This window comes from Engraulis encrasicolus, chromosome 7 (assembly GCF_034702125.1).
Source record: "Engraulis encrasicolus isolate BLACKSEA-1 chromosome 7, IST_EnEncr_1.0, whole genome shotgun sequence".
Lineage (NCBI taxonomy): Eukaryota > Metazoa > Chordata > Actinopteri > Clupeiformes > Engraulidae > Engraulis > Engraulis encrasicolus.
Window position 1 is genome coordinate 18,798,914 of NC_085863.1, and position 62,003 is coordinate 18,860,916.

At 42.7% G+C, this 62,003-nt stretch overlaps 3 protein-coding genes and 1 long non-coding RNA gene across 8 annotated transcripts; 2 read left to right on the forward strand and 2 right to left on the reverse strand.

The window, feature by feature from the left end:
• Positions 1–8,093: 8,093 nt before the first annotated feature.
• LOC134452581 (uncharacterized) lies at positions 8,094–11,539 on the forward strand. Its single transcript, XR_010035481.1, has 3 exons — positions 8,094–8,482; positions 9,367–9,460; positions 11,232–11,539. It is a non-coding gene; the product is annotated as an uncharacterized LOC134452581 (long non-coding RNA).
• Positions 11,540–21,289: 9,750 nt separating this feature from the next.
• On the reverse strand, positions 21,290–26,195 carry LOC134452565 (uncharacterized). 4 transcript variants are annotated; one of them, XM_063203022.1, is made up of 10 exons: positions 26,152–26,195; positions 25,903–26,035; positions 25,567–25,728; positions 25,084–25,176; positions 24,592–24,663; positions 23,863–23,931; positions 23,594–23,668; positions 23,311–23,385; positions 22,170–22,255; positions 21,290–21,490 (listed from the first exon to the last, which is right to left on the reverse strand). In XM_063203022.1, the coding sequence occupies exons 3-10, from the start codon at positions 25,715–25,717 to the stop codon at positions 21,374–21,376; spliced, it is 738 nt and encodes a 245-aa protein (XP_063059092.1). In that variant the 5' UTR covers positions 25,718–25,728; positions 25,903–26,035; positions 26,152–26,195; the 3' UTR covers positions 21,290–21,373. The 4 variants fall into 4 exon arrangements, with proteins under 4 accessions (XP_063059092.1, XP_063059094.1, XP_063059095.1 ...); XM_063203024.1 differs by having other exon boundaries at positions 25,903–26,012; positions 26,152–26,172; XM_063203025.1 differs by lacking the exon at positions 26,152–26,195 and having other exon boundaries at positions 23,863–23,928; positions 25,903–26,132.
• Positions 26,196–28,497: 2,302 nt separating this feature from the next.
• Positions 28,498–34,856, forward strand: nccrp1 (P1, F-box associated domain containing). The gene is made up of 6 exons (XM_063203027.1): positions 28,498–28,714; positions 29,196–29,285; positions 29,643–29,739; positions 30,396–30,491; positions 32,342–32,480; positions 32,881–34,856. The coding sequence occupies exons 1-6, from the start codon at positions 28,573–28,575 to the stop codon at positions 33,016–33,018; spliced, it is 702 nt and encodes a 233-aa protein (XP_063059097.1). The 5' UTR covers positions 28,498–28,572; the 3' UTR covers positions 33,019–34,856.
• Positions 34,857–36,405: 1,549 nt separating this feature from the next.
• Positions 36,406–57,365, reverse strand: nf2b (NF2, moesin-ezrin-radixin like (MERLIN) tumor suppressor b). 2 transcript variants are annotated; one of them, XM_063202999.1, is made up of 19 exons: positions 57,284–57,365; positions 52,357–52,461; positions 52,135–52,260; positions 50,938–51,060; positions 50,465–50,548; positions 50,284–50,352; positions 49,246–49,328; positions 48,759–48,834; positions 48,019–48,156; positions 47,295–47,342; positions 47,051–47,125; positions 46,338–46,451; positions 45,906–46,028; positions 44,994–45,211; positions 43,534–43,636; positions 42,760–42,893; positions 41,791–41,962; positions 38,068–40,717; positions 36,406–38,034 (listed from the first exon to the last, which is right to left on the reverse strand). In XM_063202999.1, the coding sequence occupies exons 2-18, from the start codon at positions 52,444–52,446 to the stop codon at positions 40,670–40,672; spliced, it is 1,824 nt and encodes a 607-aa protein (XP_063059069.1). In that variant the 5' UTR covers positions 52,447–52,461; positions 57,284–57,365; the 3' UTR covers positions 36,406–38,034; positions 38,068–40,669. The 2 variants fall into 2 exon arrangements, with proteins under 2 accessions (XP_063059069.1, XP_063059070.1); XM_063203000.1 differs by lacking the exon at positions 47,295–47,342.
• Positions 57,366–62,003: the final 4,638 nt, after the last annotated feature.

Below are 62,003 nucleotides of genomic sequence, written 5' to 3' on the forward strand. Positions count from 1 at the left end.
CCACGGCAGGGCCTATAAGGGTACTTTTCAATGTCAGTCAAGTCCACTGTTCGTTATTGCCATGTCCAGACAACTTATCTTCATGCTCCTTTGTTGCCACTTCACACTGTTTAAACGCAACACAAAAGACACTCAACATGTGCAATTTAATGATTATTCCCCCATATGAGTATGGGCAGCTGATCTTGATGAAAATGTGAAGTGCCCGGATATCCGACTTTGTGAAAGCTCATATGCATAATAAAGCTCATACTGTACATACTCTACTGTGTACACCAGGGTTGTCAAACTCAAATAGACTGAGGGCCAAAATCAAAATCTGAAACGAAGTTGCGGGCCGAACACAATTATTTTGTTTAAATGTACTAAAATTGTGAGCGCATGCACTTCATACTCATAGTTAAATTCCACATACACTGTTTCATATTTGTTGGTTCGAATGTGTCTGCACATCATGTGATACAGCAAATTTCATGTTCAAGTCATGTTATGTTATACATTGATGGTGTATGTGGGCCAAATTTAATAGACATTTGAAATGATCTCGCGGGCCGAATGAAATGGCTTTGCGGGCCAAATTTGGCCCCCGGGCCTGAGTTTGACATCCCTGGTGTACACCGTATTATAGTATTTTATTAGTTCACTCTCTGAAATTTGGTTTAAGCATGTATGCATACATCTTCATTCTTGCTGGAGAACGGACTTCTCGTGTTCGTGCCACTCTTGCAGGAGATAGCTGAGATAACGTGGCGTACTGGGCAGGGTCGCTGGCCGTGGTCCTGAAGTACTGCCACGCCTGAGAAATGTCTATGCAGTAACCATTTGAGCTCGGGAGTACGGGGCGCCACTGAGAGCTCGGGCAGTATCTGCGTCCGCGGACACCCCCCGGTGGATGATGGTTGGAGAGCAATGGAGTGAGGTGATCTGAGAGGAAGCTAGAGCAAGACGCTTGATGAATCGATAGAAAAGGCGAACGGGGAGGTGGTGGGTGCGAGCGAGAAAGAACATTTCTGACTGGAGACAGGTGAGTGGAGAATAAATGCTGGATAGTTAATTGAGGGGTGTTCTAAATTTTCCGTGCGCTGAAATTCCACCGAATGACGGCAGAGCGGAGAATGTGATGCAGCTGGTTAAATAGGCGTGCCTATCTTTTCAAGTCAATATGAGGGATTTATTTTCATGCCAATACGGCAAATTGAATACAAATTTTGTGACCTGGCAATATGAGGGTGACCTACAGTATGAGCTCACAGACGTGGTGGTCTGATCAACAGCCAGGAAGACAGATTAGTTGTCAAATGTTGGATGTTGATTGAAATGTCCATTGTCCATTCATTAACTGTCTTGCTGTTTGTCTTCCAAGGCCCTTTAATGGTAATGGGGACTCCAGGCATTTGGTTGTTCTAATGGCAGGCAGCTACTCTTATGGTTTGCATAGCGTACAGAGGAGGACAGTGCAGACAGAGCAGTTTTTTGTTGAACAGGTGTGCTGGAGGAGCCTGCCCTTCTTGAGGAGAGATTGTCTGTAAACCGTGTGAAAGCCTGCGGCCTACTAGAGTTGTAGAGTACTCTTCCTCCTCTGTTCCTTGGCGCGTGAGTAAGCAAGCCCTCGCCCAAAATACCCGTGGCCTTTGCAGAGGCATGAAACCTTAGCCAGCCAGCACTAATGACAATCTCAGCGAAGGAGGGTGTTTAGTAGAGTAGCTGCATGGAGTGTAACTTGGGCAGCAGGCAGAGACATTCCCCCCAAACAGGATTCCCTGATGCTCACACCTCCACACTGCTGGTGCGGAGGGCAGGAATGAATGGTGTTTGAATTCTGCGCCTTCACTGTCGTTTGTACACCTTCGCACCAGGTCGGGTTACATGTCGGGGCAAACGCCCAAAAGGACCGAGCCACAGTCACGTGCATGCTTGAGTTGCAATTTAATGATTGTTGTTATTGGCTCTGCGGCGGACTTTTTCTTGTTGCAGGCAGAGGGGTGATTCACTGGAGGTGAATCTTTGTGTGTGTGTCTGTGTCTTAGTGTGTTTGTCTCTGTGTGTCTTCATGTTATGTGTTGCCTGGCTCACTTGTGAGGTTTGCGGGGCTCTATTTTAGCCGCCTCCTGTCCCCAGCCTGCGCTTGCAGGGCTGCTCCGATTTCGTCAAGTCAGCGGTGCACCATCCCGGTACTAGATTTACGGTGGAGCCGGTGCCTTCTCCCCCTCACGTGGACCTTGGAACGTCCACACTCTCCGCTGTCTTTCCATGTTCCAACAGTGCACAGGTGTTCTGTGTTCTGACAATAAAAGCTAGTACGTTTCAGCCCACTGGAACGTTATGTTCCACACTTATAGCAGAGCATAACATATTCTGCACCTGTGCATGGAATGTCCACATTCTCCACTGTCTTTCCATGTTCTAACATTGTGTTCCAACAGTGCACAGGTATTCTGTGTTCTAACAATAAAAGCTAGTACGTTTCAGCCCACTGGAACTTTATGTTCCACACTTATAGCAGAGCATAACATATTCTGCACCTGTGCACCAGTGTTCTTACACTTACTGTATAACACTGCACATAGAACACTCACAATCATCGTAGCATTTTGCAATCAATTACCCCCTAATGTTTGACATGCACATTCCCATGCGAACAAATTGAAACATTTGCAACTTTGGGCGGGCCTGGGACCCCCCACCCAACACAGTGTAATGAGAACCCATGACGATGAGGTTCACAGTCTCTGCAAATTTATGGCCTAAAAATAGGCCTATTTATTAACCCGTTATAAATTTGTTGTTACCAGAGTGGCAATGACCAAGTCGTAGTGCATTACTAAAGGCCCTGTGTTATGTCATAGTGGAGCAGTACTATGGTAATTAAGCTTGCAATGACTATTACAGTGTGCATCAGATGGTACAGCGTGCATTATGGGGCTACAAGCTTCACAAATATCTAAATCAAGATGCAGCATCTATATAGATTTTCCTTAACCTGAAATGTCTGATTTTCAATGCGTAAAAAGCCATGAGGTGTTGACTATGTTTTTGCACAATTGCCTTTTTACTAGTTCTATTATTTAGTTTTTTATTTTCCCCTCCCTGATATTACCTGTGTTATATGTGTCTTGAATTGTCCTTGTGGGCACTATGTGTATTTATGTGAGCTGCTTGACCCCCCCGGCATCAATAAAGTTACTCTAATCTACTCTACTTCCAAATGAGACTGCATGATTGATTAACTGTTCATCACACTCATGCTTATATCCCTCTATACGCACATCCGACACCACAGGTGTTAGCTCATTCTGTAATTAAGGATCAAGTTTAAAGAGGCTCAGGAGCCTTCAATATTAGATCAGCTCACCACAGCAATATGATCAGCAATTACAGCACCTGATGTATGGTGGGCCGCTGTTTATGTCTATTAGCGTGTTCAAGATTTTATCAAGTAGGCCTATGTACGCAGGGCCGTCCCGAGCCTTTATGGGGCACCTAAGCAAAATTTCACCAGGGGCCCCCAATACCACCACCTACTCTGCATCACATATTCCATATACATGGACTTTTTTTGTTTATAAACAGGGTGTTGTGAGGAGGGGCAAGACACTGGCAGCCAACCACGTGAGCAAATGTTTTGACCGGCAGTGGTTTCCAACAATCAGAGGTTGAGTTGTCTGCAGCTAGTTTTGCGCAGTCAGGAGAAAACAAAAAATTTGAACTCATGTATAGGCCGGTGATTTCTGACCTGGAGGTCGGGACCTGGCCGGGGCCGGCTCTGTGCGTACAGTCAGAGGAAAAAGTTTGTACACCTTTTGAAATTTCTTACATCTTTCTGTCAAAATTGGCATAAAGCATGATCTGATCTTCCCTGTAAATCACAAGAAGGAACAAACAGAGTGAGCTTTAACTAATTCCACCCGAACATTCACATGTCATCATATTTGTATCAGATGTAAACATTCTCACGAGAGGGAGGCAATAAGGAATTTAAAAGAGTGTACAAACTTTCCTATGACTATATAAAGCTCTACACTGGATAAGATGTGATCGTGCAGCACAGACAGTTGGCATCTTGTGCAAAATTCAGCATGTGCGTTCATGAAGGCGCAAGTGTGGATTTCCTGATACCTGATAACACAATCTACGCTATCTTTCTGCAGGGAGGCAGTAATCTTTCACCACTCAAGGCAGCCAGACCTGCATCATCTGTATTGGTCATCTTAGACCAACTGGGAAACAACTGAGATGATCTATGTCTGAATATTCACATTTAATTATACAGGTATTCTGGCAGTTTCGCTGTAAGCAACTGGACTGGACTCTTGGGGCTTGGGGCTTGTTTCACTACTCATTCCAAATCACAACATTTCACAATACCGGAAAAAAAATGTTCTCAAAGTCCTTGACTGGCTCCTGCTATTCGTATTAGTGTCCTCTCCCTTTCTCCCGTCTCCAGTGACATGTGAGTGAGGGGTGCAGGGTTACATGTTGGCTCCAGTCTTACCATGCTAGCACTCCTCTCATGTCTCAGTGGGCCACTACCCCTTCACCCTGTACCCTACACCCCTCTAGCCTGCACCCCTCTAGTCTACACCCCTCTAGCCTGCACCCCTCTAGTCTACACTGTTGCATTCTGTGGCATACCGTTTTACTGTAGCGTACCCCTTTACTGTGGCATACCCCTTTACTGAATGCAGACCCTGACTCTCCAAATTCTTGCGACTTACACTGCTCAGACACCGGTAGATAGACAGACAGACAGATAGATAGATTGATAGATAGATAGATAGATAGATAGATAGATAGAGAGAGAGAGAGAGAGAGAGAGAGAGAGAGAGAGAGAGAGAGAGAGAGAGAGAGAGAGAGAGAGAGAGAGAGAGAGAGAGAAATAGCTACATGTGGAATACCCCTTTTGCTCCAAAGCTACACAGTCTCACATACCAGTCAGAGTGTAGCCTACGTATAAAATCATGTGGGCTTCCTTAGGTGTTTACCATCACACGAGTCTTCACATGGACCAAAAAAGAATTTTGCGCAGTGAAAAGGGACATATAAATAAGTTTTACTATCGAGAGCGACCCAAGCGGGTGAAGGAGTCTTGTTTTGGAGTCAGCTTGAAGGAAGTTGATTTGAGTTCCAGTTCCAGTGTTGCCAGTCTGATCAAATCCCGGCCAAAAGGTTCTCAAAAAACGCCAAAATGCGCTAAATTCCACCCAATTTCAACAAATGGCATTGATTTCTATGGACCTAAAACTGCAGAAAAAATTGCCAAATGGCCAATTTTTCCCGTTTTTACCCAAGGACGGCCATCCCAAGCAGCCCAATTGGGCGGGGTAACCACCCAATCTGGCAGCACTGTCCAGTTCCTTTCGGCTAGGTCACAACGACCTTGGGCAAGACACTGAATCCCATATTGCTCCCGAAGTGCTGGTTAGCACCTTGCACAACAGCCTTCCACCGTTGTAAGTGTGTGTGTGTGTGTGTGTGTGTGTGTGTGTGTGTGTGTGTGTGTGTGTGTGTGTGTGTGTGTGTGTGTGTGTGTGTGTGTGTGTGTGTGTGTGTGTCTGTGTGTGTGTCTGTGTGTGTCTGTGTGTGCGTGTCTCTGTGTGTGTGTGTGTGTGTGTCTTTTGTGAAGGGCTAAAAACAAGGTAGTGTATGAGAGAGTGTGTGGAGTGTTATATGCAAGTTGTTGAATTAAAAGACTTTGGGCTCTGGTGCTGGCTGTGTGGTATTGGAACGCCTGTGGCATGCTGTTGGGAATCGAATCACCCTGGCACAGTGGAATGATTACACACTTACACACACAGTATTAAAGATCAAGTACAATATTCAGGATTTAGTCTCTGTCTCTCTCTCTGTCTCTGTCTCTCTGTCTCACACACATGCACACACACAAACACACGTACACGCACGCACGCACACACACACACACACACACCTTCACTCACACGCACAAGCAAGTGGTGTATACATAAGGAACGTAGAGTATGTACTATAGCGTGAGCGAGGACAGAGGGGGGCTGGGCGTGTGCTGGAGTGAGGAGGGGACAAGGAGGGGGCGGTGGCAACCATTACCGGCTGCTGGTGTCAGCTGCAATCAGGGACAGGGTGTGTGTGTGTGTGTGTGTGTGTGTGTGTGTGTGTGTGTGTGTGTGTGTGTGTGTGTGTGTGTGTGTGTGTGTGTGTGTGTGTGTGTGTGTGTGTGTGTGTGTGTGTGTGTGTGTGTGTGTGTGTGTGTGCGTGACTATAGTGTCATGTCAAAGCTGCTGCAACTGCTTGACTACTCTCTCTCTCTCTCTCTCTCTCTCTCTCTCTCTCTCTCTCTCTCTCTCTCTCTCTCTCTCCCTCTTTCTCTCTCTCTCCCTCTCTCTGTCTCTTTGCTCTCTCTCTCTAGCACTCTCCTCTGTCTTTCTGTCTAATTTTTATAATTGTCTCAACTGTCTCACAAACACTGCCTGTTGTACGTACACACACACGCACACACACACGCACACACACACGCACACACACACGCACACACACACGCACACACACACACACGCACTCGCACGCACACACACGCACGCACACAGGTGCACATCAATAGCTTTTTGGTTTAAACCTCTAAAGATTGTATCGCTTCTCAAAAAACAGCTTAAACCAGCATGATCAGAGAACTGTCTATGGGAGGACAACAATCCCTTTGGAATGTACCGATCTTAATGTCGGCATATAACTATTAGATACAATACAAGAATACAACAAATACAACAATTTTTATTACTGTCTCAACTGTCTCTCAACGAGTTCCTATTGTAAACACACACACACACGCACGCACGCACGCACGCACACACACACACACAGAGACACACTCACACACACACACACACACACACACACACACACACACACACACACACACACACACACACACACACACACACACACACACACACACACACACACACACACACACACACACACACACATACACTCACAGGTGCACATTAATAACGACAGACCCAAGCACAGACAGCTTGTGTGCAAATGGGCCTATAATATTACGGAGGAAGCCCATGAACACAGGACATGAATACAGTGTCCTGGCTGGCAGCTAGTAGCACGCTATGTCGTTACCTAGTGGTGTCAGAAATAGCCCTCTTACAGTAGCCCTGCCTGCTACGTGCCTGGAGGTCTATATGGGCAGGGCTAGTCTGGCCATCTGGCACAGCGGGCATTTCCTGGTGGGCCCTGCACCTTCTTGTTTGTTTTTTAAAACATTTCTGAAAATAGGGGCCCACGAGGGTGCGGGGCCCACCAGTGAGTCAGTTCTGCGCTGCTAACTATGAGGCCAAAATTAACTATGAACTATTAACTATTTAAGCCAAAAGTGCCCGGGCCCTATTTCTTCCCCAGTCCAGCCCTGTATATGGGTAAGCTAACATGGAACACTGCTGTTATGTAAGGACTGGAGCAATGCAGCATGTTCCAGACACACCACACCAGTCACTCCAACACACTGGCATCCAGGCTCAGAAGCCCCCTCTACAGGCACACATGAGCATGCGCAGACACACACCAATATGTCTCCTCAAAGGGACACTGTGCACCCACGCAGGCACGCATGGATGAATGCACGCACATATGCACGCATGCACGCATGCACACATGCACGCACGCATGCAGGCGCACACACATGCATGCACGCATGTATGCACACGCACCGAAGAACACACGCACGCAGGCGCGCACACCTACACGCATGCACACGCACACACACAAACATTTATGTATTAGTCCATGTGACTGCACACACATCCACTGATTTATAGCAAGGCACACACCTGCTGTAACTTCTGATAACCTAAACATTATGCAGTGACGAACATGCACTTACTCTGTGCACAGGTCATGTTAGGCCGTGTGGATTTTTCTCAAATAACCAATATTACTTACAGTACAACCGATTTATGAGTTTAGTGTGGCAGGCTACTCTTGGCTTTTTTTAAAGCTGTAATGTGAGTGATGTACAGTACAGCACAAATACTATGCATACCGGTAATCCCCTGACTACGGAAGCCGATAGCGGCCTTCGTCACATCTTTTTTAATTCACTTCGTTATCCCGAGATAACGGTATAATTAATTGGAGATCTCGATAAAACAATAATGTCGTGTCACAGGCGGAACTGCATTCACTTGCGTTGTTTCCGAGGGGAACAATATTACAGCGACACCTGAGGTGCAGGTAAACAACAGCTCTTTGGTAAACGCTGGCATGCCAATTCAGTTTGTTAATCAATGAAAAGCAAAGCCACGAGAGCCACTTTAGTAATTAACCACTCTAGCGGTAGGCAGGCGTGCAATTTAAACGCATCAGCTATCCGGAGAGGAACATAGCCGAGAGGGAACAGTGAAGAACTGGAGGAGTTGTAAACTGTGAAATCGCTGGGGAGGACCCCATCACGGACGGGAAACGATGGACGGAGCCCCCCTTCTGCCCTTTGGGTAAGGTAAGTGTCACTTTGTGCGATATACCCCCTTACCACTGCCTGCCTAATGCTCTGTTGGCCCTTGCTCGCTACACCGCCACCGTAGGCTTAACATTGTGCTTGCAATTGCCTCCTTGCCTTCGCTTGCCCCTGGTAACCCATCGTTGTGTTGCTGTCGCTACCCCCGATACCTGCCAGCATTATAATAATGTTGCTGGCCCATGGCCACCTGAACTGCAGTGCTCGCCCTGTTAACTCCTTTCTGTGTGTGCTGCTATCAAGTCAAGTCAACTGTAGACCTACTTTATTGTCAAAAATCCATGTAACAGTGTTGGCACAGAACCAGTTTGAAATTGCGTTTGACCAGTCTCCAATGTGCAATACACACACACACACACACACACACACACACACACACACACACACACACACTAACCTACTCATACTAAGCTTATTCTTTCTCTGACACATTCATTCACAGCATGTGCAGTACACAGACAATACACACTCACACATGTGCAATTTTCAAACTCTGTCATACTGATATAGACATGTAGGCTACAATACAATATACGCACACACACCCAATCGCTTCCCCCAACCCCTGCTTGCATTAATGCTGCTACTCCCCTAGCCACCTGAGCTGCTAAAACTCTGAAGCGCTTGCCCACTGCATGTGCTACTGTTACTATTCCCGAGCCTTGCCTGTATGACTGTTGCTATAGTTCCCCAACATGACTGTAAATTGTGTCCCCTTATTGCAAGAGCTGCTGCTATCCCCCGGCCCCCTCCCTTTGCATGGGCTGCTAACCTAGTCACCTGAACTACTGCAACCGTGCTGTGCTTACCCCTCTTGCCCCACTGGCGTAACTACCTTGCTAACCTCCCCATCTCTTTTTCTCTAGCCCCAGCCCACAGGAAACCAGGCGGCTCCGACCTACTGTACCCACTCCTGCCGGAACGCCACCACATCTCCCCAACGTTGGTCTGTCTTCACGTGTGAGTCTGTAGTGTTATTATGCTCCCTCTCCCCACCTTAGCCTATCAGCTGTGCTGCTTGAGCTAAAGCAGGGATGGGGAACCTTTTTCATTTAAGGGGCCACTTCAAATTCTTCCAAGGGCCGTAGAAGTTCTCAGAGGGCTGTACTATGAACACAAACCAGCATATTCCCCTGCACTTCATGTCTATATTGAAGGCAGCAAACTTTAAAAGAGACCACACCTTCTCTAGGCCCCCTTAATATAACATGATTGTATTGCCAATGCAGTTTTACAATGTCATATTTCATGTGAAGGATGCATAACATTAAAATTATATCGGGGGCCGGATAAAACGCTTCAAGGGCTGCAAATGGTCCTCAACACATAGGTTACCCACCCCTGACCTTAAGTGTGCCATGTTTATACATGGGTGGTTGACGTTTAAGGGCGTAACGCAAAAAAAAAAATCAAATTCCTGAAAAAAATGATGGATAAAAATGGGAAAAAATAGAAAAAAAATAAAGCACTCAGTGGTCTGTGGAATTTCACCTTAATTTTGCCATTTTTGGGAAAATGTGTCCTGCATCAACACATAGCATAGGCATGTCACACCGCAGGAAAATGGAGTCACACCACAGGGAATTTACTGCATTATGGCCATTTTAATCCTTTTGTATACATGACTGACATCTGAGCTCATGCTAACTTGATAATGATATTGTGTTTAATCTTAATATGTGTTTTCATTAATAAAAAACTTTTTTTCCACCTATAAGAACAGTCACACCACAGGACACCATAAAATGAACCTAAGCATTGCGTGACAGAAAGATTGCAATATGAAGACATATTAAGAGGTTAAGAGTCACCTTAACCTTCCACAGCACTTTCCAAAAACTGAGGTACTGACTGGTTAGGAGCCAGTCTTTAAGACCCTTGTAGTTGGCCTTGCAGCTGCCCATTCACAAACATTGACATACATGTCACCCCACAGGACGCAATTTGTGTTACGAAATTGAACTTGTAGTTAATATTACTGTCTTGAGTTTTTTCCACATTCACATATCTTAATCTAAAGTTAAGATTAATGCAATCATGCCAAATGCTTCATACATTATTCAAAATGTAGTTGGTTAATTTGTATATATATTATTATATATTGTTTCGTTAATGTTACAGTCACACCTCAGGAAATTTGACATATAAACCTTTACATAAATCTTAACAAAAATGTTTCTTCTCATCTAAGACTAATATGAAACATAATGTACCACATCTTCTTTCATTGACATTTGTTTTTTAAAGGAAAATAACAGTTTTGTAGGTTTTTTAACCAATGTTACGAAAAAACAAGGCGTCACGTCTCCCACCCACATGCGGGTAGCTGACCAGGAGACCCCACCCCTACTTGGACAGTGACTGGAGCCGACCTGATCCATGCTGCTGTTGCTGCCCCGATCTCTTCCAGTGCAATTGTTGCTATCCCCCAAGTGCCAATCCCTGCCCCTATGCATGCTGTTAACCCTTTAACCACCTGAACTGCTGCAACAGTGCTGTGCTTGTCTCTGTTGCTCCATCAATGCATATTCTTTCACTACCCCTGAGCCCTACCTGTATGCATGCTGGAACTAGGAACGGCAACCTGCCCCTGGCCAGTTGTACCTGCCCTACTCTGCTGCTGCCCAGGCTTTGTCCCTCTCCTGGCGTGGGTTTGTCATCACGCGTAAGTTTGTAATGACACTTGTGCCTAACCTGATTACAGTGTTGTGTTCTGTATGCCTCCTCTCAGGTCACATTTGATGTAGCTGCACAGCCCGCTGGTACCGGACGGGACCTATCAGATCGGACTATTGCTGCTTTCCCCTCCCCCAAAGACGGGGACCTCATCGGGCTCCCATCCACCCCCTGACCTGTGGACTAGTGCTGTTCTCTCCTGCCCCTTCCAACCAGCTCGCCCAAGTTGATTGACCTACAGTGTGCTGTGTATACCGGTAGTTATTCACCCTACTTACATGGATTGCTGTGTTCTCATTGTGTGGTCTCATTTTAAATTAAAAAAATTCAACCCTTTAATTCTGTAGTCCCGTGTGTCTTATTGGAAGTGTGTCCCAACTCCTCAAGGTTGCTAGGGTAAATTCCAAGTAGGCATTTTTGCCTGGTGACACAGCAGTGCTTTCCAATATGCGACCTTGCGTCCTCCACTTGGGCTTGTGGCCTCACGTTTTGATGATGCCCCGCCTCTGTGGAGAAAACGATTACGTTTTCCCCGCTGTCAGCCTAGCCAAAACAATTTTTGGCGGACTATTCTTCATTTACCATCCTGTTTGAAAATGAGAAAATGACTTTACAATTGAGTTTTGCGAGATATTGAAATATAATGCTGTTGTTTTTGATGTCATTACAATGTATTACTTCCTGGTACGAGGCCAGAGGCACAAGTGGAGGACACAAGGTCACATATTGGAACGCACCCATAGACCCTAGAATATCAACATTTGCCAGTATATGCCACTTTAGTACTGAGAATAACCACTGAAGTATGCAAACATGAGGCACTAGAGATGTCAGAGTAACGAGGTGGAAGTAGTAGGCTACTACAATACAGTGTCTGAACTTTTGGAGTTGTGTTTACACCCATTTCCACTTTCATATGATGAAATAACTACTTGATAAGGACAGTTAAAAGACAAATCTGAGTAAGTTAACCTGGAGGCAGTGGTTAACTGTTTGAGATCCCTTTGCCTTGATGGCAATTGTGCATCAGGGCTGTTTTATTACTTCTTAACTTTTCCTTTCAGTAGTAGAGTTTTTCTTTAATATTTAAAGACGCACTGTGTAACATTTCCAGTTCATTTCCAGAATTCATGCTGCCCATTCACAAATGACCTTTTTCACGAACAAGCCTGCTTATCACAATCTCACATTGTCAGCCTTATTCATTATGATTGGGAAAGAGCACTTTTCATTCTTGAAAAGATGGATATGCTCCATGTCTGCCATTTTGAATTTCCAGACATTTTCGCTGCAAAACTTATTTTTATATAGTGCTTGTTGTACTTCTTCTCCAGTCCTGTGCTCCAGTAGTACTACATTTAATATACGGTATACAATAATATGTACAATGATACATTTTCAGCCCTGACCCTGTGATTCAGTAGCACAAAATGCTGTGTGACAGTATGATGGTAGCCTAGAGCAAGTAAGGCAGTGTAGTGATTAAGGCAAAAGTCTAGCATTAGGAACAATGAACCCAGATGATAACAGTAATATGTTTGATCAGTCATCCGCTTCTTCCAGGAGTGCCCTTATCAATGGCCTCAGGTCTTTGTAGAGTTTAATGGCTCCTTCAGCTCCAGGGCGGTGAGTCAAGTTGTGTTCCTCCATCACCATCAAGCACAAGTCATGTAGGTCAATGTCACATGAAATATCTGTTTTCCACTGGCAAATGTCTTCACCTAGGATTGTGCTTATTTTGTCCAGTTCAACTGGATGCAGATAATTCTGTGCATGATACAGCTCAGGTACGTTGTACATCATCACTGGCTTGCCATGGTAGACATCACGTCCATTCCTTCCCGGACGAATGCGATGGTTGTCCCATATTTGCACCACTGTGTCCAGCTCGTCCTGTAAGGTAGGCAATTAGTGAGAAGCATTGTTTACAACTATAATTAACGGCTTTAACCCTTGTAAGGTGTTTGTGTTTTTGTTGAAGGTGTTGGTCATTTTGACCCGGGCCTATGGAAAATAATGTTAGGGGGGCATAGCTCGTATTCACCTTGTTCCCTTCATCATGCTTGTGAATTTCTGTGTAAATATATTTTTGAGTGAGAGATTCAGAGAGCGAAAGATAAGGAAATGGTGAAGAAAGTGAGTCACTGTCCCGACTCTCAGACTGAGCCAACATTGATGCACAACCCAAAAATATTGGCACTCATTTTCCCACATATTTCACCCCCTGCCTCACTGTCTACTCAACATGTGATCACTATTATATCAGAGAGTTTAGACAATATTGCTCTATAACCCCCCCCCCAAATGATACTGGTCAAAATGACCCAGCGACACCTCCAGTGTGACAGAAATATGTAATGGGGTTAGCAAGGGGGGTCTCTCGTTTTGCTTTCAGATTCGAAGTCAGTGAATGTCAATGTGAAACAATAATAACAATAATAACTGATCTTTTTTTTCTCAAGCAAAATGGGTCACCCAAACACCTTGCAAGGGTTGCAAATTGGTAGCCAGACTGTGCCCTCCTAGTGACGCAACACCCTCAAGAGATTTGAATGTCGATGATAATCAGGCTAGCAAATTGGGCTAGTTGCGCACAATGGCCAAACCGTTACGCACAATATTACGCACACATCCACCACTTTATTTCAACCGTTTTACTCTCAAAATAAATAGCATATTGCGTATTGATTCCTTACCTGTATAATCTTCAGGAAACAGAATTGCACAAGACCCTTGTCGACGAAATCACCGCTGAAATCACCCGTAGCTTGGAACTCTCTGAAGACGTCTCGCCAGTAGTCCACGTTCTGTCTCCTGTACATCCCCCACCAACATTCGATTCTCTGGTTTGCCGTGCTCCTTCCTTGTATAACACAAGGGGGCCCAGGGGCCTCCCCAGTGTCATCTTCCCTGAAAAAAGTCTTTAGTCTGTTGGCATGGACATTTTCTGTTCCATGATCTCAGGATTTTGGCGCAGCCTCCGAGTTTAGAGACAGTTTGCGTAAAATAGGCTGCGATTACGCACGGGTTGCTGTTGGTAGAGTTTGCTTCCATCCAAATTATATACCTCGAAAATCCATCGATGCACCCGTTCACCCCAATGCCAAAGGGGGTGAGCTTGTCATATGAATCCATGTGCCATACGTAATTAGGCCCCGGAACACTGTATGATCTTCGCCGCAGTCTCCTGCCTTTCCGACGCTGCACGGCCACGGGATCAAGGGTGGTCTGGATCTCCGCAACGACATCCCGACTGGCACGGAATCCAGCTAAAAGGCACCTTGCGTGCATCATACGGTAGCCATGAAGCCGTCCTGGTCCGTTCATAAGACTCGAGATGAACTCTACGACCTCAGCTGGATCGCTATATCTCCGTCGGTACAGACGAAGCCGGGCCAGTCTTCTGCGGAGGTGCCGCGGACTAATTTTGAAACTATTCCTTATTAAAAGACTTAATGCAATCTCTGCCTGTGTCATCCCCTGATCAAAATATTGCCTTATTAGGTTATCCATTATTCCAGACATTGTAAAGACAAGCGTTTCAACTATGAGAGCCCCGAAGTCATCAAAAGCTCTTCCCGTGGTGCCTATGAATGACCCATTTGTCAGCTGTTTGCTGATCATAAAAAATGATTCGTTTTCCCGAGATCACGGAATAATTGTTGTGTTTTCTCGAGATCACGGAATAATTGTTGTGTTTTCTCGAGATCACGGAATAATTGTTGCGTTTTCTCGAGGTCTCGAATTAATTATATCGTTATCTCGGGATAACAAGGTGAATTAAAGTGTACTACAAGATGGGCCGCTCTCGTCTTCCATACCTGACAATCATATGATCGTCTTGTTCTTATTATTCCAAGTCATTACAGAATGATAACATATAGCCTAGATCTGAAATGTACCTGTACATGTCTTTATCATACCGTATATGTACAAATATGATCTTATCCTTTTTTCAGTGATGACAATACACTTAACTATAGGGCCTATTTCATTGGTGACATCAAGGTCATTCCATAGGTTGTCCAATGTCAAATGTCAAATCTAACATGTTAGGGCCTACAAATTTGAAATACTGTATATTCAACAAAATGTTTAGACTTGTTTATGGGTATTCTAGGGCTTATGCACTTGTGGCACACCGAGGTAAACTATTCTAGGCAGTGTTGAAGTTTTATTGTTTCTTGATTTAGTTAATTTATTTAATTAATGATTCTCTGTATCAGTGACAATACAATACATTCTCGAATCTCTCGCCTCTGTTTTATTCTGTACCATGTCCATGCAGTAGTACAGTATGTTCAGGTTAGCTTATGGCTCATTCTCTTGAAACTCGGCTGTCGGTAGACCCGAGCAGGGCCGGCCCAAGCCTATATGGGGCCCTAAGCAAAATTTCATCCGGGGCCCCCCATACCACCAGCTACTCAGCATCAGATGCTTCATATGCTTCATTTACACGCCCAAGTGAGGGTTGCGAACTAAGGACATTGGTAGGCTGTCTGTAGATCGTGTACACATCATGCACTGCACTTCTTGGAGAATTAAAAGTTGTACATGAAAAATGGCGTTCGCTCCTGTTTCCATTGCGGCAGTAAGGGGTGCATGAGAAAGAAATATAGGACTAGGGAAATGGTGTAGATTTGGTTTGTACATGGAACTTTGCTGCTGATGGGGGGCCCCTGGTGATGTGGGGGCCCTAAACCATCACATAGTTCGCTTATGCCTTGGGCCGGCCCTTGACCCGAGTTTGTATCCCCGACAACCGTTGTAAATGCGTTATATTGCAACAGTTGGAGACAATACAAATGTCTGAAAATACACTAATGTTAAACAAACTCGGGGCACACCGAGCTGCTCCAAGGAACCCCGAGTTGAGTAGGGCCTACCCGTTTTTTGCACTTTTCCGAGGCGGAGATCAGGGTTTCTGACAACAGAGTTTCAAAAGAATGCACCATTAGGCTTTTCCTATGGTAACATGTACTGTATATGGTACAGGAACACATACTCTTACAGGGATACATTCTAAAAACTCTGCCATTGGGTTTGCATATTTTACTCTCTCTCTCTCTCTCTCTCTCTCTCTCTCTCTCTCTCTCTCTCTCTCTCTCTCTCTCTCTCTCTCTCTCTCTCTCTCTCTTCTACACAGATGGAATCCAGGTCCTCAGTCATTTCTTTCTTCCTTTCTTCCTTTCTTCCTTCCTTTCTTTCTTTCTTTCTTTCTTTCTTTCTTTCTTTCTTTCTTTCTTTCTTTCTTTCTTTCTTTCTTTCTTTCTTTCTTTCTTTCTTTCTTTCTTTCCCTCAAAAACACAGCAAAGGACTCATGTTTAAAGGTCAAATTACAGAACTTTTAAATTGGGTTTCAGTGTACAATAATGAGTATACTGTTCATAAACGGTGAGGTCAGCTACCACTGCTAATCTACACCACTAGAGGGAGACCTGCTGAATCTGGCATAGTTGGACCGTCTCAATTCTTCAAAGTTGCTTGGATTACGTAACTGATGAACATAAAAACAGAGTTTCGCAAACACACCACAACTCACACACACACACACTCCAAAACCATTTCCCATTTCTTTACTTACAAAACTACACTATTACTTCAGAACAGACTTTTATTGTTTTTGTTGCTATGGCTCAGCTGGTAGATGAGCATGTTCAGCAGAAACCAGAGGCACATTGCAGCTTCAAGGCTTGCTCCACCTGACTTGCATCGATGCATCTTTGAGCAAGATACTTAACCCCAAATTGCTCCTGGTGGCAGGGTGGTAGCCTGCGTGGAAGCCATGGCCACCGGTATGTGAGTGTGAATGAGTGAGTTTGATACATACACTACATGTAAAAGCCCTTTGAGTGCTCGAAGCACTGGAGAAGTGCAGTCCATTTAGCATTTGATGATGATGCTGTTTTAATTTAAATTGTTTTCAAGACATAAGACATTTTATTGCCATAATGAAAAGTGTTGTTCTCTGAAAAAAGTCCCCAAAATAAAAAAAATAGAAAAGTCTGCCTAAAAAAAAGGAAATGAGAAGAAACATCCTGTGATATCTCTAATCTATGGTGATTCGTTCATGGCAGTTAAGCATTCTAAAACAGCTCACTGCATGTTTTACTTTTAGCATTTGACACATGCATTTGAATAATAAAACTCCTTATGTCCCACAGTCTGCTGGTATGGGCGTGCATTAGCCTGATTATCATCGACTTTGAAATCTCTTCGAGACTTGGTCTGACCAAGAGCATAAGAAATAACATTTCCCAAACAGCATTTCCCAAATGGCCTCCCTTGGCTTGCTGATGATTGTTTGCTTCCCAACAAAGTGGGAGGAGTTCCCGTATTTGCGGGAACTCAGAAAGTAGTCTGCATTGCTCTTGACCTGACTGGTAGCAACGCTGAAGCGGTTGGGTCACCAGGAGGCCACGGCCTGGCTAGGCGTGCATGCTCCTGTATCTGCGGACAGGTGGTAGTAGGGAGCAGGAAAGCCGACAAGGGGGGGGCAAAGGGATCTGTTGTCCCGGGCCCTGGGAAATGGGGGGCCCATATGTGGGTTCTCAATACATTGGATGTACTGGATTAGGGGCCCCTTCAGGTGACTTTGTCCCTGGCCCAGTCAAAGCTGTTAGCGGCCCTAGTAGGGTGGTGTGTGTAGTGTGTGACTGGAGCGATGTGCACCCTCCCAAGCATCCAGTCTGACACCTGCACTTTGTCGCCCGCTGACAGGCCCTGGCCCTGGGCTACTGGTAGGACAGTCGTGCAGAGGGCTCTCACTCTATCCCTCACCTTTTCCCCTCTGCTACCCCACTTGGCAGCTTTCTAATGTTATGGGCTGCACGCTTCACATGCCGTGCTGGAGTACAGACTGTGTGTGTGCCCTTGGCTTGCAGCAGGAATGAACAGTCTGCTCTTGCACGGGCTCTATCAGTCACACGCCCTATCAGTCCAATTACCCATCAGCAATGCAATGTAGTACATTGTGACAAAGCCCTCATGTAAGATCCCACTCAAGCACACCTGGAGTGGTGGACATTTTGACCAAGCGAGAGGAGGTGGACTCGAACCAACAACCTTTCAGCAGCTCTGTGACTCAACTGAGCCATCACCAAAAACCATTTATTGTAACTTCAAAAGAAAAGGAACACCGTCACATTATAATAGTATAGAAAGTAGGGCTGTCACTTTTAATTAGAATGAGTAACCTCTTACTGCAGATGAGGTCGCTGGTGGGCCTATTCACTATTTGCTGAAAATACTCAACTACATCCTAACAACATTGCTATGACAGTACCGAGAACCTTACAGTAAGTAACAGATTAAGACATAGCCAGTACAATTTTTTTATGACTGTACAGTTATAACACAAGCTCTGCGCAAAGGGGTTAATTACTCTGCATATCTTTTAATTTTTTTAATTTTATTTATTTATTTAGGCCTTTGTTTTATCTTAATGTTTCCTTTCTTTTTGCATTTGTTTTTTTGTGAAGCACATTGAGTTGCACCTGTGTATGAAATACGCTATACAAATAAACTTGCCTTGCCTTGCCTTGTCATAAAAATTAACCAAAAGCTCACATGAACAAGGAGTGCACATGAAAGGGGAAGATGGCCAACACCCTGGAAACTACTGTATGTCATAACGCTAAAGCACTCCCAACACCCAGACCACTGATGAGGGGAACCCCATCTCAATGCTTAAGAATTAGTTTGCAGAAGTTTGCACAAATAAACCAACATAACCAACAGTTCCTTAAACCAGTTTTCATAACCTCGAAGCTCAAACACAAGGTTTATGAAATAGTAGGCCTGCATAGCTGAGCATCCAGCCTCAGACTAAGACACTAATGATAGGTTTAGTTAGTAACTTAATGTTTTAATTGTCTACAATAACGTAGTGTTCTCCTCTTCTGCTTTGTTCAAATGCAGCGTTTGAATGCTTGATTTGTGACATTAATGCTTAGTCTAATTGTTTAAATGTATGTGGTGAAACTGAAGATAAATTTCCACATTGTGGACAATAAAGTATTCGTATTCGTATTCGTATTCGTATTGGTAATGTTGGAGGGAGCCTAGAGCTTCACAGTGGTCCACAGAGGACTATGGTTGGGGTAGGGGCCAAACTAATGTTAAAGGCCCACAAATGGAAGTGGCCAAGGCATCAGTGGGTGGCATAAAATGGGGGGCAATCGCTATTCCGACATAGCGCTATTCCAACATGCCGCTATTCCGACACTTTTTAGGGGTTAGGGTTAGGGTTAGGGTTAAGGTTAGGGATGTCGGAATAGCGGCATGTAGGAATAGCGGCGGATGGTGGAAAACGTGTCGGTATTCCGACAATAGACATTAACGTCGGAATAGCGACATGTCGGAATAGCGGCACGTAACCGCATAAAATAGCTGTTGTTTCAGGCAGGTAATGCTGACAGGGTGACAGGGTGACAGTGTATGGCATTTCTGAATTGACTTTGAACCCTCCATGCAAAGTTTGGAAAAGAGGGCCTTCTTTCTTTGTTTTAGAGATTTATTTTGGGGTGTTTTGTGCCTTTATTGCAGCAGTGAAGAGTGCACCTGGGCTCCCATGGGCAATGTAGCCTATATGGTATGGGTTTCAGCCCTTTTTGAACATAAAGTAAACATGAAAGATTCGATGTATTGGTGTAAAATGTGCTTTTTTTGTTACTATTTTTGATGGTAGGAAAAAGTAAACAGCTTCAAGTAAACATACTTTTGATAACTCTTTACTCTTTCAATAATTAAGCATTTAATTGTTACTTATGAATAAACCTTTAATTTATCTTTCTTAACAGTTCTTTTGTTGATTTTGCTGCCTTCGTTGGAAAAGTAACAGGGGAGAGAAAGGGGAGGATTGGGAAATGACCTCAAACCAGAATCCAACGCATGTCTCCTATTACATTGATCGTAGCCTCTTACTGTAGACGGGGTCGCTTGCGGGGCAATTCACTGGAAATACTGGAAATACTCCAGTTTTTCAAACAACATTGCTAGACATTACTGAGAGCCTTAAGTAACAGATTATGACATAGCAATTACAATGTTGGTGACAGTAAGGTTATAACCAGAGGTGGAACGTAACTAAGTATTTTTACTTCGTTACTGTACTTAAGTAGTTTTTTCTGGAATTTGTACTTACTTGAGTAAAAATAAAAATGCAGACTTTTACTTTTACTCAAGTACATTTTTTGACAATTACTTGTACTTTCTACTCCTTACATTTCTAGGAGAAGACTTTGTTACTAGTTACATTTATCCTAGGTTTTCCTGTTGTGTTTCGTGGATATTTCAGTAGCCTCAGCTGCGGGCAGGGAGGTGGGACCAAGCCCCTCTTCCAAATTGACACCCAGATAGAAAATATACTTTTAAAAACATTAACAGGACTCCATAGTCATGTTCAAATGGAACCGAAAACCGTTGCAGACAAATTTTCCTATTGTATCAAGTAGGTAGATATGGAGAAAGACAGCCAGTGCGCGTGTACGCCTACTTGTACTTTTGTACTGAAAAGTACATTTAAAAGTTAGTACTTAGGACTTTTACTTAAGTACGTTTTTGGTACACAACTTTTACTTTCACTTGAGTAATTTTTTCGCAGGGTACTTCTACGTTTACTTAAGTACACAACTTCAGTACTTCTTCCACCTCTGGTTATAACATAGGCTCTGCGCTACGGGGTTTATGCTAATTTGTGACTCAAATATCTTCAGTGCACAAAAAATATGGAGCAAACTTCAGAGTTGTGTTGCAAGATCTCTTCCCTCTTCCTTTACAATTCACTCCCTCCATAGAGTGAAGAAGCACTGTAATAACACAAAGCAAAGCAAAACAAAACAAACAAAAAACAAACCTCAACTGTTTTTCTTGTTGACTGCAATTCTAGTCACCAGTAACATCATTGTCCACAAGATGGAGACATTTGTGAAGGGGCTGCATAGGTACAAGAATTGGCCTACAACAACCAAGAGGTTGCTGTTTTGAGTCCCTGCAGACTAGGTCAGTATCGTTGACCAACACACTCAATCCCATATTACTCATACAACCCCATACTATCTAAGCCATTGCAAAAGATAAATAAATAAATAAATCCATTTACCATTTCACATGTTATCTTATAGCACACCCTTTATTTGTAGGGGAACAAAAAACAATTGTGTGTTATTAGGCTATTAAAATGGTGAAGGTCGGTATTTATTTGTGGTTGATGCTCTTGTGGTGTTTGATGGCTAGGTAGCCGATGACCCCAACCAGTAAGGCACATGCAGCAAGCTTGCCCACATAGCTGCTGCCCTGCTGCTCACTGGAAGTCTGTACAATGGAACATTATGGAACATTGGAATGGAACATTAAAAACATTATATCCTATAAAATAAACATCACTTAGGCAGAAATATCATACTATTAGGTAATATTGTTCTGGAATATAAACAACATTATTATCATACTAGCATCATCATATTCATCTGCAGGGTAAAGGGTGGGCTACGGTCCGTATTGTAATAACAAAGAAACAATGTAGCCTAAATGGAAAAGGAACAATAGGCCTACATCCAAATTATTGGGCTTGTCACAAATGACACATTTAAAGACATATTTGAGTTTTTGTTTGTTTGTTTTGTTCATTAACCACCCAAATTATGGCAAAAACACACAATACCTAAAATATATTATCTCAAACTCTATCCTACAACCAACACATGTCATTCACAATTAATTTTGACATGTCCCTGCAGATTAGGCAAGACTACTATGGCACTGAAAGCTAAGATTTCAGATCATAAAGCTATCAGACACTGTGTTGCAACTAGCCCAGTAGCTGCATACATCTTTTATGAATGTGATACACAATGTGTCTATAAACAGTGAAAAGCCACCATAAGGGAAATCTAACGGTCGCCCGATGATTTCTTGAGAACATTATTATATCAGTACATGGAACCATCATGCATTCTACAGTATTCTAATATCATTTCACATCATGTGTCACCTTTTTTGCAGTCTCTCTGGAATGAGTGGGCGGTTTCGTTTGGACTGCTTTCTCACATATCCCCTCTCTGTCTTCCTCCAGATATGCTATCAAGCCACAGAACAACAGCATAGGCAATATAAACAAACTGCACAGCAGCATTCATTCAATACAATACAATACAATACAATACAATACAATACAATACAATACAATACAATACAATACAATATGTATTTATAGCACAATATCACAACTATACAGTTGACTCAAAGTGCTTTCAAATATACACACACATACACATTCTCGCACACTAAGACAACAGCTCCTCCTTTGAGTATGCACTATGCACAGTCCATCACTGGAGTTGTATTTATTAATTTTTGTGTCATTTGAGCCACAGGACTGAACACTTAAAGGCTGAGGCCTGTAGTTAAATTTACTTTACTTTACTTTGGGACAAAATAATTGGAAGGGCCCCCCCTCTAAATACGTACAATGCTATGAGAACCCATTTCAAAATTCATACCCTCTCTCCCTGGGCCCAGAACAACTGACCTCTTTGTCCCCCTGACAGCTTCCCTGCACACAACTACGATATGACCTATTTGTTTACTCAATCAAGTCATCCTGTTCCTTTGACTGAGTTAAGTTGAGTCAACTTGTGAGTTAGTGGAAATACTTGATCTCACTGTCTCTGATGTACTGCAAAGTCATTGGTGTGCCCAGATTGGTACGAGGTGGTACTAAAACACCTGTCCCTTTGTCCTACTGTAGGCAGACAAAAATGTCCTTTCAAAAGTTATTTTTCTTTTTTTCTACGTTTTTTTTTTGGTCACAATGTAGTACGCTTTGAATGTACTGTGGTTCATGTTGGCATTACCATCTACAAATGCTTGACCCAAAAGTATGCGACAATAATGCCCTGATGCAATACTCTAGTGAGGCAGCTGGAAGTTCCACATGCCCCCTGCCCGACCTTGAGCAGCTGACCCCCAAAATGTGAATGCCACTGTGTACAGTAATCATAAAGACATCTTTTAAACCATTGGCATGGCTAACATACTGGTGAACATTACATTTAGAAACTACAGTCTCACACAATGGTCTCAAACTATTGGTAAGGATAGTTGAAAGAAACATGAAATATTAAACATGGTACCTTCATGCATCTGTGGCATGTGCTCTTTTTTGTCGCTGGCACCTGAACTTGTATCTTCACAGGATCCTGTAAATACTGAATATAGAGACAGTAAAGTTAAATCAATAAGGCAATGATCCTATAACACTGCAAACCAATTGGCATGGCTAAAATACTGGTGGTGAACATTTAGAAACCAAATATGAGTGTCATACAAGTATGAGTCCCATACAAGGAACTCTATATCTTAATGTTATCTCTAACAAAAATAGTTGAAAGAAACATGACATATTTAACATGGTACCTTTATGTATGTGTGGAAGGTGCTCTTTTTTGTCACTGGCACCTGAACTTGTCTCTTCACTGGATCCTATGAATACTGGATAGAATAGAAACAATAAAGTTAACTGAATCAATAAGTCAATGATCCTATAACACTGCAAACCGATTGGCATGGCTAAAACACTGGTGGTAAACATTTAGAAACCAGAGTCTCATACAAGGAACTGTATATCATAATGTTATCGCTATCAAAAAATAGTTGAAAGAAACATGACATATTAAACATGGTACCTTTGTGTATCTGTGGAAGCTGCTCTTTTTTGTCACTGGCACCTGAACTTCTATCTTCACTGCATCCTACTGAATATAGAAACAATAGAGTTAACTGAATCAATAAGACAATGATCATAAAACATTGCAAACTGATTACTGTTTATTTTTTTGGAGCGTAAAAACAATATGCATTGTTTTCATGATCATTGACTTTTGCACTTTATGCTGTGTCTTACTTTTGGTACTCATTTGACAGTGACATGAGGCTACAGAAATAACTGTTATTAATGACAATGGAAATAGGCCTGCTGAGTACCTATGATGGTTAAGCAACAGCGTCTGTTATTAATTGCTGTGTACCAAATACCACACACTTGACTTTATTTAATTATTTCAGCTCTGCTAGTTTGTGCTCGTGTTTGTGCTGTGTACTTGGCACGTCCTAATCCGCATCATTATGGTATAATAACCACTGTGTTTTTACGCTTTTTACACTGTCGTTCAAGATCAACCTTCAGTACCAAACAGATATGGCATTATGAGGAAGCATAAAACGTGTTACACCACGGTCACCATTGTGGTAAGCTGCAGTGTGACCATGCTGAACATGTGGGGAACTGTTATGAATGTGTGTATTTATGTTGCTAAGACAGCTGACAAATCCTGGTCAGCTTACCAAAATGGCTGGCCTGGTGGTTCAGGGCATACTACCTATGAAGTGAGCCACATTTGATTGTATACACTCACCTGGACTAGGACTTCGTTGGGCATGCAGTGCGCTGATGTTGGTCTGGCACGCCACATGGTGCCCAAAGTCCCCTTACAAATAATAAATAAAAATGATGAATAAATAAAGATGAAAATTATTAAAAAAAAGACAGAAAGAGAACTGAATTAAAGTGCAACTTCGTAGTTTTTAGAACTTTGAGTCCTATGAGTGTATTTCAGATGACTATGAGTTCCATCTAGGAAGACCTGGCTCCCATTGTGGTCAATAAGATCTTTGGCTGGACCAGTAATCCTGCATTTGATTTGATCTATGTCTTGTATCTATGTATCTATGTATCTATGTATCTATGTATCTATGTATCTATGTATCTATGTAAGCTGTCAGACACCTTAATTTCCCTCTGGATTAATAAAAGTACGCTACTCTGTATGTTTGCACTATATTATTAATTTGCACGAGTTATGCAATGCTGTCTGAGTGCTGTGTGGGTGTGGGCTGTGCTTTATTACTTTTCTCAAAGCATGTCTGTGATTGCTTGTCCTTCCTCTTTAGAGTCTTCACTGTTTGTAAGCCTGTACTTGTCCCCTGGTCCACTGAAGAACCTACACAAAACAATGAAATATATTGTAAGTTCTTGTTCTTACATACACTCGACAACTCACAATTAAACTGCCCAAAACCTTTGTAACACACACTATGTAGTTTACCGACAAATATGTATGTGAGCTCTTGTTAATTTCTAACAATGATAGAAAGATGCAGGGTGTATTAATTAAATATAACATGTGCCTGCAACCCCCCCCCCCCCACACACACACACACACACACACACACACAGGGACAAAGGGTGAAAAAAGCTGCTAGAAAGAGAGAGGGAGAGAATAAGAGAGAGAGAAAGAGAGAGAGAGAATAATAGAGAGAGAAAGAGAGAGAGAGAATAAGAGAGAGAGAAAAAGAGAGAGATGATGATATGGTAGGGTAAGAGCAAACACCTTCATCTCTGCCAGATCGACTAGGTGAAGAGGATACAGCCTTTCTGTGCTTGTAATGATTTGCGCCTCCCAATGTCTCGCGGTATGCAGCATATGGTACATGTTTAGGACACGTAGTCTCTTCCCTTGGGAGGCCTGTCTGGTGATTCATCCCAGATGAACCTACCAAATGAAGAGGACACTTAGAAAAGTGATTGATAAAGCTATACTGTATTTCTGAGTAAATGTGTTTGCAACGTTTATACTGTTGCTTGTATTAACAAAAAAATAGAGAAGAAGCCACAACAAACACTTGATAGCTAATAATTACTTGCACACACACACACACACACACACCTGAAAGCAGTAACGCATTGACTTATCTGGGCTGGATTTGACAATCATCAGACCACTGCACAGGTGCTGGGAACAGCACACACTCTCATAGTCCAGTGCACTAGGTCCCTCTTTGTCCCATACACAAAAAAGCCTAGCAAACGTGAGCTGAGAATCATTGTCTGAACATTGTGAAGAAGTTACAATGATCAAAGTTGATACAAAATTGACATTGTGATTGGGAAAGTCATTCAAGTTAAAGAGTTTTACCTGGCAGGCAGCAGCAGTGAGTCTTCTATTGCACCACATTCTAAACTTGACCCAGTGATGACACAACAATGGAAATGGAACATTGAATAACAATAAGCTTATAACAGAGGTAGAGGTAAAAGTAAGTTGCGTGTGGTTGAGCATGTGTGTATGTGAGTGTGCGTCCGTGTGTGTGTGTGTGTGTGTGTGTGTGTGTGTGTGTGTGTGTGTGTGTGTGTGTGTGTGTGTGTGTGTGTGTGTGTGTGTGTGTGTGTGTGTGTGTGTGTGTGTGTCTGTTGGGGGTGTATGAACGCCAGCTGATTGTCTAACAATCTTTTTTTTTGTTACTACCACAATTGTCATATATTACTTCAGCTATTTGGCCTTCTGTCCAGAACTTCAAGTGGACTAGTTGAACTTGATGGGTTTGAATGTTGAATTACTGAACATCTTGTGCATGGTACAGGACCCTTGGGGGGCTGGAATTCTCCGTGTTCATCGCATGTCAGTGCAATGATTACCCTCGTCCATCTCTGGCTGCACAGCCACCACCTTGAATTTCTTTTGTTATTGCAAAGCACATTCAGTTAACTATGTAGTCGTGATATAGATTTTGATTGCTTGATTTATTGATTGATACTAGGCTTACAATAACAGCTTTTAATGGTTCTAGGAGTCATGGAAACACATTTTGACTTTTATGACATCAAAGATATTACGTTCCTTTTCAGCCCTCTGTGATGACACTACTGACTGAGATTGGCTAGACTACTGACTGATATTGTATTGATTGAATGCATAACGTTTATTCCCCCTAAGGGAATTTGTATTGTGTTCAGGAGCCATAGAACAAAAATACAGAACAAGAAATACAGTAAATAACAAAAAAGATCAACCACAACAATAAACAAACAAAAACAAAAAAGGTGTTGGCCGTGGTCCAAACGACTAAGGCACCATAGGCTATACTGTTTTACCATGGACCTATCCTGTCATAATAAAGCACCACTCCCCCCACAGCACACACAAAATGTAAAAAGTATAGCCTACATACAGTATCCTATAAATATGCACAGTATAATTAAGTCAACATGTCAACTTATTTAGCAGTTGAATGTTTCTAGGCACACAAGATGCTATGGCTTGATTTGTTTTTTACATGAGGTAGCCTGTGAAAATGCAATGCAGAAAATGCAATGCAATGTCAATTCTGCCCCAGTAAGTCCTAAGTGAGAATGTCACCCCGCAGTATGCCATACAGCCAATACGTATCATGTGGATGGTCTTGTGCTTATATAACAGGTAAATCTTTACAGCCCGGCTAGTCATGCTCTTGTTATCTTGCTGTACTAGAAACCAACCCCCGTTGCTATGTTTGCATAGTGAATTAGGCTACACCTTCTATCCATCCACATCATGCACCCTATGTAGGCCTGCTGTAGCCTATGTTTCAGGCAATACCAGTAAAGGACTTTGGCCTGTCTTTTGCTTTATGGTGTAACCGTGAGCTTGTTGTCATGCAGATACAAGATACCATTGGGTCTGCGTTAAACATATAGCCACTACATGGAAGGATACACCCAACATTAGCCTACACTATAGGCCTACAGTAGATGAGTTTTTTCACCTGGTATTTGGCTACCTATTGTGCATTCGATTTTAAACACTGCAATTAAAAAGTCAGCAGAGGCTTCAGGAAGGCTGATGAACCAAGTAGTTTCCACGTTTGTTTACTTCTGCAAGATTTTCATTAAAACATAAAAAATGTGAAATTTGAGTTGACTTTATTGGAGTGGGGTTAATATGCCTTGACCTGACCTTTGCCCTCCCCTGATCTTTACCATAGAGCAATATAAACACAATTTGTTTTTCTTTTAAAGTGCCCTCTGCTTTAGCGAGTCAATGAATTGTCTCTGTTTAACTCTATGGTACATTCTGTGTTGCATTCTGGCTATCTAAATTCCTTCACCAAAAGAGTAGACCTATCTTCCCTTCTCTTACTATGGCCTAAACTGATGTATAAAGGTCAAAGTGTATAAAGAAGAGGTACATTCATAATATACAACACTTTTGCACAAGTTATTCCACTGTAGGCCTATCAATGAGTAGCCTACTCAGCCCTACTAATGAGGGGTTTTATTTTCTCTTTTTCTTCTTCTTCTTAAAAAAAGAGGAAAAAACAAGCTATTCCTAGGCCTACTGCTAGTATACACGTCTGGGCCAGCCTTTGGTCCAGGTGACCAGGTTAGTTCACTTGTGTAATTAGTTGAAATCTGGTTTTGGATTGATTTGGGCAGAGAGTGTCAGTGTACACTACCGGTAATTGCAATGATGACCAAGTCGCCCACGGTTTCTGGGTGGGGCAGGCCAGGGGCTGTAAAAGGAACGATGATACACGTTCTGATCTCATTACAACAAGCAAACCGCTCACAGTAGACAGCGATGGCAGAGTGGAAGGACAAATGTGACAACGAGTTCCACTTGCAGGCAGGTGGGATTTCGATGCCCGATGGTGTTGACTGGAAGAATGTCTATGAAAAGAAACCTATCGGAAGAAATTTACTGAAGAACCCCGCACCTCACGGTAAGTGACTACGTCAGGTCCACTTGGTTTAGCAATCGTTAAAACTACGTTTTAAATGCTCACTTAGGGGCCTATTTGATTTAATCTGGAGTCGGACTATTGACGGCTGATATATGAACAAACATGTTCAAGTAACCATTTTGCCAAGTAGTTATTGTGTATTTACAACGAGGTTACAATGTACACAAATGCTTCCGGGAACCACGCGTTCTTGGGGAGACGGCGCAGATTCCAATAGGCTGACACATGTGCCGATATTCTCAGTGCGCCTGTCTTAACTCTTTCCAAGCCGGACAAAATAACGTCCTCGGCATAGTCTATGCTTGGGAGTGGGTTACAAATAGTGTATGGCAATTGTATGGCTATTATACTATTTTACATTGCTCCTCACTTCAGTGACAGTGAACTAGACTTCGTTTTGACAGTTGTTGAGAAAGTTGTTGTGAGTCATGTTGCTCATGGGTTGTTGTGTAATTTGCAGGCGTGACTCACCAGGAACCCCCACCAGAGCCCGAGCTGTCAGAGGTCCCGCCAGACTACAGCAACTCACCTCCACCCACCGAGCCCAAAGGTAGGAGACTACACCCCCCCCCCCCCCCCCCCCCCCAACACACACACACACACACACACACACACACACACACACACACACACACACACACACACACACACACACACACACACACACACACACACACACACACACACACACACACACACACACACACCCTTCTCCCCATCCAAAAGTGGCAGCCGTGCAGAAGGATACACGCCACGGCTCTCCACCCTCTCAAACCCACCCACTTTATGATGATTTGTTGTAATCATGTACCTACATGAGGGTTACCTCGTTACCTCGTCTAATAATATTATACTAGGCTATAACAATATCTCATTTGCTGAGGGACACATTATATATGTCTTCTAGGTGATTATTCGGGATGGGTAAAAACAGTTGGGAATCTGGCGTATGAAGACGTTAACGCACCTCCAGGAGCTGTGGTGTGCTATGTTCCTGGATTCAGGTGAGAAAAATGTAATAGCTTAAACACACAAACAAACACACACACACACACACACACACACACACACACACACACACACACACACACACACACACACACACACACACACACACACACACACACACACACACACACACACACACAAAACAACATGCACACGTGAAGACATACTCAAGCACACACACACGGCTACAAGCCCACACAATACCATTTTTTGATACAAAGGAGCCTAATTATTATAATACTTAATCCTAATGATGTAAAGGACGCTAATGTGATGTGTTGTAATGTAAATTGAGTTATTATCCTAATTAATATCCTAGTTAGTATCTTAATTAATATCCTACTTAATATCCTAATGGTGTGATGTAAAGGACGCTGATGTGATGTGGTGTAAAGTAAGATAAGCTATTATAGAATAGAATAGAAATAGAATAGAATAGAATAGAATGGAATAGAATAGAATAGAAAGCCTTTATTGTCATTATACAAAGTATACTGAGATTTGAGCTTCCCTACAAGGTGCACAGTCCTTTACAGATTAACATAGTCCAGTAAGTGTGAGTTCAGTGTCGTAACAGCTTTGGGGAATTAATTATCCTAATTAATATCTTAATTAATATCCTAAGTAATATTCTAATGGTGTGTGTCTTCAGCTGGCTGACTCTGGAGCAGAAGGTGGACCTCGTGGCAGAGGGGCTGTGGCCACAGCTGCTGGATGACTTCCAGCCAGCCATCGCAGTGGAGGACTGGTGAGTAGATCATAGCATTCAAAAGAGTTAAGTTAAGGCATAATAGCAGAAGTAATGTGACAATTGTGGTAGTAACACAAAAGACAGTTTGATTGTTGTTAGACAATCAGCTGGCATTCAACCCCCCAAGCCACACACACCCACACACACATGCACACACACACAAGCACACACGTACGAACACTCACACACACACACAACTTAAGTTGCAGTCACTGATGAGTATAGTACTGTGTGCGTTTACACACAGAGGTAGCTAGCAGTGCAGACACAGCCAGTGCATTACTGTGCATTGCTGTTTCACTATACAGATATAGATAGTGGTTACTCACTGGTTACTTACTGCATTACTGTATAAATACAGTAGCGGAGAACTGGTGAGTGCATTACTTTTATGGCGTGTCTCACAGACAGCTATGGAGGTTGAGGAAGACCCGTTATTACATTATTATATGGTGTTTCATGCAATACAGGGATATACTGTATCTGTGAGGAACAGGTGAATGCATTTCTGATAGCTGTAGCAGTGGGGGAATGGTGAGGCCATAACTTTTATGCTGCTTCATATGGTTACATGACGCTTTTCCGACATGCCGCTATTCCAACAATGATGTCTATTGTCGGAATATAATGGGAAATACCGTAACGTTTGTGCTGCGTTGCTCAGCTTTTATCAGTTTAGGGAGAGTGCATGTAGTTACCCTGACCCTAACCTTAACCCTAACCGTAACCATAAACCTAACCATAATTACGTCATCCCCCCCCAAATTTTGACATAGCCTAACAACTACGCAGACACTAAATAGGACTAATCATAATCATTTTGCCTTGGCAATGTTTACACAACTGTTTACAAAACACAGTGTTGCGAGACATAACCAGTAGTTGAGAAAACCCACTTTCAAAACAGGAATTCTACAGTATGTTGTAACTTTAGCCTGAGGCTGCTAAAATTTAGCCTACTCCTGACCATCCCATAATACTACTGTTTCCAAGTCTCTTGGTGGAAGTACGTAGGATGGTGCGCGAGGCTAGCTAAAATTATGCAGATCTTCAAGAATTTACATTCTAACAGATCAAACTAATGAATGGAAATTAATTTTAATTAATTTATAATATTTCTAATGAATAACCACAGCTAGTCTTCTGACATTGCATTTGTTTTGACTTCATTTGAGAAACAGTTCCATCTGACGTTAGTCGAGATGTGCTGTCTGTGTGTGTACAAAAAAAGAGGTCAAGTTACTTACAGCGTAGTGTACATTGCTTACTACATACTACTTTTGGATGGATTACATCACCTGGATGACTCCCGTCAATTTTGTACAGTTGTGGCCCTACCGTGGCTGATATGGTGGGGCACTCGTCTATTACATGGCCGGCCCGGGTTCGATTGCCCGAACCTTCCCCGTTTCTCTCTCCCAACTCGCTTCCTGTCTCCGCTTCACTGTCCTGTCTGAGAAAAAACAATAAAGGCTTGTAAAGCCTCCCAAAAAATGCTAAAAAATAAATAAATTGTACAGTTTGTGTTTGAAACACAGCTACAGACATTTACGTACATTACAGGGAAACTTGCATCCTAATACGGCAGCACACTTCTACTAGTACGTTTGTCAGGTGCGTCAAGGAAAGCTTGAGAAAAGGTGACTGTGAGCACTGGAAGAGTAGTCCTCACAGTCATTGGTCATTTTGTTGTTAATAAAAAAAAGTACAAAAACATTATTTAGTGAAAGGTTAAACTTAAAGATTGTTTTGGTTTGAGCACAGTTTAGCATTTTGTAGTTGACTGTCAATGGAGTCAATGGAAAACCCTCACAAAAGTATTAAATGACGGTGTGTCTCTTGTGCAGGTATGAGGAGAGCCAACTGCATCAGTCCATCTACCAGCTTCAGGTGAGGCTGCTGGGCAGCGATGGCCAGACCGTCATCAAGGAGTTCACCAGCAACCCTGTAGAGGACCTGGAGAACTACTCCCACACCTGGAAAAAGGTCAGACCCACATGGAACCACACCACACCACACACGCATGGGCACAGTAGAGGAGAGGAGAGTTATTTACATGTATATGGATATTTCTGTAAACAAACAGAATTTTAGAATTCTCCTTTTAAAACTGGTTTTAAAAATATCCCTTTTAGAGGTTTATAACACACCTGTCACAATGCCATTTTTATTTTTCTTCCACATTGTGCTTATGCTGTACATACTCATAAACAGATACAAAAATATATCTGTTTGAAAATATTGTGTAAATGGCTTCTAAAGTAGGAAGAATGGCTTTAGTGCCCCTGTGCACAGTCTCCAACCATCGCAGTAAGGACTACACCCTCTACTCAAATTCCTGTTGCTTTGGATAAAGGCTGACGTGTTCATGTGTCTTTTTTTGCAGGTGTCTCACGTCTTCTCAGGCTATGGCCCTGGAGTCAGATACATCCACTTTCTGCATCGAATGAAGAACAGCTTCATGGTGGAGTTCCACTCCACTCTCGTCACGGGGAGCTCTGTCGTGGTGAAGGCATCGAAATGAACACCTCTCTACTCCTCAAGAGCTTGCCTCTCTCCTGTCCTCCTCAAGAACTTGCCTCTCTCCTCTCCTCCTCAAGAGCTTGCCTTTCTCCTCATCAAGAACTTGCCTCTCTCCTCTCCTCCACTTCGGCCTAGCGAGTATTCGCTGATTAATTTTTCATGCGTGCTAAGATGTAAATCTAGTTCTCACAAACTTGCCTCTCTCCTCTCCTCCCCAAGAACTTACCTCTCTTCTCTCCTCCTCAAGAGCTTGCCTCTCTCCCTCCCTTCGTTTGTCCATCCAGTCCCGCTGCGGCATTCTCCCTAATTCTACCTGTTTAGTTCCTGCATTCCTATCGCCCTTGGTTGTTGTTGCACTGATGTTGGAGCAGGTGTGTTCCATCTACCTATAGGCCCAGTCATACTCTTATGTTTGTCATTATTTCTTTCCTGTCTTTTATACATGGCATACTTTTTCCATGGTCGCTTTCATTATCAGAAGCAATTCAGTCAAATGGTTTAAACGTATGAAAAACACAAGTATAGTATCCATACCAACTACTGTATAGGACCCATATCCCTAGGGTCTTTTTGCCTTGCACTGGAGCTTGTTTACATGAGTTTGAACTGTAACATGCTAATTAAAGGCAGAGTTTGCCATTTTTTAAAGTTATATTTCCATTTCCAGTTTGTGCCTATTTACAAATGTGATCTTTCCCGTGAATATTTAGTAAATAAACCAAAATTCTGTTCTGACCAGAGTACGTTTCACAGTCAAAGATGTCCATGACTGAGGATCCACCTATTCATGTATAAAAAGGACATTAGTGAATGGGCATCATATAATCTGTCGAGATAATGAAAAAGGAGGCGCACACAAGGCTTGTGTGAAAAAGTATATTGTAGCCGAAATTTTACAACAGAAGTCTGAGGTTAACTGGAGAAAAAGATGTTTCGGACCTAGTCCATTCTCAATGTCATCCTGTCTGAACATTAGGAGTCTTTCATCTTGTTGTTTGGCAATATTGCTTAAAAAGCTGCTCCTTGTATCATATTTAACACACTCCAAATGAGGCTTAAGAAAACTGTTCCAAAAAGTGCCTTTTACTGCAAGTCATGTGGCTTGGACCAGACCATACTCCATGTTTCTATTATGTCAAACAGTGGGGGAAATCCCCAGATATCCAACCAAAGAATAATCAAATAAATGCACTTGTATATTAAAGTTTTTTTTTCTTCTTTGACTGGATTTATTGATTAGCATTTAAACACAGCATAATGGCAACTCTGCAGTGCAGTGTAATTGAGCAGCTGCCAGGCCTGCAGTTTTTGAAGGGTGAATTGTAGTGTTACACACTGTTACACTGTAACTGTCACACAATTACTCCAAATGTGGGGAACAACGCCATTTTAAAAACCAACTGATCTCACACAAAAAGGGTACAAAGAAAATCAGAAAATTAAAGTTTATTTAGAGTACAAAAAAAGGTCAACGCATACTGCACACAAAACCTAGTGAAGAATCCGCTCAACACACCAAGATCTATTTCTTTATTGGCCTCCTCTTACACATCATTCAGGGTTTCTTTAATTACAAACGTAACATCCCACTCACTGCATTTAGAAACATCACACCCAGGGGCGCTGCCAGGGGGTGGGGGTGGGTGGGGGATAGGTTGATTGGACGGGCCCTGTGTTCTGATAAGGCCTACATGTGCAAAGTATCCCACATATTGTATACAGTAGGCCAGTAGTCTCCAATTATTTTCCAAGTTCAGAGGAGTAGATGTGTGCACATCCCACCCGATGGGCCAGGTGCAGGACAATGAGAGTAAATCCAAGTGAAAAAGAAGTCCGCGACACTGCTTGTCTTACTGTGTATTTAATAGAGCAACATTTCGACCTTCAGGTCGACCTGAAGGTCGAAACGTTGCTCTATTAAATACACAGTAAGACAAGCAGAGTCGCGGACTTCTTTTTCACTCCAATTATTTTCCCCCGAGGGTGAAATTATGCTGAGGGCTGCAAATGAGGCTGAGGGCCAAACAAATCATCTGCTCGTATGGCCACAGATAGCACATAGTAGATATGTTTTCATTTGTTCCAACCTCATGGCGTGCCAAATTTTTGCCATGCCCGGGCCGGATCTGGGGTGAATTTCTCAAAACCAAAGTTGCTAGCTACATTAGCTACTTAGCTGTTTTCAATGCATTTTCCCATTGGCAACTACCGAAGTTGCTAACAGGCTAACAACTTCTCTTTTGAGAAACTCACCCCTGGCCTGTGGGCCATCATTTGGAGACCACTGCAGTAGGCTGTTCCCATAGCCCTAACCCCAACCCAACTACTGCACTACTGCCATGGCTTCATTTGCACCATAGGACAGAAGTACTGAACACAGACACCATCCTAGCTAAATTACAAATCTTTCATTACATGGAGCCAAAGATTTCTAGCAGCGTCCCTGATCACACCCATTGCATTTAGAACTATCCTCTGTTGCAGTTCTCCGATACACCTCCAGGTGTAACCCAAAACACAATGTGTCAAACAGAATTCTGCGCAACATAACATTGCATAGTGTTAAGGCACAAGTTGGACTTACTAAGTCTTTCAGGCAAAGTCTGAAATAGTAATTAAGTGTTTTTCTCATGCTTGTTACAAATTACTTTAGAAAGGCACAGTGAAAATTTGACAGGTAATGTTGGATTAATGAGTTGAATATGTCCCTCAACAATAAGTTGCATCAGCCATTTGGTTTGGTTTGTGAAGATATGGCAAAAATGATAGGCCTATTTTAGAAAGCATTCCTAGAAAAGACAGACACATTTGAGAATACACATACACAAGTAAAATCCATGAAGAGCTTTGTACATTCACTATTTATACATAGTAAATTCCTCGAGTCTTTCTCTGCTGTAACAGGTGAGCTGTGTGGGCCTTGTCCTGAGAGGGTTTGATTTACTGTTTGTTTAAAGATAGTGTCGTTTTCAGTCCATGTCTCAAAATAGCTGCAAAGCACAATGAAGATCACACAAAGTCAAAACAGACAAGGCCTAGGGCAGGGGTGTCAAACTCAGGCCGGGGGCCAAATCTGCCCCACAGGGTCATTTTCATCATCATATCTATGTACTCGTTCGCACAACTTTTGACCTATAACCCATGTTGAACTTGGGGGAGAAAAAAAACTGCAATCAAATCTAAGATCTCTCAATGACGTTTGACGGAAAGAACAACCATCTTGCCCTAGCCTCTTAAGACTCCAGATTCATGACCATCACCATTGCAGTAGGCCTACAACTGAATCGGACTCTCCACAAACTGACAGACTGATTATAATCAAGATGTTGGCACGGTCATGTTCATGACGAGCCTAATGCATCACTAGTCAAACTCCATATCGTTTCACTTTGTACAACTAAGCGAATCAGCTGCGTTGGGTCAATAAAATGGAATTGGACGGAAGCATTCTGTCTTGTTAGCCTGCCGAGTCACCTGACTGCACAGTGAAACGAGTTCAGTATTGTCCAAGAGCAAATCACTCTCTACATTCCAACCAGCATTCAGATCAATACTGCTCAAGAGCACACTAGCACCACGTCTACATCAGCCATTGCTAATAGAGATGACCCAAATAGTTGAGCTGATATGGCAATCATATTCAGTACTACGGTCTGGCAAACAAAAGCAATGAAAACCTTAGCCCTGCAAAAAAAACCCAACTTTTTGCAGTCCTCAGAAATTCAACAGAACCTCCATCACCAGTCTATCAAATGTTATTATCTGAGGGTGGCTCCTGGGATAATGATCAGTCAGTCTTTAAAATAAAGGTACGCATGTTTAAGACTCCTCATGCATTACAAATGCAACAGCTTCACACCACACAGAAATGATGCCATATGACCCCAAAGGAATGGATATGTGTCCAACACGAGACAACACTGCGGCATGAAAATCTCCCAAGACAAAACAAGAAAAACAGCGACGTTCATTCTGCAATCATAACCTGTATTATCTGAAGACACACTGTCTCAGTGTCCCAATATTTATGGACCTGACTGTGTATAATCCCAAGGCACAGGGAAATTCTTCAATTCACAGACCACTCCCTTGCTCAGATACTAAGGAGATGAAAATAGCATGATAATCTTTGGTTGTTACAATGACATTCTGGCAGTATGTATGTATGTTTCAAGACAGATAATGCTGTTAAATGATACGTGTTCCATGAAACTACATGGAAAAACAGGCTGTGATCACTAAAAATGCGGATTTCTGCTTACAATCCGCCTTGCACTAGTAACTGCTATTTTGGTTGCCATCAGACCAAATGCAAATTTTGCTTACAAGTCCGCCGAAAATTCGAATGTTGTTAATGGTGATTAAAGAACACCTATAAATCTGCCTATGACATGAAGCGTTTTTTCAACTTTAAATTTGAACTTTTTTCTACTCTACTCCGCATTCCACCTTGTGCTGGTAATCAGCACAGAATACGCTCACTCTTATTAACAAACGACAGAAAAAAATCCAGCTTGTACTGCAAAATCTGCATTCAGTGTTATCGTGGCCCTATGGCCTTTTTCACAATAGAGTAGCTAACATGAGTTAGTTGTTTCTTGTTTTTCCCTCTGGCAAGGAGATTGTTTTCATCTGCATCCATTTGTTTACAAATAACTCACCAACGCTCTCGAGTGACATTTTGGCAGCATGATGGTGCCAATCGTGGCTAAAGCTGATAACATTTTGTGCTGATCTGATTTGTGCTTGTAGGAGGTCTGAGGTCTATGAGTGCACTTGATTCGCATGCAGCATCTTGTTGCATTCAAATGTTAAAGGTCCAGTGTGTGATTTTAGCAGCTTATTTACAAATTTGACCTTTTTCACAATTTTATACTAAGTTAACTTAATATTCATAGGTCTGATAGGTTTTGAAGCTAAACATAATTCAAAATTCAAAATGGTGGATGGCAGCATAACTTCTAAAATTACACACTATACCTTTAACTTCTCAAATGCATACATGATGTGTGATTCCCTCAGACCAGAGTCATAGTCTCTATGGCTCTACCTCAGACTGGCAGCATGTTTTTCTTTTAGTATTGTAACTTGTCTATCTAACAACAACAACAACTGCAAACAGAAATACATGGCCAAGGCTGACATTGGCTTCCCAGGTTGTTTAAATAACAGGGAATAAACAACACAACATTAGTGTTTGGAAAAAACATAAAATAAACAAACACAATGCATATAATGTATGGCTGAAATGGTTCAGCAGTTCTAGAGCTTGAGTGACCTGAACGAGATGGCTGTAAAGATCTCAATTGGCTCATAACATAATACTGCTCACATCAGGGATTCAGAGTAGGGCTGCACAATTTTAATTGAAAATAATCAAAAATCATGATTTAATCGTGATATCGAAATCGTGATTTCAATCAGGATTTAACCGTAGCAATAGTGACCTGCCTTTGAGCGTCCTTGAAGCCAGAGCATACTGACAGGCTGGTGTTTCTGTCAAGAAATCTGGCCTCTTCAAAATTCATACAATTCGTTTTTACAGTATTTCTTTCATCCCGTATATAACGAATTATTGGTAATATTTCATTTTGTTATAAATCAAAAGAAAATTCAGCAAAAAAAATCAATAATCGTGATTCATAATCGTGATTCCGATTATGACCCAAACAATCGTGATTATGATTTTTTTGCCATAATCGTGCAGCCCTAATTCAGAGGATTTCCCTCCCAGAAGACAGGTGACGCATACATGCACATTCAAATAAGACCATAGTATCATATGATATCGGTGTGATCAGTGTCTATGTAGTGCCTACACGCACAATGGACGAATGGGTTAGCAGAGCTGCTCTCGTTAAAAACAAAATGGGGCAGAATTCACACAAGCAGCCAAACTAACGTCACAGTGTGTAGAATGTGGTTATCCGTCAGCGTATCCATTATTTCTTTTTTTTTCTTCCATTTTACTCAACAATCCCTTAACGAAAAAGAACAATAAACCTACCAAAAGGCTAACATATCATATACACGACAGGACAGAGACATTTAGTGCAAACTACCCTGGAGCTAGGGGACCTCCAAGCCCAGGGTAGGAAAGAACGAAGAATTTCAGAGCTTTGAAACGGCAAAAAGACACGCACACCAAAGCCAGATATACACTGTGCAATTTTTGGCCCATTTTGCCACGAATTTTCAGTCATACAACAACTATCTTGAGGATTGGGTCGCATTTTGGCTCAATCGTGCGTTTCATATCGTGTAACGTCCGTGGGGTAACAGCAAGGGATTTATGGCTCATTCTTCTAAAACTCGGCTGTCGGTAGATCCGAGGTTGTTCTCCCAACAAACGTTGTAAATGCATTCCATTGTAACAGCTGGGGACAATACGACTCTGACTACACCGAAGTGCTCAGAGTTAGTGTATCGGAACCCCGAGTTGAGTACCCGTTCTTTTGCACTTTCTGAGACTGAGGTCTGGGTTTCCGACAACCAAGTTTCAAAATAATGCACCATAACACCCCACCTCCCGATCGATGGTTTGAAAATCAAACGTTGGAAATTCTGGTCGGCTGTAGTGAGGCTATCACACTGCATGGACAGTGTCAGAACAGTAATAGTGAATTGGGAACCATTAATCCCCTGCGATTCACTTTAAAAAAAAATAAAATAAAAAAAATAAAAAATTGTTGGTCTTTTTCGACTTTATTTGATAGGACAGTGTGAGAGGTGGACAGGAAGCGAATTGGGGGAGAGACGAGGAGGAGTCAGCAAACGACCCGGGCCAGGAATTGAACCCGGGTCAGCCGCATGGCAGGCAAGTGCCCTACCGGTTGGCCACGGCAGGGCCGTGATGCCATGATGGAAAAAGTTGCACAGTGTATATCCAGCTTAAGTTCATTCGTGGACACCAGGCCGAGCCAGATGTGCCTGTCTGGACTTCAGCTGTTGTGTGCTCTCGAGGGTTCATTTGCTTTCAGCACCTGGCAAATGGTCACTAAAATGTACTGAATTAGCTTTGTCAGCTATGGTAGATTCAGCCACAGTAAGGCACATGACACAATATCACTGGAATTCACTTTTAGGCCTCTTATCATGTCAAAAAGGTCAATAATCCACTTATCATCTCACTAAGATAAGATATTTAAACATTTCTTTTTTTTTACAGTAACACCACGCCAAGAAGAAACTGTAAGAGGCAAACATCTTGTTGGCCAGCAATCCCTTTTTAGCACTTGTAAAAGATGCCATAATCGGATTAAAATAAACAAAATGTTCACGGTCACTTCCATTCAACACAAAAGCACAAAAGTTATGCACAAATCAAAACATTGTTTAACATGTGTTGACCTTGAAATGCAGGGAAAAAAAGTTTGTCAAAGAGTTCTTTAACGACTCAGCATAAGTTAGTGTGAGGTGAGCAAATGTTCTGTGTGTGTGTGTGTGTGTGTGTGTGTGTGTGTGTGTGTGTGTGTGTGTGTGTGTGTGTGTGTGTGTGTGTGTGTGTGTGTGTGTGTGTGTGCGTGCGCGTGTAAAAATCTGTGTCTGTTAGTGTATTGAGAGTGAGTGACTGAGAGTTGGTGGCTTGCACATTCATCCCAAGTGGACGTGTACTCTCTTCCCTCTTTTCCTTCGCCATGTGTTGAGTCGTCTCACACCTCCTCGAAGTAGGCCATCTGAGTCATATATGCAGAGTTGCGCTGGAAAACACACACACACGCACACGCACGCACATGCACACACACACACAGTATCATGTGCACACACACACACACGGAAGATTTGATCATCATCATTATTTCACTACAAATAGCATGTATGTGACAAATAAAAGAACTTGAACTTGAAATGACAGACTAAAAAACAATTTAAATCGCATATCAGTAAAAATATATTTTACATCTTTCATATTACCGTAGTTTGGTGCACATTTAGCTGTGTACCAGACATGTTAACTGTCATCTTCTGCTGCAGAAAAATAAGTACATGAGCTGGGGCTAGTGGGCGCTAATGGCATTTCCACTGTAGTGAATATAGAAGAGCTGTCGGTTAGCTTACGTTGCTGTGAGGTAAGTACATGAGCTGGGGCTAGTAGGCGCTAATGGTATTCCCACAGTAGTGAATATAGACGTGCTGTCGGTTAGCTTACGTCAGAGACAGTTTAGATTGAGACGGGACATATGGCGGCCATCTTGGTGACGCCTTCGGAGTGCTATTTCGCGATTAAGTAGACCAGATCTGAGAGTCAATGGGAAAAATGAATGGGGAAACTGAGTATAGGACGGAGGGGAACCCAGCGGTTATGAAAACCATATGGTTGAAACGACCGTGAAAAACTGATCAATCTAGACTACTTGGTTGTGTCATACGAGTCAAAATAAAGCTTTTTAAGCCACTTTTCTCACGTTTTTTTTGACAGAGCGCAGGCGCAGTAGTTCCATAACGGCACGAGAGCAACGGCTTTTCACAACTGAGCATGCGCATAATTTCGCGTGCGCCGATGCAGCCAGATGATTGGATCACTGGCAACGCAGCTCAGCAGGCACATTGGCTCTTGTTACCAGAAAGGCGGGAGATGTGCGGGTAGACGCCATATTTGCGTTACGAATCTTCACCGTTGATTTCTATGGACACCTAACGATTCTGACCTATCTCCCCTTCCTAAAAAAAATCTCTGCTTACGTTGCTGTGAAGTAAGTACATGAGCTGGGGCTAGTAGGCGCTAATGGTATTCCCACAGTAGTGAATGTAGAATTGTTGTCGGTTAGCTTACGTTGCTGTGAGGTAAGTACATGGGCTCCTGGTAGGCGGCGCGAGCCTGCGGGGGCGGGAGGCCAAACAGGCCGGCCTGCTGCTGCTGCTCCTCCAGCTTCAGAGACTCGATCTCCGACTTGAGCTCCTTCAGTTGGTCCTGCAGGTGCTTGCTCTTCTCCATGTACTCCAGCCTAAAGGACCCACAAAAACATAGGTATAGAGCTTGAAAGTGACATCACTTCCCCCGATTTCATGGGACCTCAACGGCGTTTTTAGCCGAACATCGTAGCATGTAATACAAAGGCGGTAATAAATCCCCTTCGAGTTGTGCCACGAGCTCCAAATATGTTGTTTCTGATATTTTTGTTTAATTTTTCGTACAAACCCCTAAACTTTTTAGAAAGCTGTGTCTCTTGTGGAACTAAGGGACGGGACTTTCAAGCTCTATGGCATCATGAGATCATGTGTGCATTTTTTTGGGTTGGGGTAGATTTGGGTACACTTTTTATGTTTTTCTTGGTCAAATGCTATCTCCATGTACTCCAGCCTAAAGAGCGTGCTCACACATACACATGCACACCACGTACACAGAAACACACCCACGGCATCACAAGATGACAAAAACCCATGTGTATGAAGAGTTCAGATGCCCTTTAAACCACCTTACCACTTTTTGAATAAAAACAAAGCCATCTTTTTTATCAGACATTCATGTTTATGGATAGGAACCCACTCTTACTTGAAATCACAAGGTTATTAGTTAGTGCAAAATGTGCTAATCTCACAAATGTTAATAAATGTAGATAAATTACTACATTTTAGCAAATATTTGTTTCTTCTGTGTCAAAACCAGCTGAATCCATATATGCTTTGGGTGCAACATTTCTTCTTAAATGTATAATTATTATGTAATATTATTAATGTATTGTTTAGTTATTAATAATTAGACCCTTGTTAGTGATACAACACATTAACTCTAGAGCCGTACCTCTCTCTCTCGATCTCCATAGACAGTCGCTTCATGTCCGAGTCCTTGAAGTCCATTCTGAGGGAGCCGGACTCAGCAGAGGCGTCGGGATACTCCGGGGCGGCGGGGGGCGGGCCGGCATAAGAAGACGCCACCTTCACTCACACACACACACACACACGCACACGCACGCACACGCACACGCACACGCACACACACACACACACACACACACACACACACACACACACACACACACATAAAAAATAAAAAGGTTTAGATTTTTATGCAGCTATAGGTAGCTCTGTCAATTAATGTGAGATGATGTGAGATCTACAGATCAGTCGTGGCTCAGTGGTTAGAGCACTGGGTTGGCAACCCAAGGGTTCCCAGTTCAATGCCCAACTGGACCACGGCTGAAGTGCCCTTGAGCAAGGCAGGCACCTAACCCCCACACTGCTCCCCTGGCGCCGCTCAGCAGGCAGCCCACTGCTACGGACTAGTGTGTGTACTTCTATGTGATTCACTAGTCGAAATGGGAAAAATGCAGAGAAAGAATTTCCCCTAGGGGACCAGAATTGGCTCCAATTGAAGTCAATGTGGACGAATGAACACAAGACTGAGGCTTGCTGAGGAATACAGACAGACAGACAGAAAAGTCATGGGTTTTAATCTATAGCTATCTGTTCATCAATTCAAGTAAAATCTTTAAAAAAACAGAGTAGGGTGAATCAATATTGAGTCCAAGGATAGCAAAGACAAACAAACAAACAAACACGCAAAAACTGCACTAACCGGGTATGTGGTTTTGGTGATTTCCAGGAGCTTCTGTTTGGCTCTGCGTTCCGCATCCTTGGCCTCCGTCAGGTCCTGCTTTAGGTGGTCAGCCTCCTTTAACCTACAGCACCATCATGGTCTCATTTATTACAGGTCTGATACAATGGTCACTGGGGTTGAGCTCCAAACACATACACTTTATTTCATTAAATAAACAGCAACGCTTTGATCCACTAGTGCAGGGTTTCCAAAACTGTGGTGCGTGCATCCCTGGGGGTGCGCAGCCTGTAACGAGGGGGTGCGCAAGCTGAATAGAGCAATGGTGGATATTAGTGGTGTCAACAATGATCGATTCGGCGATCCGAATCGATGCGGGGCATGGACGATCCAGAATCGATCCGGCAAGTTCCAGAATCGATCCGTGTTTTTTTTAAGTTTCAATTACTTCCATGGATATTTCGGGAGCAAATTAATGTTAAATTAAATAAAAGCACTTCAAAACATTGCAAGACTGAGACAGAAATCAGCCAATAAATTGTTGCTCAGTATTTGACTACTTGTATTTCCTCATCATGACAGATTAAACATTTGCTTTGCTTTCAGTAGAAAGGTAATGCATTGCAATGCATTGTAGAATCGGATCGGATCGGATTGCATAGAATCGGATAGAATCGAATCGCTGCCTCCCGAATCGTGATCGAATCGGATCGGGAGGGCAGTGCCAATCCACACCACTAGTGGATATGTGTGTTTTTTTATCCAACATTAATGCACATCATGTAGTTTTCATTTTTTGATGAATTGCATGCTGGAAGGATCCATCTGAAGTGTAATTTATTACTCCTAGACTTGTAATGTAACAAATTCCATTGTAGTGATGGCAGAAAAAACGTCAGGTCTATTGGAAATGAGGATTGCCCAAAATATGAAACGGTGCAACATCCGCTTAGGGGGTGCGCGAACCACATTGAAATATAAAAAGGGGTGCGCAGGGAAAAAAAGTTTGGGAACCGCTGCACTAGTGGAATCTTCTTCACCTAAACAGTCACTCTAACCATGCATTTGTGAACATCAAGACTTTTAGAAATGGTTTTGTAACCCTTTAGAGATGTACATAAAAAAATCAATAACTCTTGATAATAGGTCTTCAGAGAAATATTTCAAAAGGCGTGGTGTACATCAGACAATGCCTCACCATCAAGGCATTACTCTTAATTGGTGCGCATTTTCCACTGGACCGGGCCTGAGCAATTAACTTTGAAATCCCTCAAATTGTGTAATAGTCTTGTTTGTCTGAACTTTTCTAATTAGCTTTTGAAGGATCCTTAGCCAAGGGTGTACTTGCGTATGCCTCCCTCTCTTGTTTATTTTTTTCCTATGCCTGTAGCCTAAAACACTTGCAGATACAAAGTGCACAGAAAATATACTGAACGACGATGGCATATTCCAATAGTGTTGTTGTTTTGTTTTTTCTTCACCTCCTCTCGGACTGCTCCACCAGCTTGACGGCGAGCGTCTCGGCCTCCCTCATCTTCTGCTCCATGAGCCGCTTCTCCTCCTTGGTCTTGAGCGCGGTCACCTCCAGCCTCTGCCGCTCCTGCTCCGCCTCGGCCGCCTTGTGGGCCAGCAGCTTGGCCTCCTCCTCCGCGATCTGGGCCTTCTCCGCCAGCAGGTCCGCCGTCTCCTCCGAACGAATCTGTACATGGGAAATGGACTGTGTTTATACAGCGCGTTTCCATTTCTTCGAGCACTCAAGACGCTTTACATTGAAAGTGAAAGCTCAACTGGGAAACTCCAACTTCAATTGTCATTGTGACACAGCACTCCACAGCACACACACAACTAAATTGCATTTATGCCTCACCCATGCAAGGGGGCAGCCCCCAATGGCGCCCCGAGGGAGCAGTGCGGCGGGACGGTACCATGCTCAGGGTACCTCAGTCATGGAGGAGGATGGGGGAGAGCACTGGTTAATTACTCCCCCCACCAACCTGGTGGGTCGGGAGTCGAACTGGCAACCTTTGGGCTACAAGTCTGACACCCTAACAGCTTACCCATGACTGCCAATTGTATGCCTCACATTCACCCATTAACACACCAGTGGCAGTGGCTGCCACACAGGGTACCACCCTGCCACTAGGAGCAATTTTGGTACTAGTTTGTAACTCATGAATCCATTTTTCCCATCACTACTCCTCCAGACAGACTAACATAACATGGTTGGTGTGTGTGTGTGTGTGTGTGTGTGTGTGTGTGTGTGTGTGTGTGTGTGTACTGTATGTGTGTGTGTGTGACAGTGCTGACCAGGGCCTCGTTGGTACATGGTTGGTGTGTGTGTGTATGTGTGTGTATACTGTGTGTATACTGTATGTGTGTGTGGCGGTGCTGACCAGGGCCTCGTTGGCCATGCGAGCCTCATCCTGTAGCTGGAAGAGGCGTCTCTCCATCTCCTCCTTGGCCCTCTCAGCCTCCTCACGCATCTGCTTCTCCCGCGCCAACACCTGGCGCTCCATCTGGCGGATACGCACGCACGTAAACACACACGCAGACATACACACACAAACACACAGAATCATACACAAGGCTTTTAGTAATGTTCTTCTCTTTTTATAGATCTTCTCAGTGTCTGCAATGTTCCATTTCCAGCAATTGGCCATTTTTTGGTCATACTAGTACATTTTATTAGTTTACTTATAATTATGAAAAGATCAAATTTGGCAAGAGGCAGCACAGTTTCAATGAGCACCATAGTTGCAGTACCTACTCTGGCCACCATTTGATCCTACACAGTGCAAAATTAAAGTGCCATTCGGCGTTCACACCTTTTTCCTGGCCTTCTCTTCTTTTGCTAGTGCCTTCATCTGCTGCACCTCTATGGAGTCCACCTTCCTCCTCCTCATGAAAAGGTCGTGGTTGCCGATGCACAGCTGCAGGATCTGGGAAATACAGCACATACACATTGCTTGTATCAAATACAAATAATATCATATTTATTTATAAGACACTTAATAAGACACTGAATTACTGGTAATTAATAATAAAACAAGTGATATTGAGGATAATAATAGTGAAAATCAGAAATCAATAAAATAGAAAATGTTGTGTGTGTGTGTGTGTGTGTGTGTGTGTGTGTGTGTATAGACAGATTCAAAATATAGTTCAGTGACAATTGGCGAAAAAGTAACGTGTTTGTGTGTTTGTGAGACAGGGCTGGATATGGTATGGGCCCCCTAGGCTATTGGTTGCTGTAGGCCCCTGCAGAAGACAAATTCCATTATAAAACTAGGTAGACGGCGTCATTATTCCAATCCAGGAATGATATGAGTATTAACAACATTGAAAACTCCAACTCAACAGGAGACTGTTTCCCCCCCTCACAAATTGCGCATCTTGTCAGAATTTGACAATTATTTATTTTTTTCCACCACTTTGTCCAATCTAGCTTTTGTGTAAATGTGGCCCTGCAGAGAGAATGTGTCTGACAAATGAACATGCGGACATAAGATTGCAGTAATAAATAAAGCTGTTAACGTACCAGCTTATTGACACGTAGTTGTGATGAGTAGAACTTGAAAACATCCTTCTTTTTGTCCAGGGGCTTTATTGTGAACTGTCAGTAAACATATTTGTATCAACATTAGTGGACAGTAATCATAACACCAACATTATATAATCAATAATACAATTATATCTCTTGGCATGCCGTGTGCACTTTCAGTTTTTAGTGGGTTGCTTTAATTTTGTTCTTATTAGGACCCGAACGCTGAAGATGACGTCACCATCACTCCATGTCCTTGGTCACGTTCTTTTCCAACACAACAAAGACCCTAAAAACAAACATCCAGGGTAGTTTTCAAGAGACAAATTGGCACCACTCTGGAGTCTAGTAAGTTTTGCACCACCAAAATTTCACAAATAGATGGATAGATAAAAATAAATAAATAAATACATACTGTATACACAATTAAACTTACTTTATCTCTAGATCAACAGTTCCACTGAACTTAGTCTATGTACATTTTGGCAATAATTTGTGTTCTACTGAATTATTGTTTTCATTAGTCTGTCTGAGTGTGTGTGTGTGTGTATGTGTGTGTGTATGTGTGTTTGTGTATTATGTACTTTTGGCAGGGGTGTAGTGGGCGTGGTACGCGGGGGTATGCAGTCCACCAACAAAAAGGATAGAATAAGCACACTGCTGTATTGCAGGTGATGCACCAAACAGATCAAAACGGAGAAGAAATGACAGTAGGACAGTAGGGAGGGGGGTTTGACATAAGTTGCCTAATAAATTGATTGGCGCCACAAATTGTGTACCCCCACTTTAAAAATCCCCACTACAACACTGACTTATAATACAGTGTATGTACTGTATGCAGGTGTGTGTGATCTGTTGCAATTCATTTCCCTGTCTATTGGCTGAATTGGCTGCTAGGCACCTTCATTTCCTGCATGATCAATAATTACTGCGTCCTACTACAACACTGGGCTGTGGTGGCAAACCTCTTTCTCGCTGTAGGAGATGTTGCGGATGCCGCTCCAGGGGAAGGACTTGTTGGGCGTGAGCTTGCTGTTGGGGCTGTAGATATGAAGGCCCTGGGCGTCCACCCCCAGTAGAAGCTCTGTATCCCGCTTGTTTTGCTGGGAGACATTACAAAAACAGTGCATTAAATTACAAAAGAGGGGTGCATTACTCAAAACCATAGTTGCTAGCTACATTAGATACTTTCTTGTTTGCAATGCATTTTCCCATTGGCAACTACCCAAGTTGCTAACTGGCTAACAACGACATTTTCGAGAAACGCACCCAAGTATTGTACAGTAACTTTGGTCAGACGAAATAAATGAGACCAAATCAGACAACTGTAACCTGTGTCTTCCCTCGCCTCGGTCAGGAATGGAGTGGGTAGTAGCTGTAACTAACTTTTGAGGGTTACAGAGTGCCGGATTTCATCTCATTTATTGGGGCTCATAAACATCAACTTAACATTCATCACATCACCCTGAGGTAAACTCCCTTGCCGGTTCCGGCCCGTCCCCCTTCTAAAATGTCCACCCAAATATTTGAAGTGGGAACAACTATTCAATAAATCACAAAGAAAATAGAAAGTAGAACAAAACAGCACAATATTATGGAAGCAAATAACATATGAATGCAAATAAATACATAGAAAAGAAGAACACAGATCAAGTATGGAACTGTATTTTTAAACATGCTTGACAAGGACAGAGAGAATACCTACCGTGATGGAAAAGTAGCTCACGCCATACATCTCCAGGTCCTGCGCTATTTTCAGGTACTCCATCTCTGCTTCGTCCCTGAAGGAAAGCAAAACATGCATTAAAACAATCATGCCAGAAACAAGCGGGCCAAAACGTCACATTACATTAAATTAAGGGAAAGGGGAGCTTGGTGTGCGGACTTTTTATTTTTAGTTTTCATCCAGATGCTGGCTATCTAGCGATTAGGGTTACCATCTCCGTGGCAGGAAAAAGGAGGACATATTTTAGGATGGGGGGTTTGGGGGTCCTCCCACAAGAGAATTAGCATTTTTGTCCGGCTTAATGCTGTGCCTTATGCCAGACAAGTCACTGAAAAGACGGACGGTCTGTCCTAAAGATGGACGTCTGGCCACCCTACTAACGATGTCTCTGTGCATCACTGGGGCTTCATGAGGAGTAAATAGTTTACTGTTATTACTGAAGAAGAGGGAGAGGGTACTACTGTACCTGGCGATGCCTCTGTGCTCTGCGTACCACGCTGTGATCTTCTCCTCCCACATGTCAGGGGTCATCTGGTACTGCATCAGCACCTGTGCTCACACCACACCACAAGAAAACATAAACAAACTCTTGAAACAAAGGAGGTACGCACTTCACGCTTCTAAATTAACAATCCGGTGCAACCAGAGCAGGACTAAATTATAAGTGCAAAGGAAAAAGAATGTGTGGCACCAGATTCTTTTTTCCTTTGCACAAACCATTGAGATATCTACTGTCAATGGCACAAACACAGTGTCTGTTTTTCATATTCAGACAGCAACCTCCAAAGGTCTTGGAAACAGAAAGGCATTCCGTTTTTAAGCTGATAAAAGAAAGTAAGACAATCAGTTCTGTTGCACAGACATTGGCCACACTAAGTACAACAATTTGGAATGTCCTGGAATAATAAAGAAACTACTGGTGTACTAAGCAAGATATGTGGAAGAGGTTGGTTGAGAAAAAAACAACAGTAGTTGATAACAGAAATATTGTGAGAGTTGCCCCAAAAAAACAAAACATGAATAAGTCACATCATCACCAACAATCTTCACAGTGCAGGAATGATTGTATTATAATCATTTTTTTTAAGGAAAACTCAGAGGGGAAGTACAGAGGCAATACTACAAAAGCACAACGCTCATCAGCAGTAAGAATCTGAAGGCCTTATTGAATAAGTAGCCATGTGCTCATTTTGTTCACAAAATATATGGAGTACAGAACAGAATAGCAATAAACTGCTGCTGTAGTTTGCGTGATGCTGTAGAATGCCAATTCGATTGCCTGACGATGCATTCACTATGATTATCAAGATTTTTTTTTTGGTGACTTGAGGAGCTTCAACCAGCAGATGTATGAGGGTGCTCGCTGATGAGAAGAAGCAATTTTGTTGAGGAACAAAACATCCTCAAGCTTCACAAAGAAGTCCAGTTGTCTACAACTAAACTCTCGTGCCAAGCATGACCAGGAGGACTCACAGTCTCCCCAAACAATCCCACCGCTACTCACTCTTTTGGGTAGCAGTTCATCTTGGGCCAGGAAGCCAGGTTTGTGGAAGTTAGGGTCATAGTCGCCATACTGAAATGAACCAAGGTTAGCCACAGGTTAGCATTTAAATACATTGCACAGGGAATTTAGCTTCTTAAACAATTACTTACTTTGTGGGTTATCTATATTTAGGATCACCAACCTTTGCTTGGACAGCATAGGATGCCAAAAGTACAGACGCCTCTGGAGAGCAGAATATCTCTTCGTCCAGTATCTGTTTTTTAACCTGTGGGGTTGAATTATATGAATGTCATATGAGGAGTCAGCGGCTACATAAACAGACTTTCTGATAAACTGCAATACAAATATTGTTTCAGAGCTCAGTAGAAATCGGGGACTACACCCACTTTGTCGGGAACCAATCAATTTTGAGCAGCTCCAACGGCCCTCTTTATAAAAAAAAAATCTCAACCCAGCTCCAATGGCCCTGGATAGAGGCTTGTTCAAAGCAATGACGTGATTTAAGCCTCTGCACAGCCTTTTCTGTAGGCTGTAGACCAGTAGCAAACCGGTCAACCATGCGTTAGGGAAACGTTATTCGTTATGCACTTGGCCAGACCCAGGTCTTGAAACGGGATTTGAAAGTTGGTGATAATCAGGCAACCTGTCACCCACCTGCAAAAAGAAGAGGTGCTGTGTGATCTCCTGGACCAACTCTTCTTCCACCTTCTCGGGGAAAAACTTTGCTAAAAAATTAAACGTTATGGGAGAGTCCTTGGGAACGTCTTGATCCAGGACCTGTCTTACACACACACACACACACACACGCACATGCACACACAAAACATGATCACAGCATGGGTGATTAAGTGTGTTAAAGCATCACATTGTACTCCAACTACCACAACAAAAGACATTTCTATCCGTAGTAAATTCAGCACCATTCTCTTCAACTACGCATGTCCCTGCCATGGGCAGCTAGTGGGTTTTGCTGTTAGCACACCAAGTGAATGTGGACACATTGTTGGGACTGCCAACATTATTCTCATTGTTTTTACACAGCTATGTTTCGGTTCTAGATCTCAGATCAGATGCTATCAAAATATTTTGCAATAGGAACAACAGCCAGTAATGCCCATCTGCTGTGAAAGAGTAGTGGCACAGGGCGGTAATAAAACTACACCAAGGCACACCTGTCATCTCCTGTGGGAACGGCTCAGGGCTGCCATTAGACTGTTACTAGCTGTGTCTCTGTCTCATTTAAGGGGGGTTGGTTTGTGGGGTGCATACATCACACTCATGCCATTTCAAGGCATATTCGAATCAATTCATAGGCATATTCGAACCCGCTTATGTGTAAACAAAATGTGGCTAAACTCCAATGTGACAGGTGTGTTTTAGCCCCTAAATGGGACATGTTTAAAAACTGAGTTTTGAATTGTGCATTCTAAAACTCCATTTACATGTAAACGACAGGCCAATAACTGATGCGTTTTCAAAAATATCCATATAGGGTATGTGTAAACGGCTGCTAAGTGGGTTTGAATGACGGGCTAGACTCCTAGGGGAGGACCCTTCCTCTTCATGCACTTTAAGCAGAGATTCTTTAAGTATATAGAGATATGCCAATGTAATAGGTTGCTATGGGCACCTAACATGACCAGGTTCCGGTCTGCCTAAAGGGGTGTGTCATAATGCTCCTAGCATTGAATAGAACAGTCCTTAGGTCTGCCTAAAGGGGGATTTCCCCCCCTCCCCCTTGCAATAATAGAACCCGGAAACAATGGGCCAGCGGAACCTCTCTCTCTCTCTACTCTCTCTGTTTTAAGTGTGAAGAGACCCACTGCACCAACTACTACTAGTGCCACTCACCCGTTTCTCTGTTTTCAGCCAGGCGTTGGTGTCTTTCACCTTGTATCTGAGTCCAAAGAACCACGTTTCTCTGAGGCCAATGGTGCGACAGACAAGATCAAATAAGTCTTTCCCTTTCCACTTGACCTGGACAAAGACAGATGTTGCAGTTATTGACGAGCAGAACTTGCATGAATAACATGTCGTTAGACACCACAACACGAGGACAGGAGAGTGACTTACCTCACAGCTGAACTCCATTTCAGCATCCATAGTGATGACTTTGACTTTAAAAGTCTTTGGTTGCTTCTTCTTTAAGCCCAGGATAGACATTTTCAGCTATGAAACCTTAAAGGGGAGAATACAAGCAAGAAGCCCTTGTTGGTCTGATTTGGGTCATGTCAAGTGAAGTCAGACAGTTGGCCCGACCGACACAGATTTTAGTAAAATGTTGTGTGCCGTTATAGTGGCAAGGTACAGTAGACTCCCATATGGGTCATTCCATGCCAAATCAACAAGAGCCCGCACGCTTAGGTCTCAAAAAATTCTGAAAATATTACCAAGTGTACCCATGGTACTTAAGAGAAACACTGTAAATTTATTTGAATGTAAGATGTATACTCTCCGTGTTACAGCCAATTTTACTGGGGGAGGGGGGTGCCCATTTTGTTCACACTCTTTTTTTTGTCAAAGTTCACAAGCCAGTAGCTCAAGAACTAAACCATGTAGGAAGCTCAAATTTGGCATGCTGGTACATAGATAGGACTAGTTTGTTGCTAGATTGTCAGTTTTGGTCTGTATGATCCTGCATCGTCATAGCATTCCCTCAAAGATGATACAAATTGTACTGGAGTTTTTGGCTGTGCTCTGTTTAGGCCTTCAGAAGACATATTTCTGCCCAACATAGCCTCTTGATTTTTTTCCCTTGTAGAGACAAGTAGGAACACTCTCATAAAAAGCTATAAATAGAAAGGAAACCCCATCAGTGTTTGACCAGAAGACCTCACAAGTCTGACAAATAATTTTGGGTGTCATTTTCAGAGCTCCAGAACCCCTTGTGGGATTGTCCACAGATTTTTATTTTATTTTTTTCTTCATTCTCCATGAATTCTTCTTTTATAAAATGCCAATGATGATGTCTTATGTGATGTTTTCTTGTTTAATTTCCAACCTGAACATGGGAAACCTGCACATTGAGAGCAATATGTTTTCTATGCGTTTCTTCCGCTGCCATCTGCTGGTCAAAAAAAGTAACAACATGACTCTTTGTGCCTGACCTACTGTCTCTTTTGGTGTGCGAACCTGCTCCCACATTGAACGCTCCTGAAATCATTGAAATTGAAAGGGATACCTGCACCCCTGCACAGGGACTCTTGGGTGATCATGTCTGGGCAAAATTTGCATTTGATTATTTAGTCTTTACATTAAATGTTATCGAAATCATGTTGCTCTCTTTTTGCATTTTGCCCATGTTCAGGGTGGAAATTAAAAATGAAAACATCACATAAGACAAGTCTCATTGGCATTTTTAAAAAGAAGACTTCATGGAGAATGAAGAAAAAAATAAAATAAAAATCTATGGACAATCCCACAAGGTGTTCTGGTGCTCTGAAAATGACACCCAAAATGATTTGTCAGACTTGTGAGGTCTTCTGGTCAAACACTGATGGGGTTTCCTTTCTATTTATAGATTTTTATGAGAGTGTTTCTACTTGTATCTACAAGGGGAAAAAATCATGAGGCTATGTTGGGCACAAATATGTCTTCTGAAGGCCTAAACAGAGCACAGCCAAAAACTCCAGTACAATTTGTATCATCTTTGAGGGAATGCTATGATGATGCAGGATCATACAGACCAAAACTGACAGTTTTGCAACAAACTATTCCTATCTATGTACCAGCATGCCAAATTTGAGCTTCCTACATGGTTTAGTTCTTGAGCTACGGGCTTGTGAACTTTGACAAAAAAAAGAGTGTGAACAAAATGGGCACCCCCCTCCCCCAGTGAAATTGTCTGTAACATGGAGAGTATACATCTTACATTCAAATAAAGTAACAGTGTTTCTCTTAAGTACCATGGGTACACTCAGTAATATTTTCAGATTTTTTTGAGACCTAAGTGCGCGGGCTCTTGTTGATTTGGCGTGGAATGACCCAGGACTGGTTTGCATGAATCTGGCACTGATACTGTGAGATGAAGAAGAGACTAAGAAAGTTTCAAGTAAGAGGATAGGACACCATACATTCATCCTTGATTAGGTCAGTCAATGGAAGTCACAAAGACATGATTCTGGTATTGTTCTTCTAAAGCTCTTTATTGGTCCCACAAATTACACTAACAACATGTAGCACAACAGTTAGAGCATGAAGTATGAATTATAAGATTAAATAAATATTCAATTGCTATATTTTGAAATGGCCAATATATTGTCCAAACCTTGCCTGCAATGTCATAAAAAAATCACCTGAAATGTTTGGTGTTTGGTTCTTGAGCTATTGAGGTAATGTGACGCAAAGTGGAAATCATTAGAGGAGATTACCATCGGACATGAGTCAAATTACTCCACCTGACACTCAGCCCAAATGAGCATTTTGGGTGGAGTAGCAGGGCATGGTGGGGTACTGATGGCAGGTAGGGTAACACTACTCTATTACTAATGTATTACAACTAATTTCAACCTTTCAGTCACATTATCTCTGAAATGACTCAAGAACCAAACACCAACCTTTCAGGTGTTATTCATCACATTGCAGGCTAGGGTTAGACAAGATATTGGCCATTTTAAAATATTGCTTTTTTTGATATTCCATTTTAAATATTTTAATGTCTCATAATTCACACTTGGATAATTGTTGTGTTCGATGTTGATTGTGGAATTTGTTGAGCAATAAGAGCTGCCAAACAATATCAGAGCCATCCCTTTGTGACTTAACTTACATAGACTGATATGTAATCAAGAATGAATGTAGAGTGTCCTACCATCTTAATAATAGTGCCAGATTCATGCATGCAGTTCTGGGGTTCTACCCTGCCACTAAAAAGGCACACCAAATTTTATTAAAAAGTTTTTGACTTCAGTGTCTGATTTCACTTGCAATGACCCATTTAATGCACAGAGCATTCATATTTGCGATGGGAGCCCCTATTACAATAATATTGCAAATAATCTAGAATTCATGTGCCCCTCCTAGGACTGCACATGTTTCCCAAACAGAAACCGCTGGGTCAATGGGGGTGTAAAACATAAAATTATGATCATGCGACAGAAGGCCTTCAAGGCCGGAGTCCAGGTGGAATACAAGAAAGCAGACTAATGATCTGCAATTTAAGTCCATCAGAACAGAGAAAAGGCCTCACGCTCAAAAACTGGAAAGCCACTATCTTACCCAGAACACACGCAGCATGTAGCAGGGAATTCAGTCAGTGACAAATTAATTATAGGAGAACTAAATGACCCACAGTCGGACTGCAGAGACACACTACCCTTCCAGATAGCCTTAACACCTTCAATGCCAGGTTTGACAGACTGAACACAGACAACCTTCTAAAAGCCTTCCTGCAACTCCACCGTCACAGCCTACCAGGTGACTCAAATGCAGGCCCTGAAAGCCCTGAAGTAATTTAACCCCCACAAAGCCATCATCATAAAGTATGTTGACAACACAACCATCCTAGGGCTCATCAAAGACGAGGACAAGTCAGTGTAAAGGTCTGTTGTAAATGACATCATTGACTAAGCAGAGACAAACAACCTCATCCTCAACACAGACAAGACGAAGGAAATAATAGTGGACTTAAGGAAACACCCTCCTACCTTACAGCCTCTGTAAATTAAAGGGGAAGAGTTGGTGAGGGCTGACAGCCATTAATTCCTTGTCATGCAAGTGATTTCAAACCTGAGCTGGACTTTGAACACTACAGCTATAGTGAAAAAGCACATCACATGCTGTTATTTCAATTCTTTGTATGACCAGCACATGTAAAGAAATAAAACCGACTTGACTTGACTTGACAGTGAGGATGTTTAAGGCTAGAGTCTGAACCACCACACCCTCTCACTCAAGCTTACAGAGGACTAATAGAGAGCATCTTCACCACAGACACCACTGGCTGAAAATAAGGCTCTGCAATAATCAAGACTGCAGAGAGGAATGGATTATAGGCACAACACTTCCCTCTATGGACTACATAAATGTGCAGCCATCCAGTTAACTGTTCAGAGTCAGACACTGCACACACATACAAGCTGACACAGAGCAGAGAAAACAGTATTTCTAATAAAAAGCAAGCTTTAAAAAATAGTTTATTCCCCGCCACAGTGAGACTAATGGCAATCAGAAGATTTGACTTCTTAATGTCTTGTGTCTTTTTCCTATTTGTTGACTCAGAGGGCCTACACAAGAGTCCCTATGTATGGACAACTACTTCAAACATGGTAGAATCTAAATAAAGAACTTTGAACTTCGTTGTCAAATTTGGCAATGTAAACAAGCTCAACAAATTGGGCAACCAATCCATATGTTTCTAGTTCGTAGTGCACTATTGTTCAACAAGGGAGAGAAGAGCTACGAAGCATAGCACAACAGACGGCCAAGACTAGCCTGCTAGTAAAAGACGCTATTGTATTATTCTATGAAATCTATGGTTCATGAGTAATGTTGCCTGTGTCTTTCTACATACACGAAGCTCCCATTTATGTTTCTGCTTTAACGATTCAGACAAACTGGCAAGGAAAGGAAACGCGCCTCCCAAAACATGTGGATACATTAGTAAAAAATCAAAACAACTAAGGTTAGCTAGCAACAGTTCTCAGCTAGCCAATTAAGACAAACAGCAACAGCAACAGCCACATAACACACACAAATATATCAGCAGCTACCCTTGGTCAGAAGAGGAGGAAGACCGTAGAGGCAACTTTAAGCTCTCGAGAACTCAAATATAAATACAACTTCATGGCTGAAAGTTACTGCGAATAGTTAACCAAAAGTTGGACATTTAGCTATGGTTGGCTAACTACAGGTAAACCAAGACCCACCACCACGGGATCTTAGTATCAGAATCGTTGATAAGAGCTATATTGTAATTGCAATTCTAAACCACATGCGTCTTATTAACATATTGCATTACACACAACCGTATAAACAAACAAAACAAACTTTCTAAACTTACAGTAGCTGTGCCTGAACCAGAGGCCTGAATTGAGATTGACGTTCTCTCAGCTGAGTGACTTCCACACACCCTAGCGGCAAATACGATAATTACAACAAAAGTCAAGTCTGGTAGCAAAGTTCTAGAACTAGAGCTAGCGCAGGGATGATGTGGGGAACCTTTTTCATTCGAGGGGCCACTTCAAATTCCTCCGAGGGCCGTACAAGTCCTCTGAGGGCCGTAGCCTACTATGGACATAAACCAGAATTTACCCCTGCACTTTAGGTCTTTATTGAAGGCAGATACCTTTAAAACAGACCCCACCTTATCTAGGTCCCCTGAATATAACTTAATTATATTGCAAATGTAATTTCTGAAATTCCACTAGGGCCTATAAAATTTGTCATATTTCATGTGAAGTTGAATAACATAAAAATGATGTCGGGGGCCGGATAAAACAGCCCCGTAAACGGCCCTTGAGACATAGGGACCCACCCCTGAACTAGACTAAGTTCTAAGAAATTCGACAAATCCCCACCCCACAGACCTAGTTTGATCTATTACTAGGTCTGACCTGTGGTCTAGCTCTACCCTCCCCTCAATACACAGCATAGCTGCAAGTAGCCTACTATAGGACCTACATTTGACATATGGTCAACTCTACAAAGGTCTATGGTCTGCAATGCATAGGCTACGTTAGGCCCTGTTTACAGCTGTAGGCCTACCATTAGGCCTACCATGCTGTATCATAGGACATAGATTTCATTATAGCTGCTAAAGTAGGGAATATGCAGGAGCACAGGCAGTCATTTGGCACCCTGGATTACTTAACCACTTTGTGTTCAGTAGAACTCTACGATTTTGGCATTTTTGCACTGTGCCGACTCCAGGACTTACAGTACACGTCTTCTTCAGTTTGTCCTGATCTAACATGCTTGGTCTTGTTAGAAAGCGGGAACTCATGTCACTAAATAGCCAGACTAGCAATCTAATGTGCTGTCACAAGAATACATGGACTAAAACCTTTTCCCTTCCAGACGGAAGGGGAAAAATGAATGTGAAATGAAATACACTGTGAAAGATATTAACCTATCCCTTGGAAACACAACAGATAACTTGGATCAGGTCTTAGGAAGCTATGCATAAAATTGGGATAGGTCAGCGCAAAGGACCCACTTTCTACACTGTTTTATGTCCAGAGATGTCTTTTTTAACCCCTTAAGACGCTGCATTATAAATGAGTTGTTACCAGCATGGCAATGACCAAGTCGTAATGTATTACTAAAGGCCCCGTGCACTGTCATAGTAGTGTAGTACTATAGTAGTTAACTTTCAATGTCTATTACAGCGTGTCACAGGAGGTACGGCGTGCATTAAGGGGCTACTATGCCAGTGCTTGTAGCTTACAGCCTTGACTGGGCCCAGGGCAAAATCATCTGAAAGGGCCCCCCTCGCAATACATAGGCTACAATGTTGTAAAGATCCATTTCTGTGCCCCCTCTCTCCTTGGGTCCGGACAACTTACACCTTTTTCCCCCACTTTCAGCGGCTCTGCTTGTAGCAGTTCCTTGTGGGCATTAAACACAAAGCAAAATTGAAAGTGGAGAAGAATAGCAGTGTCTTCTCCTTACACTGCACATAGTGGGTATCTGTGCCGGTCCACACCAGCCACGTTCCTGCGAAGACTGGGGAAATGGCCTGTGTTACTTTAATAGTATATGGTAAATGGACTGCATTTATACAGCGCCTTTCCACTCCTTCAAGCACTCAAAGCGCTTTACATTGTATGCCTCACATTCACACCTTCACACTCACATTCACACACCGGTGACAGTGGCTGCTACGCAGGGTACCACCCTGCCACCAGGAGCAACTTGGGGTTAAGTATCTTGCTTGAGGACACATCGATGGGGTCAGGCAGAGCGGGGCTCGAACCTGCAACCTTCGGGTTGCCAAACGGCTCCTCCACCTGAGCCACCATCGCCCCCATGCAGGGCCACTGACAGCTTATGCAGGGCCCGGGACAAAGTCATTTGAAAGGGCCCCCAATCTAATACACACAATGTAATGAGGACCCAATTTTGGGCCCCTTCTCTCCCTGGGCCCGGGACAACTGACCCCTTTGTCCCCCCCTGTCGGCTTCCCTGCCCCCATATAATATATAATATATATATATAATAAGCACACAATATGCTCTGAGAAGAGTATAATTTCAGAGAAGAGTATGGTACATGTTATATCCCTGCATAGTTGGAGGGACCGGTAAGGTTTCCAGCCTCCATCTGCCATCTGTCTTCACAGTCCGTTGTTGTTTCCACTGTTAGCTTAGTGGATGCTGGAACACATCTGGATCACGCGTGGGTGTCCTTCCACTGTACAAACACCAGTCACCCCTCTCGGATCCAGCGGATGGTGCCCCTTGGATGGCGCCCCTTGGATGGTGCCCCTTGGATGGCGTCTGCTGATGGCACCAAGGCGGTGCTTGGGGAAGCTAACCCACAGCTCGTGGGGGATACCACAAGCCCATACGTCTATCTTCTTCCCAGCAAGCAGATGCCGGAACAACATCGGACTTGTATAAAAATTGTCCACAAATTGTCCATTGTCCAGCTTGTACCCTGTACGCAACAGAAGACACTAGCTCCATCACGGCATCATAGCTGTGGCCCTTTCCAGATCCTACCTGGTTTTTCCCCTCATAAATGAAAAAGTCCTAAAGGTTTACCCAGACTGGGAATCTACCAGTAGGGCCAACAAACAGCTTGTAGTCCCATTTTACGGGCTCTTCCTTCATATACTGGCGGATTCCTATTCTGAGGCAACCATTCGTTCATCTATGTTTTGGCCAGGCTGGAAATTGGCAAGGCAATGCAATTGTGCCAGATGTTGGTGTACATGGGCTTCATCTTATGAAGTTTGTCATATTCTGGGGATGCCCCTGTGCCGGGCATCTGGTCGTCTTGTGTCAGATGTATGGCAGTATAAAGGTTTTTGAGAAAACCCAAAGATCCTTTTAGTAACTACTGGACAGATCTTGACTCCATCTTTTGTTTGGTTGTCATCTATGTGGCCTTACTGCAAAGGCTTTAAACTATGTTGATGTATTTCATCTTACCAGAATAGATTTTAATATTGTATGCTCATACTACCCTACCATTATAAAAATACTTTTTAAGGAATTACTAATTTTGCAAGTGTTCCTTTGTAGCCTAATACAGTTACGTTTTAATAATATAAATGTTTTATTGTCATTTTATTATCTAGGTGAAGGCTTATTAAGACATGTTAAAGAAAAAATAGTTTTTATGTCTTGTATTTTACTGGCCTGAAAGCTGACCGTGAGAAAAGAGCATGTGAGAATATGGCAAAGGATTGGATTTGTTGTGGCTTTTATTTTTTTTTGGAATCTTGAACATATTCCTAGCCTATGCCGTGTTCCATGTAGGTAGCCTACTTAACTGCTCTTCATTAGAAGAAATTCTTGAATTAATATTAAACATTTGAAACAATATGGGTAAAGTATGGAGTTTAATTGATTTCTTTGTATTACATCTTTAGGACCTAATTTTATTTTATTTTTAAATAGTAGAATTCCTGAATTTCACAGCAACGTTTTGGAAGGTAGTGTGTATCCTTAGCCTAAAATTATTCCCACGTGACAAATCACTTTCAAAAGAGGAATGGAATTCCGTCTGACACAGAACACGTTTGCCACAGGGTGGCAGTGAGCAGCTTCAGGTAATTTCATAGGGGGAAAACGTCCTGAAATCTGTAGTCAATTTGGTTGGTTCATATCTTTCTGATTCGCGTTCCATCTCGCAAGGAAGCAGGAGGACCACTCGACATACAAACCAGGGAGTGTCGGCAATAATTTACAATGTCTGGCTTCTGTCTGCACATTCTGCGTCTGATCCGGTAGCCTAAATGGTAGGCTACTGTTGGGAGCTGTTTTCATTGACCGGCCGCGCTTAGTGGGGAGAACACCTCAGGATTCTGGCAACACGGAGTTGGAAGAACTCAAGAGACCTGCTCTGTGCCTGCACACAAGCATGACCTACGTGACGTTTTTATTTTTTACATTTATTTCTGGTAAGTCTGTTTTGTTTTATGTTTACCTGGAAGTTTACGGCGCCTCTGAAGGGTCAAGGAGGAGAAAATACGCGAGGATGTCAATAAAACGAGAGCGCACTTAGCAAAGAGTGTCGTAGGTTCGTATGAGAGCGTGCACACCTTTAGACTAGTGGACTCCAGTTCCTAAAACTGCGTTCGTTGCTATCAAGTCATGGCCGCGTTTTGTATCTTAGTTGTGAGCACAATTTATTTAAGCCTGGCCACGATTGACACGAACGTTATTGAAGAATCGTGATTTATTCGCATTCAAATGGCGTGGGCAGTCGCTCCACTAAATTCTGCCCACGATGCAATACAACTTTGGCACGACTAAATAGCAATGAGAGCGCGTTTTTCGTGATAGTCCATAGTTTAGATCAACCTGCGAGCATTAATGGCACGGTTTGCAAAGTGAGAAAACGCTTTCTTGACAACCCTTAAAATTATATTATCTGCTATGTCTCAGGTTCCGTGGTAAATGTTTCTGTCATGGTACAAAGACGATGCGTGGGATCTCACAAGTCAGTTGAGTCAGTGCACGGCAATTTGCCGTTGTAAATAGTTACTGGCAGGTTGTGAGAAGCTTCTCGGGTACGTGCATATTCTAACTAGTGCATGTCTCTTCTCTTAA

What these genes read in the sequence shown, in the direction of transcription:
- nf2b (XM_063202999.1), bottom strand. Translation starts at nt 52,446, where the DNA reads ATGTCTATCCTGGGCTTAAAGAAGAAGCAACCAAAGACTTTTAAAGTC. An exon ending in CCTATGCTGTCCAAGCAAAG is followed by an intron (nt 50,353 to 50,464) that starts GTTGGTGATCCT and finishes GGTTCATTTCAG; the next exon opens with TATGGCGACTATGACCCTAA. An exon ending in ATGAACTGCTACCCAAAAGA is followed by an intron (nt 49,329 to 50,283) that starts GTGAGTAGCGGT and finishes GTGTGAGCACAG; the next exon opens with GTGCTGATGCAGTACCAGAT.
- LOC134452565 (XM_063203022.1), bottom strand. Translation starts at nt 25,717, where the DNA reads ATGAATCACCAGACAGGCCTCCCAAGGGAAGAGACTACGTGTCCTAAA. An exon ending in ACAGACATGCTTTGAGAAAA is followed by an intron (nt 24,664 to 25,083) that starts GTAATAAAGCAC and finishes ATTATTTGTAAG; the next exon opens with GGGACTTTGGGCACCATGTG. An exon ending in CCTTCCACACATACATAAAG is followed by an intron (nt 23,386 to 23,593) that starts GTACCATGTTAA and finishes CTCTATATTCAG; the next exon opens with TATTTACAGGATCCTGTGAA.
- nccrp1 (XM_063203027.1), top strand. Translation starts at nt 28,573, where the DNA reads ATGGCAGAGTGGAAGGACAAATGTGACAACGAGTTCCACTTGCAGGCA. An exon ending in TGCTATGTTCCTGGATTCAG is followed by an intron (nt 29,740 to 30,395) that starts GTGAGAAAAATG and finishes GTGTGTCTTCAG; the next exon opens with CTGGCTGACTCTGGAGCAGA. An exon ending in ACTCCCACACCTGGAAAAAG is followed by an intron (nt 32,481 to 32,880) that starts GTCAGACCCACA and finishes CTTTTTTTGCAG; the next exon opens with GTGTCTCACGTCTTCTCAGG.